Source organism: Ammospiza caudacuta, chromosome 6 (genome assembly GCF_027887145.1).
Source record: "Ammospiza caudacuta isolate bAmmCau1 chromosome 6, bAmmCau1.pri, whole genome shotgun sequence".
Lineage (NCBI taxonomy): Eukaryota > Metazoa > Chordata > Aves > Passeriformes > Passerellidae > Ammospiza > Ammospiza caudacuta.
The window spans coordinates 63,996,406-64,067,056 of NC_080598.1; the positions used below are offsets into that span (position 1 = coordinate 63,996,406).

Consider the following 70,651-nt stretch of genomic DNA (forward strand, 5'->3'; position numbering starts at 1 on the left):
CCCTTTTTCCTCCTTCTGCTCCAGCCCAGCTGTGTCCTCATGGAAATCCTTCCCTGGCAGGGTGGGCAGGGCCTGGCACAGGTGCCCAGAGCAGCTGGGGCTGCCCCAAATCCCTGGAATTCATCCAGGCCAGGTTGGACACTGGGGCTTGGAGCAGCCTGGGACAGTGGGAGATGTCCCTGCCATGGCAGGGGTGGGATGGGACTGGATTTAAAGCCCCTCCCAACCCAAAACATTCTGGAATTCCATGATTTTATGAAAGTGCACAATGATGTTTTTGGATTTAAGGTCCCTTCCAACCCCAATTACTCTGTAATTCCATGATTTTCTGAAAATGCACTTTTTTTTTTTTTTTTTTTTTGGATTTAAGGTCCCTTCCAACCCAAGCCATTCTGGAATTCCATGATTTTATGAAAGTGCACAATGATTTTTTTTGGATTTAAGGTCTCTTCCAACCCAAACCATTCTGGAATTCCGTGATTTTCTGAAAGCGCACAATGATTTTCTGCTGCGCCCTTTGCCCGGGGGGCAGAACTAGGGGAGAACCCCCCAAAACAGCCCCAAAACATCCTAAAACAGCCCAAAACAGCAAAAAACCAGCACAAAACGTCCCAAAACAGCCCCAAAGCAGCTCCCACAGCAGCAGCACCGAGGGATGCGGCTCATTTTGGGAGCATCCCCAAAGGGCGACGGCGGGGCCGCAGAGGGACAGGGGGCAGTGTCCGTGTCCCCTCCCCTGTGTCCGTGTCCCCTCCCCTGTGTCCGTGTCCCCTCCCCGGGCTCGGTGGCTCTGTGCTCGCTGTCGCCGCCCGGGTTTCCCCGCTGTTTCCACAGCAACCCCGGTGACAGATTTCCGTCCGTGACCGATTTCCTCCGCTGCCCTGAGCGAGGGAGCTCCGCGCTGCCACATCGCCCGACAGGCCAAAAAATCATAGAGCTGTCCCTGCACACACCTGGGACACCCCAAAAAATCACCCAGAGCTGTCCCTGCACACACCTGGGACACCCCCAAAAAATCACAGAGCTGTCCCTGCAACCCTGGGACACTCCAAAAAATCACAGAGCTGTCACTGCACACACCTGGGACACCCCAAAAAATCACCCAGAGCTGTCCCTGCACACACCTGGGACACCCCAAAAAATCATAGAGCTGTGTCTGCAACCCTGGGACACCCCAAAAAATCACAGAGCTGTCCCTGCACACACCTGGGACACGCCAAAAAATCACAGAGCTGTTCCTGCAACCCTGGGACACCCCAAAAAATCACAGAGCTGTCCCTGCAACCCTGGGACACCCCAAAAAATCATAGAGCTGTCCCTGCACACACCTGGGACACCCCAAAAAATCACAGAGCTGTCCCTGCACACACCTGGGACACGCCAAAAAATCACCCAGAGCTGTCCCTGCAACCCTGGGACACCCCAAAAAATCACCCAGAGCTGTCCCTGCAACCCTGGGACACGCCAAAAAATCACAGAGCTGTCCCTGCACACACCTGGGACACCCCAAAAAATCACAGAGCTGTCCCTGCAACCCTGGGACACCCCAAAAAATCACCCAGAGCTGTCCCTGCAACCCTGGGACACCCCAAAAAATCACAGAGTTTTCCCTGCAGCCACCTGGGACACCCCAAAACATCACCCACAGCTGTCCCTGCAACCCTGGGACACCCCAAAAAATCACCCAGAGCTGTCCCTGCACACACCTGGGACACCCCAAAAAATCACAGAGCTGTCCCTGCACACACCTGGGACACCCCAAAAAATCACAGAGCTGTCCCTGCACACACCTGGGACACCCCAAAAAATCACCCAGAGCTGTCCCTGCAACCCTGGGACACCCCAAAAAATCACAGAGTTTTCCCTGCAGCCACCTGGGACAGCCCAAAAACCCTCCAGAACCATCCCTACAGCCCCGGCACATCACCCTGACACCCCAAAATCCCACTCAGAGTTGTCCCTGCGGCCCTGGCACATTCCAAAACCCTACCCAGAGCTGGTCCTACAGCCCTGGCACCCACCTGGATCCCCCAAAAACCCACTCAAAGCCTGAGACATCCCCAAAACCCACCCTGCAGCTCTGGCACATCACCCCACATCCCAAAAACCCATCCTGCAGTCCTGGCACCCACCTGGGACACCCCAAAAACTCACCCAGAGCCACACCTGCAGCCCTGGGATATCCCAAAAACCCACCCAGAGGCTGGGACATCCCAAAATCCCACCCTGCAGCCCTGGCACATCACCTGGGACATCCCAAAATCCCACCTGAGCTGTCCCTGCACCCACCTGGGACATCCCAAAACCCCAGAACCATCCCTGGGTGCCTCAAAACAGCCCCAAAACATCCCAAATCAGCCCCAAACCAGCCAACAATAGCCTACAACTGCCTAAAACAGCCCCAAAACAGCCCCAAAACATCCCAAATCAGCCCCAAACAGCCCAAACCAGCCAACAATAGCCTACAACTGCCTAAAACAGCCCCAAAACAGCCCCAAAACATCCCAAATCAGCCCCAAACAGCCCAAACCAGCCAACAATAGCCTACAACTGCCTAAAACAGCCCCAAAACATCCCAAATCAGCCCCAAACAGCCTAAACCAGCCAACAATAGCCTAAAAGTGCCTAAAACAGCCACAAAACATCCCAAACCAGCTGAAATCAACCCCAAAACATCCCAAATCAGCCCCAAACAGCCCAAACCAGCCAACAATAGCCTAAAACCACCTAAAACAGCCCCAAAACATCTCAAACAAGCTGAAAACAGCCCAAAGCAGCCCCCAAACATCCCAGAATAGCCCCAATATTGTGCATTTTGCTCCCTAAAACTGATGTTTTGCCCGTGGTCGCCCTACAAATCCCAAATCTCCGACTTCTCCATGCAGCCTGGGACTGTGGTGGGAGCTGCAAAATTTGGAAGTGCAGCCACTGGAGAAGAGAAACCTCCAGGGCAGGGTTTTTTTTGGGTTGTTTTTTGTCGTGTTTAAATCCATGGAATGGCAGCAGGAGCAGCAGGAAAAGGGCAGGGATGGGAACTCGGGGACCTTTCCCTCCCCTGGGAACCTCCCCCGTGCTGAGATGAAGCAGGAATGGAGGTCAGGGCATCAAAGAGAAGGGGATTTATTGATTTCATTCCCATTTTCTGAGCACAGCCCATGGGCAGGGCAGAGTTCCCTCCCCTGCTCACCCCCTCCAGACCCTTCCCCATCTGGTTTGAGGAAAATTCCGGGGTTTTATGGGCCAGGCATGAAATGTGCAGGGTATATTTAGCATCAGACAATGCAGTCCCCCTCGCAGGAGTGGCTCATTCCCTCGTGCTCCTCCCTCCTGCCCCAAAAATGTCGGGTTTCAGCAGAAATCAGCAATTAGGGCCCTGGACCTGCCGATGACGGTCAGCGGGATATTTATAGAGGACAAAGGGAATCTGCTGGGAACGTGCAATTATCCCTGGAGCCCGTGGGAAAGGCACACAGAGGTGCTCCTGGCAGTGGGGATGGGCAGTGGGACACAGCCCCACATCTCCATGTCAGGGCTGGGATCCAGGGCCCAGCCCCAAAGTGCGACGGGGCTGCAGCCAGGGCAGTGCTGGGAAAAAACACTCTGGAGGCTGCACTGATGCTGCTTCCCCATGGAAAATGGGATCATCATCATCATCTTCTTTTCTTCTTCTTTTCTCCTTCTTTTCTTCTTTTCTCCTTTTCTTCTTCTTCTTCTTCTTCTTTTCTCCTTCTTTTCTTCTTCTTCTTTTCTCCTTTTCTTCTTCTTCTTCTTTTCTCCTTCTTTTCTTCTTCTTCTTTTCTCCTTTTCTTCTTCTTCTTCTTTTCTTCTTCTTCATCTTCTTCTTCTTCTTCTTCTTCTTCTTCTTCTTCTTCTTCTTCTTCTTCTTCTTCTTCTTCTTCTCCTTCTTCTCCTCCTTCTCCTCCTTCTCCTTCTCCTTCTCCTTCTCCTTCTCCTTCTCCTTCTCCTTCTCCTTCTCCTTCTCCTTCTTATTCATAGAATCCCAGAATGTTTTGGGTTGGAAGGGATCTTAAATCCCACCCAGGGCCACCCCTGCCATGGCAGGGACACCTCTCTCTGTCCCAGGCTGCTCCAAGCCCTGTCCAGCCTGGCCTTGGGCACTGCCAGGGATCCAGGGGCAGCCACAGCTGCTCTGGCAATTCCAGCCCAGCCAGGAATTCCCAGTTCCCAATCTCCCACCCATCCCTGCCCTCTGGCACTGGCAGCCATTCCCTGGCTCCTGTCCCTCCATCCCTTGTCCCCAGTCCCTCTGCAGCTCTCCTGGAGCCCCTTCAGGCCCTGCCAGGGGCTCTGAGCTCTCCCTGGAGCCTTCTCCTCTCCAGGGGAGCACCCCCAGCTCTCCCAGTGAATGGGGACATGGAAAGAGTGTGGGTGTTGACACCTTCCACACTTTTCCAGGAGGCACCAGGATCAGCAAACCTGGCCCAAAATCACACGGAAAAGCCGTGGCCAGTGATGTTCTGAGTTTCATTAGCACCAGTGGGAGATGGGAGGGTGGTCCTGGCTGCTGTGGAGGGGAAAGGCAGCACAAAGCTTCCATCAGACACTGGAGAATCCACAAGAACCACCCAAAACCATCAACCCCACAGTTCATGAAGGTTGGGGACCCCCCATAGCATCCCACCAGGATCCCCACTACGGACACTCCACACTCCCACTTATTTCAGGAGCTCCCCCTGCGCCTCTTCCCAACTCCAGAGCACTGGAAGTGGCTGGAACTTCTACAAAAATCACCCAAAACCACCAAAACCCACCAAAAATCATCAAAAACCACCAACCCCACAGCTCCTGAAGGTTGGGAATGCCCCTGAGCATCCCACCAGGATCTTTACAATGGACACTCCACGTATTTCAGGAGCTCCCCCTGCACCTCTTCCCAACTCCAGAGTGTTGGAACTGCTGGAACTTCTACAAAAACCCACCCAAAATGACCAAAACCCACAAAAACCCACCAAAAATCATCAAAAACCACCAACCCCACAGCTCCTGAAGGCTGGGAACCCCCCTGAGCATCCCACCAGGATCCCCACTATGGACACTTCACACTCCCACTCATTTCAGGAGCTCCCCCTGTGCCTCTTCTCAACTCTAGAGCATTGTAAGTGGCTGAAACTTCCACAAAAAGCCACCAAAACCCACCAAAACCCACCAAAAATCATCAAAAACTACCAACCCCAGAGCTCCTGAAGGTTGGGAACCCCTGAGCATCCCACCAGGATCCCTACTAGGGACACTCCACACTCCCACTCATTTCAGGAGCTCCCCCTATACCTCTTCCCAACTCCAGAGTGTTGGAACTGCTGGAACTTCTACAAAAACCACCAAAAATCCACCAAAAATCACCAAAACCCACAAAAACCCACCAAAAATCAGGACTGAAAGGCTCAGCCCATCCACTGCCCTGCCTGAGGCAGGTGTTGCCTTAACCTGAGCTGGGATCACCGGAGCAGAGAACCCCAATAAATGCAAGGTTACCCTTAAATCCAGCCCTGCTCCATCTCCCCCTTAAGCCTGGGAGCATTTTCCACCTCCAAGAGCCAAAGTGATGCAAACAACTGTCACTTTATTGTCACCTCCAGCCGTTCTGCAAAAGGCACACAACAAACTTCATTGGTACAAAAGAATTTCCGGGGATTTTCGCTCGATTTTCCTGGAGTTTTTTTAAGTTTTTTTTTTTCTTTTTTTTTTTTTTTTAAATTTTCCTGCTCCTTTTTGCAACACAGTCACCGGGCTCTCCCATCAGCCCTGATGGGGAGATCCTTTCACAGAAAGGATTATTTTTGTGCAGACAGACAGATCCTTATTGCAGGGGGGGGGGAACAGCCCCAAGGGCACGGCCACCTGTGGGAAAACTGGGAATAAATGGCACCTCTGTGTCCCCCTGTCCCAATGTCACCTCTGTGTCCCCCTGCTCCAATGGCACCTCTGTGTCCCCCTGTTTTAGGGCTCCATCCCAACCCCATTGTTCACCCCAGCTCTGGATGCAGAATAATGGGATGGGGCTGCCCCCTCCCCATTCCTCAGCAGTGTTTACCCATTTCTCCACACATTTCTTTACACATTTTATCCCTTTTTTCCCTCTCCAGCTCTGTGTTTCTGCAGGCTGAGGGTCCCATGGAGAGCACGCAGACGGTGGCAGAGGAAGGGGAGAAAGAGGCTGGGGATGAATTTTGGGGGATTTTCCTGCCTGTGCCAGCATGGAAACTCACACTGCAAACCCAGCTGTGACTCACAGATGCTATCCCAGCACAAAGAGAAGATTGTGGGGTATTTGGTGGGGTGTCCCCCAAACCAGAGCATCCCCCCAGCTGCCCTGTGTGGATTGAGGGAGACAAGGACAAGGATGCTTCAGGGACCCCCATCCTGCCCTGCCAACATAGGAAATCAACATTATTTTCCCACAAAAACCCCTCAGGCAGGGCCAGATCAAGCTCTGGGCTGGGGGCACAGTGCCACAGTCCCACAGCAGCTCTCCCATGTCCCAACATCCCAAGAGATTTTTATTTTTTATTTTTTGCACTGTGCCTATAGCTCCTCTCCATTTCTTTTGGTACCAGCTCCCTCCCTCAACATTTCTTATAAAAATAAGATTGTGCTTATTTATAAAATAATTATAATTTTTTTGGTTCATTTTTTTTTTAAGAAAAGCTTCCAGTTAAAAAAAAAAAAAAGGTGGTGTATCAAAATATGGCAAAACTTTGGCTGTCAATGGCTAAACTCTAATTAAAAATATCCACTACAAAGGCATTGTGCTGTGATAATTAACTCTGCAATCAGCAAATATTCCACCTGGGCTGCCTGCCTTCCCTGGGACACACTCAGAAACCACCCCTGGGTTTTCCCGGCACGTCACCATCATCCTCTGGCAGAATTATTCCAGCTGTAAGACACCTAAGGATGCATGAAAAGCGTTGGGAAAAGGGAAGGGAGATGCAGTGGGAAGAGCCACACAGACAAGGCAAGGATGCACATTCTCCTCGAGAGGAAAGTCTCTTTTCTCACCTTGGTGCTTAGGAAAAAAAAAAAAAGGATTGTTGATAGAGTTCATGAAAGAAGAGAGGCAGATCTTTTGTATAAAAGGCGTTTCAGAGCAGGAGCAAAACACAAATGGGTCTATAAGATCCAGACATATATAAACATACATACCTCGATATATTTATATATGTATTCTCTAGATATTCAATGTTTGGAATGCATTATTGCATTATCCTTATAGGAGATTTATTTTTTTTTCCATCCTGCTTTGCTTTTTTTTTTTTTGGGAGGGTGGGTTTTTTGGTATTTTTTTTTTTTTTTTTTTTTGTTTTGGGGTTTTTGCTCTCAAAAAAAAAAAAAAAAAAGAAAAAGAAAAAAAAGAGAAAAATATAAAAAACAAGTTGCAAAAGGCTCTGAGAGCTTCCAGCCATCATCCACCTGGCTGGGACTGCTGTGGCCCGACCTCCAGCACGTGTTTTTTTGGAAAAACTGGGCTCATGCCGTGCCCCAGGAGCAGCTGGCCATGCCTTCCTCCATGGAACACCACCACGCCCGGCTGGTTATTGCTTGATTCTCCCTTCCCATACTGGCCTTTAGGGTTATTTACATTTCTTTGGCTTGGCTTGAACACAACAGTCCGGCACTTTCCATCCGCCCCAGAGTCACCTGGGGGCAAGGAGGGGGCGAGAGAGGCCACGGCAAAGCACAGGGGGGCTCCTGCCAGCTCCAGCTGGGCCGTGCCCCCGCCAGCCGGAACGAGACAGCTTGTGCTTGGCACAAACCCCTCCGGAACCCACTCTGTGCCGGGGCATCCCCATCCTGCCCCTTCTCCAGCAGGGCCAAGGTCTCCAGCGTGGTCTGCAGGGAGCAGGGCAGGGCTGGCGGCACCAGAGCCTCCCCACGCTCACACCACGAACTCGGGCACCTCGTCGTGGGTCAGGTCCAAGGAGAAATATTTGCTGGTTCTCTTCACGGGGAAGGTGTCCTGGATGTTGATGCACTGCTGGGCCAGGCAGCCGTTGCAGTAGAGCCCCTCGTGGTCCAGGCCGTGCGCGCAGCCGAAGGTGAAGCTCTGCGCCGTGTCCTGGCACAGGTTGGCCAGCTGCAGGAAGTCCTTCTGGTAGAGCCTGATGTCATCCAGGCTCAGGCTGTGCCGGTCTGTGGATGTCTTGGGTTTCCTGCACGTCGTCTGGGAAAAGCCAAGAGGAGGCTCAGGATGTGCCAGGGAGCCCCCGGGGTTCACAGAATTTGCAGAATTCACAGAATAATGAGGCTGGAAGAGACCTCTGAGATCATCAACTCCAACCTATGCCCTAACACCTCAACCAGACTATAGCACCAAGTGCCATGTCCAGGCTTTTTTTAAACACATCCAGAGATGGTGATTGTTGAAGATTGCAAGGCAAGATGTGCTCTACTACCATCTGTATGGCAGATTACCTTTGCCAAGTGGGCAGTTTGCCTTATTTCTCTCTTTGAGTGACCACATTCACACCTCCCTCAGGAGGGGACATCTGCTGATAACAGCTATTGAATGTCCCTGCATGACTGATAAGAACTACAGCATCCCACTGGGAGATGTGAGCCCAGGGGGAGGAGCCAAGCATTCCTGCCTGGATATAATCTGGAGATTCTGGAACACCAGCCAAGCATTCCTGCCTGGATATAATCTGGAGATACTGGAACACCAGCCAAGCATTCCTGCCTGGATATAATCTGGAGATTCTGGAACACCAGCCAAGCATTCCTACCCGGGTATAATCCAGAGGTTTTTGAGACACCAGCACGGCTTCTCCACTGGATTCCCCAGAGGAACAGCAGCTGCCTCTTCCCCTGGATCTCCAGAGGAAGAATACATCCTTCTCTACAGATCCCCCTTGCTCCAGCAGAACGACCCCTGACCCTGCAGGAGGGCTGAGCCACAATTCCAATGGGACTGCTGCCAACAGCCTGACCCACAGGGTATCAGGTTGGGTTCTGACTCTGGCAGTGTTGTTCTAGTGCACTGCACTGTTTATTTTATCCTTTTATTTTTTCCTTTCCCTATTAAAGAACTGTTATTTCCTGCTCCCATATTTTTGCCTGAGAGCCCCTTAATTTAAAATTTATAGCAATTCAGAGGGTTGGGGAGGGTTTACATTCTCCATTTCAGGGGAGGCTCCTGCCTTCCTTAGCAGACTCCTGGCTTTCCAAACCAAGACAGTGATTCCACCACCTCCCTGGGAAGAGCACTCCAGTACTTTATTATTCTTTAAGTGAAATTATTTTTCCTAAAATCCAACCTATCCCTTCCCTAATGTAGCTTGAGGCTGTGTCCTCTTGTTCTGTCAGAGACCGACCCCACCTGTCTGTAGCCTCCCTTCAGGAAGGTGTAGAGAGCAATGAGGGCACCCCTGAGCCTCCTTTTCTCCAGGAATATTGGGAATCCCAAAGCTCCAGCCCCTCGTACCTGGGGTAAGGAGTCGGTGCTCTGCCCCCGCAGCTTCACCACCGTCTCTGAGGAGCTGGAGGTGGAGGAGCTGATCTCCTTCACGATGAGTCCTGCACAAAGGAGGGTGCAAAGGTTATTGTGGGGTGGATCAGCTCTCCTGGCATCCACTCCTGCTGTCCATGGGGGCAAAGGCTCCCTCAGTGCAATGCTTCAGCCCAACAGCTCCACTCGCAAACAGCATTGCCTACAAAGCATCCCAAATTTGCCCCAAAATGGCATCCAAAACTGTCCCCAGGGAACCTGGCATCCCCAAAGACCTCCCAGTACCTCCCAGCTCAGAGCTGCAAGTGACTTTCAGGGTGCAGACACAGCTCCAGAGAAGATCATGGAGTCTAACTGTTCACCAGCAGTGCCAAGGCCACCACTGTTCCCTGTCCCCAAGTGCCACATCCACGTGGCTTTTAAATCCCTCCAGGGATGGTGACTCCACCACTGCCCTGGACAGCTGTGCCAGGGCTGGACAAACCTTTCTGTGAGGAAATTTTCCCCAATATCCAATCCAAACCTCCCCTGGCACAAACTGAGGGAGGTTCCTCTTTTCTTTACCCCATCTCTCCTTCAACCCATTGGGTAAGCAGTTTCTCCCAGCATCCCAAATGGACACCTGGGGCTAACTCTGTCCTGCCAAACACCAGAGAACCACGGTGTCCTAGGGTGATGTTATGATGCTTGTATCCCCATTTGTGTGTTCTGTTCATGCTGGATATTATGTTCTGTGCCTTCAAGACTGGCTCTGAAGAGTGAAAGTTTTCTTTAGGTTTTGTTATCAGCCTGGCAGGACACAGAGACAGGGCAGTACAAAGTGCTGCTTTTGCTTTTCGCTTTGCTCTTGCTTCTGCTTTGCTCCTGCTCATTAGTTAGTTTAACTAAGCAGTCCAAATTTTCCCTGGACTGTTTTTCCTTTCCCTTTTTTGGACCTACTCAAACCTGCTCTGGACTGGGACCTGGGAATAGCAAGAGTTTGCACCTTGTGACTGCAGCAGCTGCCCCAGCACAGGCGGGACTGAGAACAGAGCGACCACCCCCAAGAGAGACTTTCTGAATTTGTCACCTTTTTCAGAGCGGTGTCATCCTGTATTGTTCATTTTGTGTGCTGGGGGGTGCTGTGCCTGTTAAATAAACAGGTTCTGTGTGCTGGGGGTGCTGTGCCTGTTAAATAAACAGGTTCTTTCCACTTCTCTCCGAGGAATCCTTCCCAAACCGGTTGGGAGGAGGAGCCGTGTGGGTTTCCTTACTGGAGGGACCCCTTCTGGAATTTTTCTCCCAAATTTGCCCTAAACCAGGACACACAGAATGATCAGGCTTGGAAGAGACCTTAAAGACCTCTTTAAACCTTCAAGACGTCTTTAGACCTCAAAGCCCATCCCATCTCAGCTCCCAAAGGCGTGACTGGCACTGGGGGATTGGGAAGAGAAGTGGCCAGCACCTTACCTGAGTGCCCGTTGAACTTGCGGGACAGCAGCATGTCCTCGGTGATGTAGACACACATGTCGGGGCTCACGTCCATCTCCCCAGCCTGCTCCAGCTCCCGGGGGTCATCCACCAGCATCTCAATCTCTGCAGGGCACCAGCACACAGGACAAGTCAGCTGTGCCCCTTCGGAGCACCCTCTGTCACATATTTCATGGAAAATCCTTTCATTTGGAGCTTTCCTCCGGAGAAGCTGGGAAGGTTCAGCTTTCTCCCCCATGTTTTGCTGCTTTGGAATGTTATTGGGACAACTGTTTACCCAGCATGTGAAATTGTTTTTACTTGATGACAAATGACAGCCACCTGTGTCGAGGCTGTGAGCAGCCACAAGATTTTGTTTTCATTCCTTTCTATTCCTTGCTAGCCTTCTGATGAAATACTTTCTTCTATTCTTTTTAGTATAGTTTTAATATATTCTTTTGTTTTCATATGATATATATCATAAAATAAATCAAGCTTCTGAAACATGGAGTTTCGCAGGGGATCTTTTAGTATAGTTTCTTCTATTCTTTTAGTATAGTTTTAGTATATCATTGTATTATTCTATTCTTTTAGTATAGTTTTAGTATAGCATTTTCTTTTCATATAATATATATCATAAAATAATAAATCAGCCTTCTGAAACAGGGAGTGAAGATTCTCATCTCTTCCCTCAATAATAACATCTAGCAGAAAGCAAATCGGCCATTTGCAGGAATAAATTGTGCAAGATGCTGTTAAAAAACAACTATCATTTACAATACAGCTGTTACCCCTCCTAAAGAAATCTTAAAAAATTTAAAATATTTAGTGTCTGACAATCTACAATAATCAGGACCTGAGATCCCTGCGAACACCACCACACACCCTTCAACCACCCCAGTGCCTGGACAACCTGTGGTATTCACAGAGAGAAGCTGTGAGACAAGCAGAGAAGAAGGAAAACACAATTCTTATCTGGCTTGCTGTGCCTGTGTTGTGCTAAAGTAGAATGCAATATGGAAATGGTTTACCCAAAGTGAGGATGTTTTGTTCCCTTGGCTTAGCAGGGCCAAGAAGTGTGTGTGTGTGTGTGTGTGTGTGTGTGTGTGTGTGTGCTGGACTGTCACGGGACTGTGCTGGTGTTCACAGGGGTCTCAGGTTGAGGGAAGAGACGAGGATCTGACTCCATGTTTCAGAAGGCTGATTTATTATTTTATTATATATATTACATTAAAACTATACTAAAAGAATAGAAGAAAGGATTTCATTAGAAGGCTGGCTAGGAATAGAATAGGAAGGAATGATAACAAAGGCTTGTGGCTTGGCTCTCTGTCTGAGCCAGCTGGGCTGTGATTGGCCATTAATTAGAAACATCCAACATTGGCCAATCAAAGATCCACCTGTTGCATTCCACAGCAGCAGATAATCAATGTTTACATTTTGTTCCTGAGGCCTCTCAGCTTCTCAGGAGGAAAAATCCTAAGGAAAGGATTTTTCATAAAAGATGTCTGCGACATGGGATAGTCACGAGAGAATCAGAGGTGAGTGCAGTGTGGGCAAGAGTGAGTGCAGGGCAGATTCAGTTTAGATACAACATACATAGTACAGTATAGCAAAGTAATTCATTAGCCATCTGATGATGGAGTCATATATATCATTCTCTCACCATCATCCTGGGAATCCTCCTCCAGCCGCTCCTTCCCGCCGCTCTCCACGCCCGAGGTGTGGGAGCTGCCGTGGCTGGTCATGGAGCTGCACGTCTTCAGCTTGCGGTGGGCACCACCAGAGAAGGCGTCCTCGGGCCCCATCTCCCTGGCCTTGGGGTCGGCCTCGATGCCGGAGGTGTGGGAGCTGCTGTGGGAGGCCGTGGAGTGCCGGGACAGCCGCTTGTGCCGGGCGCTGCCGGCGCTGCTGCCGCTGGCGCGCGAGCGCTTCTCCAGCTGCTCCATGTCCAGGTCCAGCGTGTCGCTGATGTAGGACTCCCGGTACTGCTTCTTCTCTGCAGCAAATAAAAGATGCACAGAAATATTTTCGGAAAAAGCCTTTAGTTGGGATTTTTCTCCTGAGAAGCCTCAGAAGAAAAGAAAAGCAATAATTATCTGCTGCTGTGGAATGCAGCAGGTGCATCTTTGATTGGTCCATGTTGGTTGTTTTTAATTAATGACCAACCACAGTCCAGCTGTCTCGGACTCTCTCTCTCTCACCCTAACCCTAATCCTAACCCTAAAGGAAAAGAAAAGCAATAATTATCTGCTGCTGTGGAATGCAACAGGTGCGTTTTTGATTGGTTTCACGTGGTTGTTTTTAATTAATGACCAATCACAGGCAGCAGGCTCGGACGCTCTGGTCAGTCATAAGGTTTTATTATCATTCCGTTCCTTTCTATTCCTTGCTAGCTTTCTGATAAAATCCTTTCTTCTATTCTTTTAGTATAGTTTCAGTATATAATTTTATTTTAATATAATAATAATTTATATATATATAAAAATAAAAATATATATTTATTATATATATTATAAATAATAAATATTTTATTATATAAATATATAAAAATAAAACTATAAAATTAATATATGTATAAATAAATATGTATTTTATGACAATATATATAATAAAATAGTAAATCAGCCTTTTGAAACATGGAGTCAAGATTCTTGTCTCTTCCCTCATCCTGGGACCCCTGCAAACACCACCACATTTGGTGACCCCGAGTGAAGAAAAATTCCACATTTGGTGTCTCCAAGTGAAGAAAAATTCCACATTTGGTGACCCCAAGTGAGTGGCATTGACTACCCCTTAATGGAGTCATCACCACGGGGGAATGGAATCAGAGTGATTCCCACAACCTCCAGGGCAAACTGGATCCTCTGGAGGGACATGGATGCCCTGGCACACAGAGGAATTGTCACCTGAGCCCTGGCACAGCTGGGGACAGCTCTGTCCCAGTGGCATTAGGGAAGGTGGGGCAGGAGCTCCAAAGCTCCTGTGCTGGGCTGCTCCTCCAACAGAGCAGGAGGAGGGAGACATGGAGGAGGAAGAGATGTGGAGGAAGAAGAGAAAGACAGAAAATAAGGAGGAGCAGGAAAAGAAGAAAATAAAGAGGAGGAAGAAGATGCGGATGAAATGGAAGAAGATGAAGATGAGGAGGAAGAAGATGAAACAATGTGGAAGAAGATGATGAGGAAGAGCAAGACAATGAAACAAGGTGGAAGAGCATGAGGAGGAGGAGGAGGAAAAAGATGAAACAAGGTGGAAGACGATGAGGAGGAAGAAGAAGATAGGAAAGAGGAGAATAAGGAAGAGAAAGGAAGATGAGAAGGGGAAAGATGAGATAGGAGCAAGAAGAGGAGGAGGAGGGTGAGGAAGAGAAAGAAGAGAAAGAAGAGGAAGACGAGGAGGAAGAGAAACAGGAAGAGAAGAGGAAGAAAGCAAGAGCAGATTGGGATGAAGATGAGAACAGAGGAAGAAGATGAGGAGGACATGGAAAAAAGATGAGGACGATGGTGAGGAGGAGGAAAACAAGAAGAGGAGGATAAAGATGAGAACAAGGAAGAAGATTAAGAGGACAAGGAAAAAAAGATGAAAAGGATGAGATAGAGGAATAAGTTGAGGCAGAAGAGGAGGATGAAGAAGAGTACAACAAGAAGAACAAATAAGAAAAGGAGGAAGAGGGGAAAGAGAAAGATGAGGAAGAGAAACAGAAGATGAGAGGAAAGAAGAGGAAGAAGACCTCTTGCTTTCACAGGGATGAGGGAGACTGGGAAAGGGACACATGAAAAGAAGGAGAAAGAGGAATAAGTTGAGGCAGATGAGGAGGATAAAGAAGAGCAGGACAAGAAGAACAAATAAGAAAAAGGAGGAAGAGGGGAAAGAGAAAGATGAGGAAGAAGAAGACAAGATGACAAAGAGGAAGAGAAGATGAGAAGAGTAAGAGAAGATGAGAAGAGGAAAGAAGAGGAAGAACACCTTATGCTTTCACAGGGATGAGGGACATGGCAAAGCCGTGCTGAGGCAGAACCGCGACACCGGCGAGGACAGCAGGGCTCGCGCCCATCCCTTCCGAGAGAACCAGGAGCTCTCACAGGTGCAAACACCCCCTGGGAGCCCGTGCTGGTGTCTCTGGGGCTGCAGCACGTACCCTCGTTCTCCTCGAGCCGGCGCACCTGGCGCAGCACGGGCTGCAGGTTCATGTAGAGCCGGTGGCTGCTGCTGAGCAGCTGCAGGAGGTGCCGCGAGCGCAGCGGGCAGCCCGTGTAGTAGATGAGCTTGCGCGCCGAGGGCAGCCCGTCCGGCAGGATCTCGAACTTCTTGCCCTGCGTGGGACAAGGGAGGGGTCAGCCCCAGGCAGGAGAAGGCTCCAGTTCTCACCCAGCCCTGCTGCAGCTCCTCAGTGACCCCATGGGTTGTTGTTGTCACCTGCTGCGGGTTGGTGCTGAAGCGTCCCATGCCCATATCCACACCCTGCCTGGGGATGGTGGAATCACTGAGGGGTTTGCGGTGGAAGGGACCTTTAAGACCACCTAAATCAACCCTCTTTCCAACTTCCACCATCCCAGGGTGCTCCCAGCCCTGCCCAGCTGGGCCTTGGACACTGCCAGGGATCCAGGGGCAGCCACAGCTTCTCCAAAGACCCTCCCCACCCTCCAAACACCCAGGGCCTCACCACCCTCACAGGGAACATTTCCCAATCCCCAATCTCCCATCCATCCCTGCCCTCTGGCACTGGGAGCCATTCCCTGGCTCCTGTCCCTCCATGCCTTGTCCCCAGTCCCTCTGCAGCTCTCCTGGAGCCCCTTCAGGCCCTGCCAGGGGCTCTGAGCTCTCCCTGGAGCCTTCTCCTCTCCAGGGGAACATTCCCAGCTCTCCCAGCCTGGCTCCATAGGAAATGGAGCTCCAGCCCGTGGAGCATCTTCTGTGGAGCTGCTCCAAGAGCTCCACGTCCTCCCTGTGCTGAGGACCCCAGAGCTGGAAGCAGTGCCCCAGGTGGGGATGGTGGCACTCACCACAAACACCAGTTTCCCCACGTTTGTCCACGGGAAGTCGTAGAGCAGCTGCTTTTCCTCATCCAGGTTCTGCAAAAAGAGGAGAGGGAGCCATGGCTGAGGATTCTGGCAGGGGCATGGAGCTGGGCTGAGCCATCACCTTCACCACCTACCTGGAAAATCTGGATGCCCCGTGTTGTCAGCCCCAGAGTCAGGGAGGCCTCCACTTCCCTTTTGTCCTAAGGGGGGGAAAAAATGCTTTTAAATACACAATTTGCAACATGAATTGGTTAAATCCACCCCACCTCAGCCCAGGGATCCTTCCACAATCACCCCAGTCACCATTCTATGATTAATGTGCCAAATTGAAAATGGAAAGTCATTTTGGACACAGGCAGTGAGAAGATAAGGGGGAATACTTTTGAACTAGAAGAGATTTAGATTACATGTGAGGAAGAAATTATCCCTTAAAGGTGGTGGGGCCCTGGCACAGGGTGCCCAGAGCAGCTGTGGCTGCCCCTGGATCCCTGTGAGTGTCCAAGGCCAGGCTGGAGCACATTGGGACAGTGGAAGGTGTCCCTGCTATGGCAGGGGTGGCACTGGATGAGCTTGAAGCTCCCTCCCAACCCAAACCATTCTGATTAAATGGTTTTTTAACAATTAATTAATTAAATTAATCAAAATACCCCATGCTCTCCCAGCAAACAAACAGCTTTATTCCCAGGAGTGAAAAAAACAGCATTTATTCCTCAGGGAGAGCATTCCCAAAATTCAGGTCCCAGCAGGCACAGGGCCAGGGCTCACCTTGTACAACCTGTAGTAGTGCACGGCCACGTCGTCCAGCCTGACAGCCTCCTTGATGTACTTGAGATGGGCCTCTGAGGCTGTCAGGGCAAACTGGTCCTTGTGCATGTTGGGGACGTGCTTCAGGATGTAATCCTTGCCCCTCTTGGCAACCACCTGTTTGGAGGGGGAGAGAAGCTCGTCCAGCTGCCCCGTGCTGGCCCCTGGGAGTGGTGGTTTCAAGGGAAAAGGGAAAATTGGAGCTTTGTTCTAGAGAGCTCCAAGCAAAAAATAAAATCATTGCAGCAGCCAGTGACTTCTTGCCAGCAGGATTTCCTGCTGGGAATTGTGCTCCTTGTGGCCATTCCATGGTGACACCTGTGCTGGGGCACACGTGGGCTCCCTGTGTGGCTGGGGACCACTACTCAGTGAGGTGTGTGAAAAAAGGAGAAACGGGCAGATTTTGGGACGAATCCAAGAAAAGAGGTTGGGAAGGAGAAGAAAAGGCACCAGGGAGAGCTCAGAGCACCTGAAGGGGCTCCAGGAGAGCTGCAGAGGGACTGGGGACAAGGCATGGAGGGACAGGAGCCAGGGAATGGCTCCCAGTGCCAGAGGGCAGGGATGGGTGGCAGATTGGGAACTGGGAATTCCTGGCTGGGCTGGAATTGCCAGAGCAGCTGTGGCTGCCCCTGGATCCCTGGCAGTGCCCAAGGCCAGGCTGGGCACTGGGGCACCCTGGGACAGTGGGAGGTGTCCCTGCCATGGCAGGGGTGGCACGGGATGAGCATTAAGGCCCATCCAACCCAAACCACTCGGGAATTCTGTGCCAGCAGCTCCCAAAGGGCTGCACCTGATGCTGGTTGGGCAATGCGCACAGAGAATCACCCTGAAAAATCCCTTTGCCAGGATTTTTTCTCCTGGGAAGCTGCGAGGCCTCAGAAAAGAATGAAAGCAATAATTATCTGATTGCTTTGAAATGTGGTCTGGAGATCATTTACCAACAGCTGCATCTTTGATTGGTTCCATGTGAATCGTTTTTAATTAATGACCAATCACTATGAGCCGTGTCAGACTCTGAGGAGTCAGTCACAGAGCTTTCATTATTCATTTCTTTTCTAGCCTTCTGATGTATCCCTTCTCTTTCTTTAGTATAGTTTTAGTATATACTATAATATAATATGTACTATAATATAATATACAATTATGTAATGTAATATAATATACTATAATGTAATGTGATATAATGTAATGTGATATAATGTGATACAATGTGATATAATATACTATACTATGATATATGATCTACTATGATATAGTATAATATGATATAATGTAATTTAATGTAATGTAATATAATATAACATAACATAACATAATATAATATAATATAATATAATATAATATAATATAATATAATATAATATAATATAATAATACATCAGCCTTCTGAGAACTTTGAGCGTCATCTCTCACCTCATCCTGGGAACCCTCCCAAGCACCACACTGTCCCAGGTTATTTACACCAAGGACTAACCCAGGCTGCAGCCAGAGCAGGGAGCAGAGCAGGATTCCTTACCCAGGCAGGGAAATAGGCCTCAGGCTCAAAGTATTTCCCGTAGTGCTTGTTCCTCTTGAAGTCCCCCAGGTCGGCTTGCAGGGCGAAGGCAGTGAGCAGGAAATAAGCCTCTTCCCTCAGCACGCACTGGGAGTGCAGCACCTGCTTCCTCAGGTGCCAGTAGTAGTAGTACCGAGCTGTCCTGTCACTGGGGAGGGACAGGGGACACAGAGGGGACATTTTCCAGAGTGGAAATCTGTCACAGACATCTCTTACGAAAAATCCTTTCAAGATTTTTCCTCCTAAGAAGCTGAGAAGCCTCAAGAACAAAATGTAAACAGTAGTTATCTGCTGCTGTGGAATGCAACAAGTAGATCTTTGATTGGCCCATGTTAGTTGTTTCTAATTAATAGCCAATCAAAACTCTCTGTCTGAGCCACAAGCCTTTGTTATAATTCTTTCTTCTTCTATTCTTAGCTAACCTTCTGATAAAATCTTTTCTTCTATTCTTTTAGTACAGTTTTAATATAACACATATCATAAAATAATAAATCAGCCTTCTGAAACACAGAGTCAGATCCTCGTCTCTTCCCTCATCCTAAAACCCCTGTGAACATGGTCACAGAAATCCATTTTGATTTAGGTGAAATGTACATTTTTGAGCTAAGTCTGTAGTTTGAATACACAGCTGTTTACTCTGACTACCTGTTCTCATAAAAAACCTATGCTCAGAGAAACTGCTTCAGCCAAAGTGCAGAGAGATAAATGGGGGCAGACAAAAAACCAAAAAGTCCGCTATGAAAGCAGGTCAACCTGACCCAGGGATTCTTTCAGATAAAGAAGAATTAATGGCAAACTTCTAGCAAAATCAGTAAAAATTTATATGCATGACTCTATTGTGAAATTGCACGCTTATGTCTTTGAGAAGGGGCTAAAAAAGGATCTGGAGTTCCCAGAGGCGCCCATGTCTTTTAAGAAGAGGAATCTCCACATGTGTCCAGCACTGTAATAAACCACATACCAGCTTTACAACTTTCACAGAGTTGTGGAGTTTGTTTGCTTCCACAAAACACAGGGGACACAGGGAGGTGTCAGCAGCCAGGGGACACGATCTGGGAAGCCCTCAGGGAGGGGGCACCAAAGGGTTTTCTTCCCTCTTCCCTATTTGTTAAAATTGGTTAAAATTGGTTAAAATTGGTTAAAATTCTGCAAACGCGCAGCCGCTTCACCAGCCACGTGAGTGACCCCCTCAAAAACTCTGTGCAGGTGCCACTGTGTCCCCAAAGCCCTCAGGACATCATTTAGCCCCAAAGCAGGAGCTGCAGCTCCCACCCAGCTGTGGGTAAGTTCAAATTAGGCTGTGCTAAATCCCTAAACACATCATCCATCCCATATGGCATTCACATTTTCTGGAAAAATCCCTTCGCCCAGGATTTTGCTCCTGGGAAGTTGAGAAGCCTCAGAGAAAAAGAAAAACAGTTGTTATCTGATTTGCTTCTCCTGTGTTTTGCTGCTTTGGAATGTGTTTGGAGGTTGTTTATCCAACAGGTGATTGTTTGTTTGGATTTTTGGTGTGAGTTGTTTTCACTCTCTGGCCAATCAGTGCCAAGCTGTGTTGGGACTCTGGAGAGAGTCATGACTTTTCATTATTATCTTTTGAGCCTTCTGTCAGTATCCTTTCTGCATTCTTTAGTATAGTTTAGTTTAATATTCTTTAATATAATATAGTATCATAAAATAATAAATGATCCTTCTGAGAACATGGAGTCAGATTCATCATTCCTGCCTTTGTCTGGGGGCAACCCAAATACAATAATCCCAAATAAAACCCCCCAAAAGGCTTTGTCTGGGGGCAATGTCCCCACCTGGCCCTGTCAGAAACCACTCAGCACCCACCCATAAAAGCCCCAGCTTCTGGGATGTGCTCAGCACCCCAGAGCACCCCAGGAGGGGCACAGCCATCCCAGGAGGTGCCCAGCTACCCTAGGAGATGCCCAGCTACCCCAGGAGATGCCCAGCGATGCCAGGATGGGCACAGCCACCCCAGGAAGTGCCCAGCCACCCCAGGAGGGGCACAGACACCCCAGGATGGGCATAGCTGTGCCAGGAGGATCCCAGCCGTGCCAGGAGGGGCACAGCCATTCCAGGAAGGGCACAGCCACTCCAGGAGATGCACAGATACCCCAGGAGGATCTCAGCCATGCCAGGAAGGGAACAGCCACCCCAGGAGAATCCCAGACACCCCAAGAGGTGCCCAGCTACCCCAGGAAGGGCACAGCCATCCCAGGAGAGGCACAGCCACCCCTGGAGGTGTCCTACCATGCCAGGAGATGCCCAGCCATCCCAGGAAGGGCACAGCCACCCCAGGAGGGGCACGGCCATCCCAGGAGGGGCACAAACACCCCAGAGGGGCACAAACACCCCTGGAAGTGCCCAGCTACCCTAGGAGGGGCACAGCCAGCCCTGGAAGATCCCAACCATCCCAGGAGGATCCCAGCCACGCCAGGACGTGCCCAGCCACCCCAGGATGGGCACAGCCACCCCAGGACGTGCCCAGCCACCCCAGGATGGGCACAGCCAGCCCAGAAATTGCCCAGCACCCCCAGAGGTGCCCGGGCACTCGTACCTGATGAGCCGCCCGTTCTCCACGTAGTACTGCACTCGGAAGTGGATGATCATGGGGGGGCCAAACTGGTCGATGCCCTGGAATGGAGGAGGTTTTCAGGAATGCCCTGGGGGTCCCAGCATCACACCCCAGCCCCTCTCCTCAGCTCTCTGGGGTCATGGCTGTCACAGCCACCCCGTGCCCCGCCATGGCACTGATGGTGGTTTTGTTCCTCAGTTTTGAGTTTGGTGCCCATTTTTCCACATAAAATGCAGGAAATGAAGGGGATTTGGATTTAAAAAGGCTGGGTGTGACAAGCCCGGGAGCTCTGCAACATCTCATTGCTGCTCTCCCTCTCCCAGACCATCATCCACCAGCACTCAAGCCTGGAGCACTGAAAAAATGAAAAGGTGCTTTGGGGAGAAAAAAAAAACTAAATTGATTTTCGAATTTGGAAGAAGGGACCTCAAAAATTCTGCTGAAGGATAAGGGAGGAAAAGAAAAATCAGAGAAAAAAACCCCAAAGCTCCAGGGACGGAGCGTGGAGGACACACCCCCAGCTGGGACACATGGTGGCACTCAGAGTGCCAACCCCAGGGCTGTGGTTTTGCACACCCACCCCCAGCCCCACAGTGACCACGTGCCCCCCACCCCCTGGCAGCGTTCCCGGGTGCTGGGAGTGACCTGTGATGGGGACAGAGGTGGCCTCAGCTCTCCATGCAAGACCTCACCGCTGACCTTGCTGGCCTCCTTCTTCCACTCCTTGGGGCAGTACTTGTAGAGCTTCTGGGCCAGGTCCATGTACACATGCTCATTGTCTGCGAGGGACAGAGGTGGCGTCAGCATCCCCACGTGTCCCCTGCCTCCCACTGTGACCCACTGGTGAGGGGGATGAGGAATTGTGGGCTCCTCATCACCAAAAGTGTTGATTTTTCACCCTGACTTACTCTGGATGACGCTGAGCCCGAAGAGGTGACAATCCTTCAGCCTCAGGAGGTCACACACCTGCACCAGTAACTCTTGGCACAAAATCTTCACCTGTTAAAAACCCCTTAAATGAGGCCTGGATGCATCTGTGCCCACCAAAGCCCTCAGCAGGACCCTGAGCAGGATGGCGGTGACAGGGTGGGCTGTGGGCTCAGCTGTGGCCCCAAAGCCTGGACCAGAGCTCTGCCAGGGCTGGGATGCTGCCACGGGGCAGCTCGAGAGCAGTGGGTGGAGGAGGAACCCAGCACTGGGGAGATGTTCTGGAGGCAGAAATCAGAACATTTACAGTCTAATTCTACCCCACAGACACCTTCCACCATCCCAGGCTGCTCCAATCCCATCCAACCTGGCTTTGGACACTTCCAGAGATCCAGGGGCAGCCACAGCTTCTCTGGGAAACCTGTGCCAGGGCCTCCTCACCCTCCTAGGCAAGGATTTATTCCTATTATCTGATCTAAATCTTCCCTCTTTAAGTTTAAAACCATTCCCCTTATCCTTATAGGGGATAAGGGGAATGGTTTTAGATTAGAGGTGGATATCATTATCCACCTCTTTCCATCTTTTTTCATAAGCTCCCTTAAAGTCCTGACAGGAATTTCAACATTTTCATGACTCAAATGCAACATTGGGTGGGGGTGAATTAACAAAAAAAAAACAAAAACCCAAAAACAAAAAGTGGGGGAATTTGGGAATTTCACATTCAATGCTCCATCCCAACCAGAGCCAAAGCCCCTCCTGTTTATTCCCTGGGCTAGAGAAGGCTGGAGAGCCATCCAGAAGGGATTGGTGGAGTGATGGGGCTGGTGGCATGCTGTGGGATGCCAAGCAGCAGGTCACCCTCCCCAAACCCAGCATCACATCCACCAGGGAGACTCAGGAGAGCCTAAAACACCACTGCAACCCCCAGGGGAATAACCCACGTGCATTTCCCCAGCAGGGCAAGGCCAGGCAGGCTCCAAAGGAAACCCAGGGTGTGCAAACACAACCCTGGGGGTGAGGGAGGTGTCAGGATGGGGAGGGGTGTTCCTTACGTTGATGATGATGTTGAGGGAGTCGTCGTTGGGGAGGAAGATGCACACGCTGCGACGGTCCTGCATGACTCTGTTGTTGTGGAAGGGCAGCTTGTTCATGGTGCTCTGGCCTGGGGGCTCGGGGGGGCTGCTGGGGGCACCTCACCGGCGGGCCGGGGCGGCCTCGGGCTCTGTGGGTGCCATCCCTGGGGGAAAAGGCGGGGTGAGCCCTGGGCAGGGCACCCTCAGCTCCCCAACTGCATCCCCCAGCCCTCCCACCCACCAGCATGTCCCACACGGTGTGGGGTCATGGTGGGGTGTCCCCCTGCCCCAGATTGCAGGGCAAGATGTGTTCTATCACCATCTGTGTGGTAGTTATCTTCTGTTCATTGGGTAGTTTGCCTTATCTCTCTCTGAGTAATCACAACCACTCCTCCCTCGGGAGGGGGCATCTGCTGATAACAGGCTATTTTTTATTGAATTTTATTCAATTTTTTAATTGTATGTCACTGCATGGCTGATAAGAACTACAGCATCCCATTGGGAGATGTGAGCCCAGGGGGCGGAGCCAAGCATTCCTGCCTGGATATAATCTGGAGATTCTGGAACACCAGCCAAGCATTCCTGCCTGGATATAATCTGGAGATTCTGGAACACCAGCCAAGCATTCCTGCCTGCATATAATCTGGAGATTCTGGAACACCAGCCAAGCATTCCTGCCTGCATATAATCTGGAGATTCTGGAACACCAGCACAGCTTCTCCACTGGATTTCCCAGAGGATTTCCCTCTTCCCCTGGATCTTCAGAGGAAGACTGCACCCTTCTCCAGGATCCCTGCTCCAGCAGAACCAGCCCTGACCCTGCAGGAGGGCTGAGCCACAATTCCAATGGGACTGCTGCCAACAGCCTGACCCACAGGGTGTCAGGTTGGGTTCTGACTGTCAGTGTTGGTTTGGTTCACTGCATTGTTTATCTCATCCCCTATTAAAGAACTGTTATTTCCCGCTCCCATATTTCTTGCTTAAGAGCCCCTTAATTTAAAATTTATAACAATTGGGAGGGGTGGGGAGGGTTCACATTCTCCATTTCAGGGGAGGCTCCTGCCTTCCTTAGCAGACCCCTGGCTTTCCAAACTGAGACACCCCCCAAAACCCTGAGCACATCCCACACCACCACAGCCATCCCCATGGTTTTAGGCCCGGCCCCAAAAATCTGAGCCAGCAGTTTGATGCTCCTGGCTCAGGCTCAGGAAAACATCAGGAAAGGCTTTTCTGGCATAATTAAAATAAATAGAAGTTTATCCTTTGGGAATAACCCAGTTGGGGCAGCGAGGAGCAGTTCTGTAAGCAGGAGGTTTCCCTGCCAGCCATGGAAAGGCAAGGAAATTCTGTGCGGTGTCCTTAGAGGATACCCACATCCCTTCCAACATCCTTCCCCCCAGTTCTGACTCTTCACTGGGGTGGATTAAAACAATCCAAGCACCAGCAGGGATTTACAGACTGGAATTGACATTCAGAGCCAACAAATCCATCCTAACACTGACCCCAGGAAATTGTCATTTCCCAGGGTGAATATTCCCAAAGCACTTTTTACCCCACCATTCCTGAGGACACGAATTCCCACGTGACACCATGAGGAAGGACTTTAAACTCTGACCTAGTTCAGCCCTTTCCTAGCCCAGATTTACACTGGCAGACAGCAGAGTGTCTCCCTTGTCACCAAATATTTGCTTTGGTCTAAATGGATGCGCCTTTGGCTTCCAAAAGTCTGGAATTCCTGCAGCAGCACAGGGGGAAAAGTGCCCCGAAGCGACTTTTGGTTGGTGGTTCCTGGGGTTTTGCAGAAGTTGGGAAATTTGGAGGTGATGCTTTCCCATGGCCAGGGCACGCTGGGACTGCAGCAGAGAGGCTGTGTCCCTGCATCGTGGATTCTGGATTGCAAATGTGCATTGCATCCACGCATTGCATTTGTGCCTTGGGATGGTACATTGTGGCCATGTATTGCACCCATGCATTGCATCCCTGTATCCTGGCCATGCGTTGCACCCATGCATCGTGGTGGTACACCACAGATTCTCTGTGTTGCATATGTGTCGATCTTGGCCCTCCACTGCATCCATGCATTGTGGCATCCATGCATTGAGCTGGAACATCGTGGCACCTATGCACTGAATCTGTGCAGTACAGATGTGCAACCTGGCCATGTGTTGCACCTACACGTTGCATCTCTGCGTTGTGGCATCTGTGCATTGAGCTGTAACATCATGGCACAAATGCACTGCATCTGTGCATTGCAGCACTGCAGTGTGGCATCCATAAATTGAGCTGTAACATCATGGCATCCATTCACTGCACCTGTGCAGCACAGATGTGCAACCATAAATTGTGTTGGCACCTCATGGCATCCATTTGTTGCATCTGTGCAGCACAGGCATGCAGCTGGCCATGCATTGCACGTACACATTGCACCCATGCGTTGTGGCACCCATGCATTGAGTTGGAACATCGCTGCACCAATGCATTGCATCTGTGCATTGCAGCACTGCATTGTGGCATCCATTATTTGTGCTGGAACATAATGACATCCATGCATTGCACCTGTGCAGCACAGATGTGCAACCTGGCCATGCACTGCACCTACACATTGCCCCCATGCATTGTGGCATCTGTGCATTGGGCTGGAACATCATGGCACAAGTGCATTGCATCTGTACATTGCATCAATGCATTGTGGCATCCATGCATTGAGTTGGAACCTCATGGCATCCATGCAGCGCACCTGTGCATTGCAGCAGTGCATCATGGCATCTGTACATGGCATCACTGCATTGTGGCATCCATAAATTGTACTGGAACGTCATGGCATCCATGCATTGCATCTGTGCAGCAAACTGGCCATGCATTGCACCTGTGCATTGCAGCACTGCATTGTGGCATCCATGCATTGAGCTGGAACATCATGGCACAAATGCATTGCACCTGTGCATTGCAGCACTGCATTGTGGCATCCATAAATTGTGCTGAAACCTCATGGTATCCATGCATTGCACCTACACATTGCACCCATGCATTGTAGCACCCATGCATTGAGCTGGAGCACTATGGCACCCATGCAGTGCATCCCTGCAGCACAGCTCTGCGCTGTGGCTGTGCCTGGCCCCTCTCCATGGCATCCATGCTCTGAGGCCATGCCTGCCGTGGCCAGGTTGGTTTCAGGGCTCGTTGAAGATCCCGGTGCTTACGGATCAGGGCTGAAGGAATTTGGCACGTCCCGGCCTGGCTGGGCACAGGCAGCTCCCGGGCACTGGTGGGATGTGGCTTGTGAGGGCTGGGCTGGGGAGGGACCGTGTTCCCAGCAAAGCAGCCGTGTCCCGGGGTTCCTGCAGCACCCTCCGTGTCCTGCTCCCACCCACAGGCTCCTCAAGTCCCAGGGGAGCACCAGAGCTTCCTCCCGATTCAGCTCAAAATTCCAGCCATGGGCAGCACCCACTGCTGAGCTACTGGAGAATCCATCCCTGGGATTCTCTCCCCTACATGGGCAGGAACACCTTCCACCATTCCAGGTTGCTCCAAATCCAGTCCAACATGGAAAACTTCCAAGCATGGGGCAGCCTCAGCTCCTCTGGGCAGCCTGTGCCAGGGCCTCTCCTCCCTCATAGCCAAAAATTCCTTCCCAATATCCCATCTAACCCTGCCCTCTGCCACTTTGAAACCATTCCCTCTTGTCCTGTCACTCTCTGGCATTCTGGGGCTGCTCATCCCCACACCAGTCCCTGCATTTCCTCCTCCTCCTGCAGCCTGGATTGATCCCAGAGCACCAGGGATTAAACCACACGAGCTGGCGTCAGCAGAGCACGGACATGGCAGAGGAAAAAACCACCCGAGCCCAAACCCTGTATTTTGGTGTTTGTATAGAAAACATCCCAGCTCCTGCTGCTGAGTGGGAACATTCCATCAGCCCACCACACAGGGACGGTCCCTATGGAGATTCCCTCAGTTCCAGGTGCTTCCTGGGGGCTCTGGCAGCCCTGGGAGCTGCAGGGATTCAGCAGGGGATACACAAAGCCCTTTCCAGGGTGCTGTGCCTGCAACAGCCCCAGCCAGACGCCGGGAAATTCTTTCCAACATCTGCTGCTCATTGCCACAATGTGAGCTTTGATTCCCCGGGACCCCGCGCCGCTGCCCTCACAGCGTCCCTGCTGCTCCAGAGGAAGTGCTGATAGCAGGCACAAACGTGGAAGCATGGAATGGTTTGGGTTGGAAAGGACCTTTAAAGATCTAGCCCAACATTCCCAGCTCCAAGCTGGAAATATTCTGGATAGAGGGAGAGCCCCCCTGGATTGCCCTGGAACAGAGGGGGTGACACAGATCACCCCACACTCCAAGCAGGAACCTCCACCCCAGGCAGTCTTCCAAAGGGTTTTCCATCCAAAGTCAGCTGGAAAAAACACTGGGAATGAGGACTTGGGCATGGATCAGCAGAGTGAGGAGCTCCAGGTCTTCCAGCCATGTTTTCCCTGCTATGGGGAAAAGAGCATTAAAACTCCACAGGAAGGCACTGCAAACTCCTTGTGACTCCAGAGCTGAGAAAATTCCTTGATCCACCGTGTTTTCCAGGCCCAGGCTGCTGGAATATTGTCTCCCTCCCTGGTGCTGATGCCATGGGATAAATCCTGTCACAAAGCTCAGCTGCAAAGAAAACATCCCACAAAAAACCTGGGAAAAGCAGCTGGGGCTGGCGCTGCTGACTCGGCGAGGGATTTGCTCATCCCGGGGTCCTGCAAACACATCCGAGGGCAGGCAGAGCCTGGGATTGGTTCACATGGAGGTGCTGGAGCAGGATCTCGTCAGAAATAGAAATTTGGATGTAATTCCAGGGTGGGGATTGAACATGGTTTGAACTTGCTGGCTGAGATGGGGTTTGCTTCCAGATTCCGTACGTGTGAAGCGAGGCTGGGTGGATGGGCAGTGTTTTTCCCTCTCCGTGGATTTAAATGGATTTAAAAGAAGTGGATGAGTCTCCATCCTCGTGGATTTGGGTCAGGTTTGTCCCTCTGTGGTACCCACCAGACATCCCAGTGCCCCCCATTCAATCCAGCCTCCAGGCAGATCCTGTCCACTTCTCCATCAACCAAATCCATCCCTCTTTGCCAAAATATCCACTTTTCCAAAAAATGCAGCTCTATCAGACATCCATCCCTCCTTATCAAAATACCCACTTTTCCAAAAAATGCAGCCCTATCAGACATTGCTGTGCCTGGAGGAATTTAACAGCCATGTGGCTGTGGCACTTGGGAACATGGGTTAGTGCTGGGGGAACGGCTGATTACAATCCTAGAGGTCTTTTCCAACTTAAAAAACTCCATGATTCCCTGATTCTAACCCACCTCCAGGCTTTTGTTCCAGCCCTCCTGAGGCTCCCCAGGGGCAAGGGAAGGGATCCAGCCCAGGACCCACACGTAGGCAGGGGCCATCCACAGCCAGAGGCTGCCCAGAGCGCGGGGCGAGACGGGAAGATGAATTCACGGGGCAGGAATTTCTTGTTTTGAAGAGTCTGGAGTGGGTCTCACCCCACATCACAGGCACAGGTATGCACAGAGCTGTTATTACAAGTTTTAGGGCCGTCCCTTAATGCAGCTCCTCCGAACCCAAAACCCAGATTAATTCCTGCTTGCGGTTGCCCCGTAATTAAAATCGTCTCCAATTCTTCATGAACTCAACAGTTTCCTCCTAATGAAGAGAGGCAGATGAAAGAGACCTTCACTGGGAAAAAGGACTCAGTTATAAATATTCCATTACTTCATCCACCACAAAAGCTATTTGGATGCTGGAAGCTCAGCCTGGGCAGCCAGGGCCAGCCCCCACCAGCCTCAGCAGATACCCCTGAGTGCTGGGGGTATCCAAAAAGCCTCTCCAAGGAAAATTCCTCCAGGAGCTCGCCTCTCTCCACCTCTTCTTCCTCATCCTCATCCCCTTTGGCTATTGCAGTGGGACAACAGCAATGGGCAGGAATGGCTGGGCCACGTGGATCATCCTAAAAATGGGGTGATGTCCCCTCCTGCTGGGGATGAGCCCCATGGGATATCACATTCCATGGGGAAATACAGGAAGCTGCTTGCCCTGCTTATCTCGCCATGCACGGAGCAGAATCCAGCCTGGAAGCGCTGATTTTCCATCCAGCCCACAGCAGAGTCACCCCAGGCCTCTTCATTCCCTGACTTTGGAGCACTGAAATATAAATAAAGCGTCCCTGCCTCCGCCAGGGATGGACACAGAGATGGATTTCTCCTGGCAAGGGCTCCAGGGAGGGGAGGGACAACGCCTGCTCTTCCTCTTCCCTCCTCTGCTCCAGAACCAGCCCCTTCCATCAGATTTCCTTCCAGGAAACTCTGCCTGAGCCTCTGGGATTAGAACAATGTCCAGACTGGGTTGGAGAGGGTTGTGCTCAGGGCAGCCCAGCTCTCCCATCCAGCTCCAGAGCCTGTCCCATGGCGTCCCCAGGCATTTTAGGAACCATCTCCCAGCACCAACAAGCCCAAAGCTCCCAGAGCTCCGATCCCACTCCCAGGATGACAGGCATCACTCCCAAGGCTGCACATGGATGTGGAGCACTGCCTTTGCTCCCCTCTCCATGGGCAGGCTGCAGCCCACACCACCAGCAGCTGCCATAAATCCCTTGGGATTTCGCTGCGGGATCCCTGGACCACAAAGCAGCCCCAAGGGCCAGAGTCACCATCCCGAACCCCTGCACCACAGAAAGCACAGCCCCGAGTCTCCAAACCACAGAGATCCCTATTTAGAAATTAAAGTCATATTTTAAATTTAATTAACAATATAATATTAAATAATTAATAATGCCACGTAAATATTAATATTGTTAATATGCAATGATGAATGTTTACGTTATTTTCTATAACAACACACCCCCCAGATGCTGTGACCCTGGGTAAACCCTCCTTTCCCAGTAGGAGGCACTTTTGGGGAGCCCCATTCCCAAATATCCCAATAATAGAGGAGCTCACAGGCTCCTCTACATTGGCTGCCCAAACCCATTTCCACTGTGGGGAATGTGCAGTGCTTGCTGCACACAGAGAGGGAAAAAATGTGATGCAAAGTGCTCTGCAGACACACAAGAACCCAAAAACCAGCTCCATTTCATGCCCAAAAATTCAAATCCATGCCTGGACTATCAGGAGCTCCTGCTGCCCTCTGTGGCGTCCTCGCCTCCAGCTCCAAATCCAGCGAAACAAAGCCAAACCAAGTTCCTGATTTTTTTAATCCTGGGGCGGGCAGAGGGAGATTTGTCTTCCCTCAGCAGCGCCACTCTCCAGTTTTCCAGCTGGGAAAGCTCCTCAGCCACACCACAGCCTCCATCAACTTCCCTGCCCCGGCCACCATCGGGGAAAGCTTTTTGGGAAAAACATCCCAAGCCCACTTTTCAGTCAAGGTGGGGAAAAAAAGCAGGATAAAACTCAATTAAGGAGCAGGCAGATATTTTAACCAGCGCCATGGTTTGTATACTCCATCTGGAGTCCAAAGGCTGCCGGGTTTTTTTTTTAGCAGGAGGGAACTGACATCATCTTAATTTCAAATTCCCATTTATTTTTACATCTGGTCTGAATTAATCTTTCTCAGCGTCCTGACTTTCATGTAATAGAATAATTGCTTACAGACTCGGGGTTTAAAGAGCCTGAATAAACCCAGTTTAAAAAAAAAAAAAAAGAAAAGAAACCCCTTTAAAAACCGATAGTAAAAATCCAGTACCTAGAACCAAACTCCAATATGCCTTCGGGATTGGGAATTTTAAACGGAACATCTCTTTCAGGCAAGAGAGCTCGAATTAATCCCAGCTCTATCCAAGATTCCAAGAGGGAGAGCGAGCCCTGTGGAAAAACACCAACACAAACCAGCCCAGAATTAGGCAGAGCAGCACAGCTCCATCAGTGCCACGCGGGGAGCAGCTCTGGAAAAGCAGAGTTGGGCTCGGAGGGGAAAACATCCTGCTGGCCAGAAAGGCACTGGCCACGAGCAGGAAAAGGAGGATCAGGAATGGGAGATGGCAGAAAGGTGGCAGGGGGCCAGGGGCACGGCAGGGTCAGGATGTGCCTCACTCCCACGGGCGAGTCAAAGCACACAGGAACACCAAGGATGGCGCTGGGAAAGCTCAGCCCAATTTCCCCGCTGCCACCAGGGCACCGGGTCAGATAAAGCCTGGCTTAGGAGCTGCATGGATTGATCCAGAACGCGTCAGGGATGGCATTCCTGGTGGGAAACGCAGAGAGGGCCATCAGGGACACCAGCAGGGAGCAGCTGTCACCCTAAGCACCTCCATGGGGTGGGGGGCAGCCGAGGGTTAGGGGAGCCCAGGGCCAATGGGGTCCCACAGGTGGCTGTGACCCAGGGACAGGAGGATCCATGGATGAGAGGATCACAGGCAAGGGAACCAAGAGATGGTGGGGACCACGGCTGAGGGGACCTGTGGGTCACCACGAGCCACAGAAAAGAGCTGGCACAGGCACAGAGCACCCACAGGTGAGGGGATCCATTGGGGATGCGTGACCCAGGGGTGAGGGGACAGTTGGGTGAGTGTGGCCTGGGGACAAGGGGGCCTGTGGGTGAGACCCAGGGGTGAGAGGGGACCCATGGGCACCTGTGACCCAGGGACAAAGGGACCCATGGGCACCTGTGACCCAGGGACAAAGGGACCCATGGGTGAGGGGACCTGGGGGTGAGTGTCACCCATGAGCAAGGGGTCCCATGGGTGAAGTGACCCATGGGTGAGTGTAACCCAGGGACAAGGGGACCCACGGGTGACTGTGAACCAGGAATGAGGGGACCTGTGGTGATAGTGACCCACAGGTGAGAGGACCTGCGGGTGAAAGCAAGGGGTCCCGTGGGTGAGGGGACCTGTGGGTGAGTGCCACCCAGGGAAAAGGGTCCCAAGGGTGAGAGAGACCTGTGGGTGAGTGAGACCACAGGTAAGCGAGACCCGTGGGCGAGTGTGACCCAGGGGCCAGGGCTCTCACAGATGTGGGGATGAGTGTGACCCAGGGGCCGCAGGTCCCGCAGATGTGGGTACTCAGGGGCACGGGGTCCCGTAGATGTGGGTACCCACGGACCGGGGCTCCTGCAGATGTGGGGACGAGTGTGACCCAGGGGTCCCGCAGCTGTGGGTACCCAGGGGCGCGGGGTCCCGCAGATGTGAGGATCCAGGGACGAGTGTGACCCAGGGGACAGGGGTCCCGCAGATGTGGGGACCCAGAGGCGCGGGGTCCCGCGGGCGAGCGCGCCCCTGGCGCGGGTCGGGGCGGCCGTGTCGGTGTCGCGGCGGTGTGGCGGCCGTCGGGGGCCGTGGGGGGGTTCCGGCGGAGCCGCAGCTCCCGCGGGCGGGCGGGCGGGCGGGCGGAGGAAATGACTCGCATTCCTGCAGCCGGGGCCGCTCGCACCGCTCCGGCTCCAACTCGCCCCCGAGCGCAACAAGCGGCAGCGCCGGGCCCACCCGCGGCACGGCCCCGCGGGGGCGAGCCGAGCCGGGCCGGGCTGAGCCACAGCGAGCCGAGCCGAGCCGAGCCGAAGGGAGCGGAACCGGGCTGAGCCGAGCCGGGCTGAGCCGAGCGGGAGCGCGGTGCGGGGCACGCACCTACCTGCGGCTGCGGGAGCGCGCTGCGTGCCGGCCGTGCCGAGCCGAGCCGAGCCGAGCCGAGCCGTGCCGTGCCGAACCCCGCCGTGCCGAGCCGAGCCGTGCCGAGCCCAGCCCAGCCCAGCCCATCCCGCCGCCCCCGCCCCTTCCCGGGCCGCCCCGCACCGCCCCGAGCGGCACCGGCACCGCCTCCCGCCCCGGCGCCGGGCCCGGGACAGCGGGGACAGGCTCGGGAACGGCGCGGCCCCGGGCTGGAGAGACGAGTGGTGACCCCGGAGGAGGCGTGGGGAGCCCGGCACGGTGCCCACGGAAGGCTCCGGGAAGAGCCCGAGCACGGCATCCCCTGGGAGGGCACTCGGGCACCGTCCCTGCGGGATGGAGCCAGCGGAGGTGCCCGGGAGCGGAGCGGAGCTGAGCATCCTCCAGCGGGGAGAGCGGCCGGAGGAGCCTCCGAGGGCTGGGGAACGCTGCTCCGGAGGGCTGGGAGAGCTGGGGTGTCCAGCTTGGGTTGGCCTTAGAGCCCCTTCCAGTGGAGCTCCAAGAGAACTGGAGGGAGTTTGGATAGGGGGAATGGATTCCCACTGCCAGAGGGCAGGGATGGATGGGATATTGGGAAGGAATCCTTCCCTGGGAGGGTGGGAGGCCCTGGCACAGGGTGCCCGGAGAAGCTGTGGCTGCCCCTGGATGTGTCCAAGGCCAGGCTGGACAGGGCTTGGAGCAGCCTGGGACAGTGGAAGGTGTTCCTGCCCATGGCAGGGTTTGGAATGAGATTTTTTTAAAGAGCTCTTTTAATCCAAACAACCCTGGGTTTCTATGATCTCCTAGGAAAGGCACTCACATGTCCTTTGGAGGGGTCTCAACACCCTTGTGTAGGGGACCCCCCACACCCTTCCCAGTATCCCCAGCGCTGGGAGATCACAGAATCCCAGTTTTTAGGATTCAGGTTGAGGCAGGAGCAGAATTAAACCCTATTCTCATTAAATCCCCCACTAGCAGCTGGATGAAGGTGAGTGTGGCTCACTCACATGAGGCCTGACCACCCTTAGGAGCTGATGCACACACAGATCCCTCTCCATAGGTGACCCAGGCCCGGAATAGCAATAGCAGCAGCACCATAAATTAGCAGCAAAGCATCTCCAAGCCGCTCCTCCTTCAGAAGTGCCATCTGGCGAGATTGCTTTTGGAGGAGTTATTTATTCCTCACTTTAACTGTCTAAAGGCGTTTCTTGGGCTGACCTGCGAGGCCACCTCAGCCCCCGCAGTCTCTCCGAGGCTCTGGCAGAGAGGAGCCGCTTGTTCCCAGCCCTAAATAAAGAGCAGCTCTGCTGTGAGCACCCTGACACTCCTTGCTGAAATCTGTTTGCAGCTCAGCAGCTCGTGCTGGGTAATTCCATTATGGGAGTGCGCGGTGTCGGCGCTGGGAATCCAACACTCTCCTTGTGGAGAAAAACAACCTGGCTTTCTGCAGGGATGGGGCTGGATATCCCTTGGGTTTGGGATCACTCTCATCCTCCTGTCCGTGCCAGGTGGAACTGGGAGAGGGTTTCTACCCCACAGCTCCTGCTCGAGTCCTTACAAAGACACTGGTGCCACTGCCAAGGGCATGGAGAGCGTCCTGTCCAAGCAGGGCCTGTCATTCCAACACGGCCTGTCTTTCCAGCCAGAAATATCTTTTTTTTCCCCAAAAACTCCCTCTGGAAACACCCCTCCTGCAGATGACACAAGCAAAGCCTCCCTTTGGTTCATTTATCCAAACCCACAAATCATTTTAGGGATATGGGGTGGCACAAGCAGGACACGGCCCCATTGTTGCGGTGCTGAGGAGGACGAGTGGGTCCTGCTGAGCACATCCCAGCCCCGTGGAGCACAGGGATACAGGAACCCAGCTCCTGCCTTGCTGCAGAGGCTAAATAAAGCAGCAGGAAGAGCTCTGGGATGCCAGCGAGGCGATGTATAAACACCGACGTGGATGGCGCGGCTGCTCCCGAGCCGGGGGGAAAATCTCGGCTCATTCCAAAGGGAGATGCTCCCAGGGCTGGAGGAGACACTCCAGGAAAAGCCATCCCAGGCTGCAACGTGGGGAGAGCTCGGAAAGATGGATCTCAGCCAGGGTCTGCTCTGCCTCTGCTCTCTGGGAGAGGAAAAGTCCAAAGACTCCGGTGACATTTCCCTCACAATCCTGGAATTAATCTCCCTCAAAGTCCCAAGGAGCGGAAATGCAGATGGAAAATGGGAAAAAAAAAATTGAATTCTTTTGGGGTTGGTTTGGTTATTTTTTGCATTGCTAAGCCTATCTCAAAATAATAATAATTAAAATAAAAAAAGGTGGTGTGGTTATGGCTGAAAATACCATTCCCATAAAATACTCTTGCACTGGATGTATTTATATGGAAAGGACAGGAAATAGCAGCAGCTCACTGTGATCCTGCATTATCACCAGGCGAGTGTCTCCCATCCCAGAATTTCAATGCTGCCATTGTCACTGGCAGGAAGGGACACGGAGACGTGGGAGCTCTCTTATCTCATAGTGTCCCTCGGATTTTGGTAATGGCATGAAAATTATTACTCCAAAAGCAACAAAATAACAACTAAACACACCCCTTTCTGCATCCCACCCCCTTCCCAAAGGCTGCTGGATTAGTTGTGCTAACCCAGGCTTGCTGCTTTTAGTGCCCAGCATCCATTTCTAGGAATTTTTGGGATGTCCTGCTAAGAAAATTGACCCTGGAGCAGCAGCACAGGGACCTCAGTGCTGACCACAAGCCTTGTGGGGTGCATTTGGGGACAGGGGTGTCACCTCTGCTCGGTGACACCTGGCACAGCACCAGACTCCACGATCCTGATGGGCCCCTTCCAGCTCAGCATATTCCAGGGCTCCAGCTCTGGCTGCAGCTGGGATTTAGAAATTCCTCCCTGGACAAGAGAGGAAAACAAATCCCAGCTACTGTGAGAGGGCTGTGCCGGGGCTGGGAAGGTTTCTCAGCCCATAAGGGGAAGAAATTAAATAAAGAATCCCTGGTGTGGAGCCACAACAGCCGGAGTGTTGCTGTAAACTCCGGAGAGGAGCTGGAGCTCGCTCCCATTCCTGCATTTCACGGGGATTTCCAAGGAAGCTTTTCCTCCCTCCCTGGCCAGGCTGGGGTGGCCAAGTCCTTGTCCCCCCCAGCACAGAAGTAACCAGGCTGGAGGGACCCTCTCCAGCTTTTTCTGGGCTGTTTAGAAGAATTTAATCTGATTTTTTAACCATAAATACCCAACTCGTGGAGATCTCATCCAGCCTCTGCTTCAATTTGGTTTGAATGTAATATAATTAATAACCCTGAGCTGATTAATAATAATAATAATAATAATAATAATAATAATAATAATAATAATTTAAAAGCCTGAGCACCCATTGGGACCCCTTCTCAGGGGTTTTGCCCCAGTACTGCCCCTGGGGGTACCCACCTGAGGGCAGCTCCAACTCCATCCATCCCAGCTGAATTTTGAGAAAACTAATCCCTGGATGGTGCTGGGAAAGGGGGAACATTCCCTGGGAGAGGCCTGGGGACACCCCAGCTCAGGAGCCAGGTGGAGAGCAGGATGGTTCCTTAATTCTGGATTTTTGGCAATGGCAAACCACTCCTGGCTCCCCAGGAATTCAGGGATGCTCCCAGAGGGGCTCTTCCCATCTGATTTTAGCCAAGGGAGGATGCTACTACATTTAACTGGCCCCCAAAAATCCCGCTCTGCATTTACCGTGCCCAGCCTTTGCTGGTAAGTCAGCAAGGACGAAAATAAGATGAGATTTAAACCCAATGAGGCTGGAAAATGAGAAAATCCAGCCTGAACCCCCAAGTGTTGGAACCATCAGGAAAATCCAAGCGTGCACCCGGCAGCGGAGCATCCCCCAGCTCCTCCAGCCCAGCATCCTCCTCCTCCTCCTCCTCCTCCTCAGCAGCAGGGATGCCATTGGAGCCGCGACATTCCTCGGGATGGCCGGAGGGAAAGGCGGGATCGCCCCAAACCCAAATCCCCTGCTCCTCACCCAATCCTCACCAATTTGCTGAATTCATCAGCAAATTATTTATAAATTCAGTGATTTTCAGGCAGGGATTTTCTATGGAGTAAGTCTGGCTTTCCCACAGACCCATTCCCAAATCTACTTTCATTTCCCTCTTTTAAAACCCCATTTTCCCCCTCCCACCCTTTCTGTTTTGGGGGGCCCCAAAGAGCTTTTTCATGGCCTGGAGGTTATTCCTAGAGTGTGCTCCCAAGCTGGCAGAGCTGCTGCAATCCCATGGAATTGTGGTGTAAGGCAGGAAAGGGCGGTGGGGAGGGCCAGACGGGGAGGAAAGATCACAGGAGCGAGCAGGGGAATATTTTTAGCCCGTCTGTTCTCCAGCACTCCATGATCCCAATCCCATCTGACAGAGGGGCAGACGCCTCAGGGCTGCTGGAATGGGAGAGAAACCCCAGCAAGGGCCCCCTCAGGGGGGTCACCAACAGCCCTGACCTACAAAACATCAGAGAATCCCCCCCTCAGTTGGGTGGGTGGGAGGAAAACTGGGAATTTCTCTGTTGGACAAAAAAAAATTAAAAAATAAAAGAAGTGGAGTTTGGGTGATGAAAGACATCAAAGAGCCGGGGCTCTAAAGGAGGAGGTGTGGGGGGCACATTCCCCCTGGCACCCTGTGCCCAACTCCTCGCTCACCTGCGCCCATGGATTTCCCATGGCAGCATGGCTGGGTTACAAGTTTGCAGGAGCCACTGTGAAATCTGGGAATGGGGTCATGAAGCTGAAGGTTTTGCTCCAAACCTGATCCAGGTGGATCTGGGATAAAGCTGGGAAAAGGGGTCGGGGGACAGGGCTGGCTTTGCTCTGTGCAAAGTGCAGCAGCATCAGGAATGGATTGGGCACGAGGGGTCATGGAGCAGCACCACATTCCCACTGGGAGAACTGGAGATCCTCCCATGCACTTCCTGAAGGGAACCCAGCAGAACCCTCACAGCCTGAGCCAGTTCAATTGTCACCCTGATTTTTTAAGATTTTCTAAGCCTTCTGATGTTTACACTCTTGTAATGAACTTTCTTACACACTTTCTGTAAATAACTTCTTGTTTTGCATTCTTTTATAGAGAAGGAGAAATTTGATGGACTGTTGGTTTGTCCAGTGTCATTGGAGAGGTGACACTGGACAAACTCCAATCCACTGTCACTTTTGAAAATCTATAAATGTCAGAGTCAGAAAACAAACTTCCTTTGTCCACCTTGAGAACAGCAGTGTGTGCGTGTTGTGTTATTTCGTGTCCTTTGGTGAGAGCTAAATTAGGATTTCCCCATGATTTAATAATTTATTAAATTAAAATATTTTTTAAACTAATTAATTAAATAAATTTAAAAATTCCCCATAATTTAAACCTCAGCTCCATCACAGAAGGACACAAAGGCTTCTGTCGTATCCCATCCCCTTCACCCACATCACCATGCCCTGGGGTGGCACTGCCCTGCTGGGATGTGCTTTCCTTGGCATGGTTTGTAAAAACCCTGGTGCTAGCACAACTTTCTGGGGTGCTCTTTGAATAACCCTAACCCAGCAGCTCTGCTGGTGCTGTTTCCATCCCCAGGGAAAGCAGGCAGGCACCTTTTGCCCCTGGAAACAGGACACCAGCCTGGTGCTGTGTAAACAGGATATTGCAGCAGGGAAAATCCAGCCCAGTCCCCCCCTCGGTGCCCAGGGAGCCCAGGGAGCTTGGCCATGGCCCCATGTGTCCATCAGGCACCCATCAATGATTTACTGCTGCTCTGAAGAGCTGTTTGTGCTCCCGGCCTCGCCGCCGGCCCCGGCCAAGGTCAGCGCTCCATTTGGCAGGGAAGGGATGGATGCCAAAGGGGAGAGCGGATGGGAGTGCAAGGCAGGGAAAGGCATAGCCCTCTTGGACCCCAGAGCCCCCCTGGACCCCAGCAGCAGCTCCAGGGGCTCATCCTGAGCATCCCTGCTCCCACCAGAGGAGCCTGGAGCAGCTGGGGACAAATCGTTCCATATTTCCACGATTTGGGTTGGATCTTAAAGCCCATCTCATTCCATTCACCACTTCCACATCTTCCTCATCCCCCTCCTGGCACCGCAGGGGTGCCAGGGCTGGTGCCAACAGCACCTGCCTGGGGTTTGAGTCACAGCAGGGCTGAAATTCCCATTTGGAGACAGCGGTAATCACTTCCCACTGGGATCACCAACACCGGCCTAAAACCACTCCTGGGAGCACCAACATGGCCTAAAACCACTCGTGGAAGCACCAACACGGCCCAAAACCACTCGTGGAAGCACCAACACGGCCCAAAACCAGTCCTGGGAGCACCAATATGGTCTAAAACCAGTCCTGGGAACACCAACATGGCCTAAAACCAGTCCTGGCAGCACCAATATGGTCTAAAACCAGTCCTGGGAACACCAACATGGCCTAACACCACTCCTGGGAGCACCAACGTGGCCTAAAACCAGTCCTGGGAGCACCAACGTGGCCTGAAACCAGTCCTGGGAGCACCAACACCAGGATATGGGGCTGGATCAAACCAGGCACCTCACACCAAGGGTTCCCAAGCTGCCAGTGCTGCCTGGCAGAGTTTGTGCAATTCCTCTGCTTTTTGAAGCCGCCGCCGGGCCCTCCCCCTACGCCTGCCCAAAAGAGAATTGATTTTCATGAAATGGACTGAGGCAGCCTCCAGGAGGATCCATAGCTGGGCTAATATTTGCCTAATGGGCTCCCACAAATAGCTCGTTAATCCCTTTGTGTTTATTAATGGCACACGGGAGCCAGACAGCTGCAGCCAAGATCCCTGTGCCCCTGAGATCCCAGAGAAATCAGATTTTGGGGTCTCCAAGCTCCCAGAGACCCCAGATTTCAGGGTTTCCAAGCTTCCTGTGTCCCTGAGCTCCAAGGGAAACCAGATTTTGGGGTGTCCAAGCTCCCTGTGTCCCTGAGCTCCAAGAGATTCCAGATTTTAGGGTTTCCAAGCACACCAGGTCTCTGAGCTCCCTGGATTCCTGAGTTCCCAGGGTTTCCAAGCTCCCCAGGTCCCTGAGCTTCCAAGGACCCCAGATTTTGGGGTTTCCAAGCTCTCTGTGTCCCTAAGCTCACAGAGACCCCAGTTTTTGGGTTCTCCAAGTCCCCTGGGTCCCTGAGCTCCCAGGTTTTCCAAGCTCCCTGGGCACGTTGCTGTGGTCCCATATCCCTGTATCCCTTCACTTTGGTCACCCCCTTTTTTGTCCCTGAGCCTCTCCTTCCCTCTCCCTCCCAAAAATGGGCTAAACTCCCCACTGAGTGCTCTGGCACCCATGGGACAGCCTGGAGTTGGCACCATGTCCCAAAAAGCCTTGAAACCCCCCAGATTTAGTCATAGATTGGGAATATCTCCCTGCTGTGGCAGCAAACAGCTCATTTATGTGTTTATTTGCTTATTTAGCTGTAAATTAATATCAGGAACGTTCTTGTAAACTTGTGAGTGAGCAAATGCATTTGAGGGCTTGAAAAATCATGGTGCATTATTGCAGTGTATTTTTCCTGATGGGATTTTGGGGTGCTCCTTTGGTAGGGAAAATCTGTGGATAGATATAGATATAGATATAATTTATATATATAATAATATATTTCATATAAAAAACTATAGATATAATTGATATAAAAATATATATTATAATTTATATGTATATATATTTATATATTTCTATATAATATATATAATATAGAGATAGATACCAAATATATACCTATATATAAAAAGATGTATTTATACATGATATATAAATATATATTATTAATTTTATATAAATATATGTATATTTATTATATAAAATTTTATATTATATAAAATTTATATATTATATAAAGATTTATAATTATAAATATATATTCGATATTTATATGTATCTAAATTATATACTATTTATATTCTATTGTTATTTATATTATTGTTAATAATTTATAATTATTAATAATAAATTATAAATTAAATATATAATTTTAGAAATGTAAAAATTATTAATAATTTATAATATAATATAAATATAATTCATATTATTATAAATAATATGAATAATATTATAATATTATTATATATATTCTATTATTTGGTCATTTATATATAAAGCCTGAGCAACTTGGGCTAGTGGAAAGTTTCCCTGCCAATGGCAGGGGTTTGGAATGAGATGGCCTTTAATGTCCCTTCCAATCCAATCCAAACCATTCTGGAATTCCATGATTCCTGTTGCCACCCCTCCCTTCTCTGCAGCAGGAAAAGGCAGAATTTTGGTTTGGTTTGGTTTGAAGGGCAGCTTTCAGCGGAACCTTTCCCTGATATGACATTTCCCCAGGAAGCAGCAGCTGTGGATCTCTGGGGGTTTCCCCTGCCAGCCCCACACGCTGCTCCCAGGAAAAGGGGGTGTCTGAATGGTGACAATGCCATCCCCAGCTCTCACCCAGCTGGGTCATCCTGCTCCAGAAGGATTTGTCCCTCAGGAAATCAGCAAAGCTCCCCCTGGAAGAACATTGTCTCCCAGATCATCAACAAATTGAATTTCTGGAAAATGTGGCCTTGAAATGACATCATTCCCTGGGAACGATGACACCAGAACAGGCTGAGGGGACACCAAGGCCAGGTGAGGCTCAGGGATGTGCCCCATCCCCGCTGATTTCCATCCCAAAGGATGGGAGCTCTTGGGGTGAACACAGTGCCCAAGCCAGCCCCCATGGGTGGTGTGGCACCCTGAGCTGGGGTCCTGCACTTCCAGGAGGGAATTTGCTCCATGTTTAGAGCCCTCTCTGCCTTCCCAGGCTCTGGGATTGTCCCAGGTTTCATTAGAGCAGACTGGGAGGGGAGAGCTGGCTCACCCTTCCCCAGGGCCGTGTCTGGGAGCTGGGGCAAGGCAGGAATCACAGCTTTGGGGACAGATCTGGGCCACCCCAAAATGTCCCTTCCTGCCTTGAAAGCTCCCAAACCTCTGTCCCATCCCTGGAAGTGTCCAAGGCCAGGTTGGATTGGGCTTGGAGCAACCTGGGACAGTGGAATGAGTGGAATGAATCCCTGTTTCTGTCAGGGGAGTTGGAACTGGATGGTCTTGAAGGTCTCTTCCAACCCAAATAATTCTGGGATTTTAGGGTTCTAGTCTATTTTGGGGTCCCATCCCAGCAATGGGTACATTGGGTTTATTGGACCTGTTAAATTTTTTAACAAAAAATTTAACTCCCCTCCATGGCAGGACCTGTGTCTGTGATTATCAAGGCCAGGCCCCATCACCAAAACCTCAATCCATTCTCCCACGAGCTCGCATTTTCATGGCACCCTCAAAATCCCTGGGTTCCTACCCCAAACATCCCAGAGCAGCTGGACCTGGCCCTCTCCCCTTCCCAACCAAGCTGTTTATGAGCTCTGGGAGCACAATAAAGCAAAAGCAGCTGTGGCTATGACCTCCTTTTATGTGATTCCTTTTTTTTTCCTTCCTCTGAATTTTCATGATCCAGATATAAAGCCCTGGGAAAGAGAGGTTTAAAGGAGAACCCTGACACCCATTATTGCAGGGGCATGAAATGCAGAGCCTTGACTCTCATCCATCCCATGAAATTATTTCAATCCAATCCAAAATGATTTCAATGATCCAAATGATTTCAATCCAAATCTAATGGTTTTTTTTTGTTGTTTATTTTTAAAGAAAATACTAAAAATAAAGCTCCTGGAAGCCAGTGATGGACAGTGAGGGAGAAATCCCAGGTGTTCCTTGTTCAGCCTTGCCCACCTCATGTTTGCACAATTCTGCCCTGTGCCAACATTTCTTTGTCCAAGGCCTTCCCTGAAGGAAGGAAAGGGGTGAAGGATGCTGTGGGCATCCCAGGAGAACTGGGAAATTGTCACCCCTGTGCCACCCTGCTTGTGGCACCACTCCCAGCTGCTCCAGCAGCACTTGCTGTATTGAAAATTAATGCTTTTATTTTGCAGAGGGTCCTGCTGTTATCCCATCCAATAAACCCAATCCTGGCTCAGCCCAGATCCCATCCTGCTCCAAAGCCCAGGAACAGATGCCTCCATCTCCAGCCGGGATTTTCTGCAGTGTAGGGCTCCCCTTTCCTCCCATTTACATCCCAAATCCTCCCATTGGATGTGGCAGCACATCCCACACCCCAGATTTCCACAGACCCTCAGCACACACTTGGAGCAGGTTGTTTTATGGCACCAGTGATTAGGAAGATGCTGCCTTGAAGAAAGGAAGGGTTGGGGCTGTCAGAGCAGGAATTCAGGGCTCTCTCCAGCCCCGTGGTGCTCTGGAGAGCCTGGAGCTCCCCAGGGCTTACCCCAACACCAGCTGCTTGGCTCATCATCCCCAAACCAAATAAAACTAAAAAAAAAAAAAACAAAAACAAACAAACAAACAAACAAAAAAAAAAAAAAAAAAAAAAAACAGAATCACAAAGTCTCCAATTTTTGTGCTCTGTATGTGAGGAAAGAGCTGCAGCATCCCTCCCTGGAGCAGCCAGGACTCCTGTGCTCTGCCAGGGCAGCTGCCCCTGGTGAAGCCTGGTGCCACCTCCTCACCCTCCTCATCCACAGTGGGGATTTTCCCCTCTTTCCAGCAATATTCCCAGTGCCTGAGGCTTTCCCAGTTTCTCAGGAACATGGAATGCTGCTGCACACATGGATCTGCCCAGCCAGTGCTCCTAGGAGGAAATCAGCAGAACAAAGCAGAGAAATAACCCTCCCAGTTTCTTTTTCCAAATAGAAATCCCTGCTTTTAGGCATAATCAGGAGAGTTTCCAAGGCACAAATAGCCTTTCTTCCATCCCTCCCTCCCCAAGCTCAGCAAACAGCCCTACCTGCAGAGCCAGACTGGATTTATCACATTCCCATGGCTGTGTTTATGACAGGGCTGGATCTCAAGCTGTTACATGAAGAACACCAGGCCTGCCCTCCCTTGAGCTAGGTTTCACACCCAGCCTAAACCTAAACCTAAACCTAATCCACATCTCATCCCTCAGACACCCCAATTACCCGGTGCAGGGATTGCTGCTACCAGCTCCCGCTCACCATGGGGAATGAACAGCACAATTCCTTCCTCCCTAGCCATCCCAGGAGAGGACAACACATCTGTGGGAGCAGCAAAATCCCATCCCAGAGCTGCCCCATCCCAGTGGCGTGGGAAGCTCCCCACACAAGTGCCCAGGCCAGCCGGGTGGGGTGAGCCTGGAGAAAACATTTAATTACACAGGGCTGGGTGTTTTTCCAGTTGCAGAAGCCCAGCTGATTATTCCCTCCCTGTGCCAGGTGCCATTAGTGCTGTTTGACTACTAATTGGCAATTAATAATATCTTTGCATGATGCAAATGGTTTCTAAACACCTGCAGATCGATTATTTTGATGCCTTCAGGTTTGCAAAGTGCAGCAGTGTTTGGGGGCTTGGATGATGGGGGGTTTTTGCTATGAGCTGGAAAAGTGGGTGTTTAGGGGTGCAAAAGGATCATTCCCACAGCACCTGTGGATTCTTTGCTTCTTTTTTGCCAGGGTTGGGATTAAATGCATGAAATGGTATTTCTTGTAGGGACTGAGATGTTTATTAGTTCTTATCTCTGTCACAGTCTCACAAACCTTGAGTTCTGCAGCACTTCACTCTAACAAACTAAAAATGGAGCCCCATCTCTCTCTATAAGGCTTTTTAAGGATAAACTGTCCAATTAAGAAATGACACCTCAATTATTTTCACTTTTAACCCAATAACCAACCACGCGTGCCTGCAATGGGGACGTTTTTATCCAATTACACAAAACCGCCCAAACCCATGGAGAAGAAGGTGAAGAAGAAGGAGCAGCCTCCACCCTCAAACCTCCATCTTCTTTTTTATATATTGCTATATTCTAAACCCTTAAACTCTGAGTTTTCCACCCTGTGATATCACACAATTCTGTTCAAACTCCACACCCACAATCCCAGTTCTGCCATTCCATTCTGGAAGTTTTTCCACAGCCCTCAGGTCAGTGCAGTGTTCTCCTGGGGGTCAGAGCCTGGCAGCACAGAAAGCCCAAAATTCTCAGCAATTCCCAGGGTCCTGAGAAGCCCCCAGCAGGAGTGGGCAGCCCAGGGAATGCCTGGCCGGGGAATTTCCCTGGCTGACCCACGGGATGGGTGCCAGGGCTGCGGGGCAGGGCTGGGGCTGCTGCTGCTGCCCAGCTGATCAAAAGGCCACTGGGACGTGTCTGTCTGTCCATGGACAGGACATGCCGGGCTGGTCCTGCTCCAGGTGCCACGGGGAAGGAGGGAATGACATTCAAAACAGCCTCAAATCCCAACAGGAGCGGGATGGGAGGGAGACAGCATGGCACGGAGGCAGCTTTGCTTATGCTAATGGGGGAGAAGAGTCTGCAAACAGCTCCAGGTGAGAAGATTGGGCTGGGATTTTCCATGGGCAATCAGCCAGCCCCGATCCCTTTTATCTGCTCTCGGGAATGTCTGATTCCTGGGGGGATGGCTGCTCCTCACCCCGAGGCTCTCCAGCATCCTTGAGTTGCAGCATCCATGGGCCCCATTCCCCAGGTCGGGGGTTTTGGGGGAATTTGGCTGCCCCTGAGCACCTCATTCCTGCAAACATCTGCAGGAGAACTGGGGAGAAGCTGGATAAGCAGCACAGGCTCCACCCACGGTGTTCCAGAGGATTTGGGGTTATTTTGGGGAAGAAACACAGCATCATTTTGTTTTCTATTTCCAAGGGCTTTCATGGGGAGGGGGAATTGTGCAGAGAGGTCCTTCCCCCTCCACAGCCCCATCCCAGCAGGATCAGCTCCCTGATGGTGGTGGCAAACCCCTCCTGAGTCATTTACCTGCTTTAAATCCATCAGGATACAAAGCTGAGGTGATTCTTTCATAGCACAAGCTACTTATACTCTGAGCTGTGTTCCCACACTGTCACTCCCTTTAATTTTGGGGGATCAGATAGCTCCTATCAGCCCTGCTAACTCTGCTGGCTGCCCAGCAAGTCTTGCTCTGGGCTTACAGAGGCATCTCTAGGAAAGATAAGCAAGATAAAGGAATTGCACACCCCAAAAGACAAGAAGAGGCTCCACAAGTGCAGTGGGAACACCTGCCTGGAATTCTGTCTCCCTGACTCCAGGACTGGTTTTGCAATCAGATCTCCCAGAGAATGAACTCACACAAAGAACATGGAAAACCAGCAAAGGCCCCATTTTTCCCCCATCTGGGCAATTCCCAGAGGTGGGTTTGCAGACCTGGAGAGCAGGAAAATATAAGTCACTTGTGCAATGGGCTGTGTGATGCTGTCAAGTGCTCAGGGAGATCTTTCAGGGAAGGGAAAGCGAGTTGGGAGCAGAGCAAAAGTAATTTTTTCCCTTTTTCTACCCAAAAGCTCTTCCTGACACTGAGCAGACCCTGCTCAGAGAACACCTCAATAAACACTTTCCTTCCCAGGCTGCACATGAACTTCTCACAAAAAAATAATCAGTGTTCCTTTGATGAATCATTTGCATTCAAGGTAATTAAACTTTAATCAGCAAAGCCAAAGAAAATGAGGAGTTTTTTTTTTCTCCAGCAGAGATGAGATAGAGCTGGACCTGATTCCTATCAAACCCAACACTGCCCAGCTCCTCCAGGTCTCTCCATCTCTTGTGGGAAACAGGGTGAGGAAGAACAAAGGGTGCTAGGAAACAGCAGGATAATCCATGGGTTTTCCAAGTGAAATGGCAGCGCTGAGTTCATGGGGATAAAAATTCCCTGCTCCTCCCTGTCTGCTTTCTGGTGCCTCACTTGAAAACCCTCAGTGCTGGAAAAACCCTCCCCACCCAGGCAGGGCAGCCGAGGGCAGGGGAGCTGCTCATTACCTGGGCTGGCTGGGCTGCTGGGAATGAGGCTGCTCCCTTTCCCTTTCTGTCCTCTCCCTCTCTCCATCCCCATCCTTGTCCCCATTCCCATCAGATTCCCATTCCTACCTTGTCCCTGTCCCCATTCCTGTTCCCATCCCTGTGCTTGTTCCTATTCCCATCTTTATCTTTGTTCCTGTCTCCATTTTTGTCATCATTCCCATCCCTTCTCCATGTTCATCCTCATCCTTATGTTTGTCTCTGTCTCTATTCCCATCCTATTATGTCCCCATTCCTATCCCCACCTTTATCCTTGTTCCCATCCTTATCCTTGTTCCCATCACCATTCCCATCCCCATCCCCGTCACCATTTCCATCCCCAGTTTTGTCACCATGTTTGTCTCTGTCCCTATTCCCATCCCTATCCTTATTCCCATTTCCATCCCTAGTCCTTTTCCCATCTCTATCCCAATCCCTACACCTGTTCCTATGCTTGTTCCTGTCCCCATTCCTATCCCCATCCTTATCCTTGTTCCCATCCCCATTCCTGTCACCATTTTCATCCCCATTTCTGTCACCATGTTTCTGTCTATCCCTATTCCCATTTCCATCCCTAGTCCTTTTCCCATCTCTGTCCCAATCCCAATCCCTACACCTGTTCCTATGCTTGTTCCTGTCCCCATTCCTATCCCCATCCTTATCCTTGTTCCCATGCTAATCCTTGATCCTATCCCCATGCTTGTTCCTGTTCCCATCCTTATTCTTGTTCCCATCCTTATCCTTGTCCTCTTCCCCATTCTTGTCACCATTTTCATCCCCATTTCTGTCACCATTCCCATCCCCTTCTCCATGTTCATCCCCATCCTTATGTTTGTGTCTATCCCTATTCCCATCCCTATCCTCACTCCAATTTCCATCCGTGTTCCTTTTCCCATCTCCATTTCCTGTATCCATTTCCATCCCTTTCCCAGTGGGGGACAGACCCTCTCCTCCCTCTCCCCCAGCAGCTGGAGTGGTTGCAGGTTTTTTTAGCCAGCCCTGTTTTTTATCAGGATTTCAGTTAAATCCCAGGTTTCCTGCTAAATTCCAGCTTTTTTTGTGAGGACAAAGCTGTGCAGAGCTCAGCCAGGCTGTGGGACCCAGCTCAGGCACTTCCCTGAGGGATAAAACTCTGGGAAGCAGAGATGGATAATCCTGATCTGGTGGGTGACATCCCTGCCCATGGGGTCCCTTCCCACCCAGACCACCCTGGGGTTCCAGGAGTCTGTGAAGAACATGGATATGGAGCAAAACCAGCCCTGGGGACAGTTTGCAAACCAGCAAGAATTCCTCTGCTCCCTGCAATCCCCAGCAAACTTCCCCTCTGCTAATAACTCACTGGGATGTCACAATAACAGCCTGCACCCTTCCTGTGGGTGCAGCTCCTCTGCCAGGGACAATGGCTGGAAAAATAACCTCAATCCTTTCATTTTAGGGCTAAAATTGTGTCTTAGTAGGGAAAAGGCTGGGATGGAACCTGGATCTTCTGCTGGGAGCAGCGTGGGTCCTCCCTGCCACCCACTGCATGGACAGGGGACTGTGGGAAATAAGCTGATAGGCCAAGAAATGCATTGTAATTAAGAAATAGTTGGCTTCTGATTGTGATGGTGTGAATTATATATATTATATATTCACCCTTCACATGAAACTAAAAATAAAAATTTTAAAAACACTTCTCAGTTGTCCCGTCTCTGGGTCAGAAAAGAGCTTAATCCAACAGGGGACCAAGAGCTGGGCCTCTCTGCAGGAAGAGTGATGTTTTTGGGGGTGGGTGATGGGGATATTTATGGTATGGAGGTCCCCAAAGTTTGCTTTGCAGGAAAGATGGAGGAGAGGGCTTGTTGTGAAGGGAAGGGAAGAGAGGAGGAGGAAATGCAAACTAATTAACTAATAAATATGCTGGGTTGGCTCGGGGCAGCAGGAGAGCAATCCAGAGGGCTGACTCACTCTGACTCAGGCAGAGGAGTGGGATGGAATCTGGCTCAGGAGCATCTCCTGCCTCAGCCATGCTGCCAGGACTCAGGGGCTGATCCCAAACCTGACAGGGCCGAGCATCCTGTGGGGACCTTCTTCATGTGGGCTTTGCTTTCTTTGGAGAAATCACACTCTCGAGGGAAACAAAGCTAAATTCACCAGCTGGAACGAGCAGCTGAAATGGAGTCAGGCTTTAGGATGCAATTCCCTGTCACTCCATTTCTACCTTAAAATCAGGACAGGTGGGAAATTCCCCTTGACGCAGCCAAAGCAACCGTGGCTGTGGGAGGAGATGATGGTGTCACCAGTGCTGGGATGCCAAACATGAATCCCAAAGGCATAAAAAATGTCCAGAGCCAGCAGGATGACCAAAGGAATCATGGAATCAAATAATCCCAGAATGGTTTGGGTTGGAAGGGACATTAAAGATCATCTCATTCCATCCCTGCCATGGCAGGGACACCTTCCACTATCCCAGGTTGCTCCAAGTCCTGTCCTTGGACACTTCAAGGGATCCAGGGGCAGCCACAGCTGCTCTGTTCCAGGACCTCCCCACCATCACAGGGAAGAATTCTTTTCCAATATCCCATCTGACCCTGATCTGAGCAAAGTTACACCCCCTTGTTTTGTCCCTCTAGCTCCTCATCCAAAGCCCCTCTTCAGCTCTCCTGGAGCTCCTTTAGGCTCTGGAAGGGGCGCTGAGCTCTCCCTGGAGCCTTCTCCTCTCCAGCTCTCCCAGCCTGGCTCCAAGGGAGCAGAGCAGCTCCAACCCTTGGAACAACCTCATGACTTTCCCTGGGCTTGTTCCAGCAATTCCAATCTTTCTGATGCTGCAGCTCTGCAGGTGGGGTCTCACCTGTGTGGATCAGAGAAGCAGAATCCCCACTTTCCCTGCTGCCCCCGCTGTGGGCTCAGCCCAGCACCCAGCTCCATTTTGGGGCTCCCAACCCACATGGGGGCCTCACACTGAACTCCTCACCCACCAACACCCCCAAATCCTTCTCCTCAGCGTTCCCCTCCCTCCATTCTCTGCCCAGCCCGTGCAGGGACGGCTCTGAGGAGATGGAAGGAGCCGGGCCCTGCGGGGAGGCCGTGCGGGCCCGGCATGTCGGAGCAGGCCGCCAGGGAGGTGCTGCCTTCCCCTGGCTCCTGCTCGCCCCGGCTTCGCCCCGTTCCTGCCCGATGACTGCCTGGGATTGCTTCACCCCACACGCTCCAGCCCTGCGGCAAAAGTTCCCCTTGGCACCCACTCCCTGCTCCCCTTGGTGCTGCCCCAGGGACGGGCACGGCCGTGGATCCATCGAGGCGTGGGGGATGTGGGTGCGTGGCCTGAGATGTGGGCAAGGGCATCACGTCTCTGCGCGCCCACTTCCAAGAGGCTGTGCCAAAATGTTTGGAGGAGATGAGGCTCCTCCATCAGTGCCCTGATATTCCCCCTGCACCCCACAATAAGTGACAGCGTGCTCTTGGTGAGATGAGTTCAGTGAGACAATCCTACCCTCAGCACAGGCATGAAGGAAAACAGAGAGAAAAAAAATTCTGCAGTCAGCTTAGGTTTTTTCCCACCCCCAGAGGCTTTTGCATAGACTTTCTTTATTTTTTTTTTCTATTTTATTTGTTCTCGCTCCCTTTTTTCTTTTTCAAAATATTTTCAACCGACGCGTTACTGAAGTCGTTTGCCTCCTGACAAAACCCGGGCTGCCTGCCAGCGCATATTTCTGATAATTCATCCATTATTAAATGAAATCAAAGATAGGAGTTTAAAGGAAAAAAAAAAGCCATGGGAGTGCTTGCATCTGAAAGAGAGAGGCTGTTTACAGCTGGGCTGGGAGTTTCTTCCATGGCAAAAAGATCTCCCCAGGGAAAACCAACCCAAAATGCCTGCCCTGCTCCTCACACTGCAAACATCTCTGTGTGGCCGTGCGAAAACCCAGGGATTCTATGAAGTTTTTCTGCCTGGATTAAGGTGATTCCATCCTGACTTGGGTGGGTGCTGCTGGATGTTCGTTCCCCTTCCTCAGGGAGAGCCTGCAACCCCTGGCCAGAGACAGCCTGACTGGATCAGCCGGTCCTCTCCAAACCGGAGCGAGAGGAAAATCTGATGGAGAGGGAGGGGCCCAGCAATTACAGTCTTTTCTTTTTAATAACCCTCGCTGCTTCCCCGAGTCCATATTTACATCCTTGGCACCAAAGTAGTAATTAAAGTCTCTCCACTCAGGTCTAAACAACAGCAGACCCTCCTGTCATTAAAAGAAGAGGCAAAGCTGAAAATAAACCTGATTTTTATGGCTTTGGAGCCTCAAACCTCTCTCTATCAGCTGACTGGGCAGCAGGTTTTAGGGTCACACCTCAGTGCTTTGCTAGGACATGGATAAGCTGCATCTGTCTTCATGGGATGCTGGGGTGGAAAACTATGTGGAAAACTCCTCCATGCCACTGGTCCCTTCTTGTGCCATTTTTTGGCCATTTCCACTGCCCATGATGGAATTAATGGGCTTTGGGGTCTGCAGACACCAGCTAAAGGACTGAGCCATGGTCGTGCCAGGAGCTGCTCAAACCCTCTTGCTCTAAAGAAGCTATCAAAAAAACCTGTGAGAAAATTAATTATTCACTTAGAGTGCTAATTAAGCTGATTTGCTCTGTGAGGGCATTGAAGGAAATGAGCTGGAGAAGCTCTTAATTGTTTAAAAAGAGCAATCCTACAAACACTCCTCCCAGGCTGCTCTGCTTGCCAAGAGAGCCTGGTCCCGTGTTCCACCAGGTCCAGAGGAGTTTCATGGAATGGTTTGGGTTGGGTGAGGCATTAAAGACCACCTTGTTCCACCCCTTTTCCAAGGGCAGGGACACCTTCCACTATCCCAGACTGCTCCAAGCCCTGTCCAACCCGGCCTTGGACACTGCCAGGGATCCAGGGGCAGCCACAGCTTCTCTGGGCACCCTGTGCCAGGGCCTCACCACCCTCAGAACCTGGAATTCCTTCCCAATATCCCATCTAGCTATCTATCCCTGCCCTCTGGCACTGGGAGCCATTCCCTGGCTCCTGTCCCTCCATCCCTTCTCCCCAGCCCCTCTCCAGCTCTCCTGGAGCCCCTTCAGGCCCTGCTCAGGCTCCCTGGAGCCTTCTCTTGTCCAGCTGGACACCCCCAGCTCTCTCAGCCTGGCTCCAGAGCCTTGGAGCACCTTCATGTCCTCCTCTGGACTCGCTCCAGGAGTTTGACAGTATCTGTGCCAACATCAACCTTGCAGATGATCAGCCACGAGCCCTTGTCCCTAAAATGTGTGACCCAATACAATCCAGAGGGGGTCCCTGCCAAAAACACCCAAGGAACGCCTGCCATTCACACATATAAAAACCCAAAAGCCACAGGCAGCTTGGAATTCAGCAATCCCAGCTCATTCCTCAGGTTATGGAAGCTGGGAAGCAACAGGCAGCAGGACCCGAAGGCAGAGCGCTGCACCCACTGCCCAAAGCACCCTTGGGTGGGTGGCTGTGGAAGAGGGAGCTCTGTGTGCCCTGTGCCAAGGGAACAGGCTCCCTCCCAGCTGCTGGGTGCAGGGTGGGAGCAGAGGTGCCCCCAGGACCTCACCCAGCCTCCCACAGCAAGGAGTGGTGCCCTGCCCACACCCAGCCTTGCCCTCCCACTCCCACCAGCATTTCGCTTCGATCCCACCTCACCGGGATCTTCCCCTCTTGTCCTGTAGGGGTTGGTGGAGGAAAACTCCCCATGTCACGTGGCAGAGAACAAAAGGAGCTGTTTTTAACCCAATGGATTCGTCTGTGACAGGAGCAGGGCGATGCCACACCAGCCTCCCTTCTCCCATAGGAATCAGTCAGGCACAAACATGGTGGGTTTGCTGGCAAGGAGCACATCCCATCCTCTCCATCCCTTCCACCTCTGGCAGCTGCCAGGATGGGACAAATGTGGGGCTTGGTGCAGGCAAAAGATGGAAATCACACGAACAAAACCAAGGGAAAAGCCAAGATCCAAGCAAACAGCATTGCACAGGAGCTCGGGGTTTTCCCGAGGCCATATCATCCTCCACAAGAATTCCCAGATATCTTCACCATTCCTGGCACAGCTCTTGTGCCAAAAATGCCATGACAAAGGAAAAACACGGCCACAAGGAGCATGGCTGCCAATGCTTGGCCAACCATGAGCTCCACAGGAGAAAGCAAAGCTTTCTGACACCGAGATCCTCTGCTGAGTTTACAGCAGGTGGGAAGGATTTCTCAAGCCATGGGAAACACCTGGATAGGCACCTCGCAGTCAACACCACAGCCCCACATCTCTGATGTCCCCACCAGTAGCAGGTCACCACCTGCCCCGCCACTCCCTTCCATCCCCAACACCACTGAAACAGGCCCTCATTTTCCTACCTGGTGCCGGGAACATCTACGAGTCAGGTTCCTCCAGCAGCTCCATGGCGAGCTCAGCGTTGTCTCAGCACAGCTGGAAGATAAAGCCACCAAGAACAAAGCTCAGTGTCCCTGCAGAGGTGGCGTTCCTCAGGGCAGGTTCCTCCTGTGTGGCCGCTGGGAGCCCATCCCGAGGGAGCCGTGGGGCTCTCCACGTCCTGCTGGGCTGGTGGGGCGCCGGGATCCCTGGGAATCGTGTTCTGCTTGGAAGGACCAACCCTTTTTGACTGGTGTCCAAGCCCAAAGCGCGTGTTCTTACCTGCTCGCTGGAAGACAGGGGAAGGCTGGACCACCTTTCCGAGAAACACATGGATCTCAGCAGGGTGTGGACGTCCTGCTCCTCACCCAGACACTGTTTGGGAGAAAAGGGGGCTGCGAAGTTGTGGGAATTTGGAGGAAAGAGGTCGGAGGTGCGAACGCTCCTGCGGCTGGAGCCAGCAGGGCTCTGCTGGTTGGTTCACAGCAGAGCTGTGATCAACAGGGATGGGGATGTCAAGCTGGGACTTGTCTCCTCGGCAAGGAGAGGGAACAGCAGAGATTACTAAGTGATGCAGGAATGTGGTTTGTTTAATATGAGCCATCAACACAGAAGAGTAAAATAATGACAGATGTGTAATCACATTTCCTGAGTCTAAAACCATGAGATCGAGAATTTAAACACCACTTTTCCCAAGATCAAGAAGAGGAGCCGTTTGGCTAAGAACTGATTTGGTTACTAATTTCCTTGGCATTAAATCAGCTGTTTCCCCAATCTCTTGACAGGCTTTGCTCCAAGGACGGGGCTGGTCCCTGCCTTGCTTTGATGTGAGGGTAAGCAGAGAGGGAAGATGCTTTGGAAACAGGGATTCACCAACTGACCGAGCTGGCCTGGATCAGAGTCTCCTCAGCGTTGCTTAATTGGTTTATTTTAATGAAAGATGGCGAGATAAATTTCACATGGATCTTTATCGGGGGAGCGGCCAGTGGTGGGAGACACAAATCCAGAGCTGGGTTCATCCAACCTTCCAAGGGCAGGATGGAGGAAAGGAGACCCCTTTCCCCACCATGGAAAAACAGAATTTCTGCAAGGTTGGATTGCAGAAGACATCTGGTGGCTGAGGGACACCAGACCTGTGACCCACCAAGAATGGGGGATGAAATCTCTGCTCAGCCCCTGTACATGGCACTGTCCCAAAGGTCACAAGGGTGCAGGATCTGGGAGGGAGAGGTTCCATGGCAGGGTAGGGATGGAAGGGAATGGTGTCATTTGCTTGTCAGATGTTTCCATTCGTCTCTTGAGATCAAAAGTGGGAAAAACACTGAGTAGGGAAGGTGCTGCTGGCACGGGAGCTGGCCTTAGAGGGACTGCAGTCTGGTTCTCCTCTGGATTTGGGAAGTGTGTTCTCTATCCCAAAGGAAAGGCTGAGAGACCGGGGGTGTTCACCTGGAGAGGAGAAGGCTCCAGAGAGCCCCTTCCAGGGCTAAAGGGCTCCAAGAGACCTGGAGATGGGCTGGGGACAAGGGATGGAGGGACACAACAAGGAGGAACAGCTTCCTACCCACAGATGGGATACTGGGAAGAAATTCTTCTCTGTGAAGATGGTTTAGGGAGCTGGGAAAGCCAAAACAGAGGTCCCCAAGGATGCAGGACCACTCTCCCAGCTCATAGAAAACACAAAACCATTCAAGGCCTAACAGGGAGAATAAATAACAAAACATGTGAATTTATTTTGTATTTTTTTTCATGTCCCTGTGTTGGAACTCACCAGTGCTGGTGGGATTCATCCCTGCTCACACCTGGAGGAGCTGTGCTGACCCTACAGCTGATGGTGCAGAGGTGCCACCAGCTCACACCTCCCTGCTGTGAGCCTGGGAATGTTCCTACATTTCCAGGTAATTGAACAAAGTGGTTCCTCCCCTGAAGGTTCTCAATGAGCAGCGTCCCTGTATCCATGACCACGTCCCTGCTTTCTTCCCTGGCTTTATTAGAGCCCATGAAGCTGCTGTCTCCTGCCACAGGAAAGGCAGCTCCTTCCCCTAAATGGACTTTAATTAGCTCAACTCCCTGCTAGGAGCTATTTTGGTGACACACATGCTCCAGTTAAGTCATGGTTTCACCCCAAATTGTGCAGGACTTGGACACGACTTGTGCCTGGCTGGTGGGACCATGTCCAGCCTGGGGAACTGGGCAGCAAATGCCCAGTACTGGGGTTGTATTGCTGGTCATTGCATAAGATCATGGAATCCCAGGATGGTTTGGGTTGGAAGGGACCTCAAAACCATCCCTTTCTTCCTCCTGCCAAAGGCAGGGACACCTTCCACTACCCCAGGCTGCTCCAAGCCCTTTCCAGCCTGGCCTGGAACACTTAACATGGCCTTGAACTCTTATGATGCAAACAGATAACTTGAAATGTAGGGAAAACATCCCATGCAGTGGATTTGGGAGCGTGTGGAAGCATTCATGGAGCAGCCATAGGAGGCAGAGCAACCTGCCAGCCCTGCCTGCGTGGAGCAGCTCACCCCGTGCCCAGGGCACTGACGGGTTCCTGGGAGCACGGTGGCCTCCATGCAGGGCTGCCATTCCATTGTCACTCGGAGTCACCTGGGAAGGGGGACGCAGATGGGCTGAGTCACCCCCTCCCAGCTGTGCACAGGAGTCTAGACGGCGGCTGGTGCGGAGACATCTCCTCTGGAGATACCTGCGCCACGTCCCCACATCAAAGGGCCCCGAGCTGCTCCGCTGAGGATGTAATTAAGCCACCCCACGGCAAGAGTTTCTCCCAGGGCCGGCTGATCTCCCTGCACAGCTCTGTCGGTCGGGCTGGTGGCCTCTCTCACCCTCCCAGGGGGATTTGGTGGCCCTAGCAGGGTCTCCTGTCCCACAGTTTGTGGGAATTGTGGCTGTTTCATGCTGACCCTGCTCTAAAGGGTCAACCAGATATTTTCCCAAAATATTTTCCAAGCCAACCTTGCTCTGCTCCAGCTCCTTGGCAAAGAGAGGGGCTCTGTGGAAGGACAGAGGTGTCAGCAACTCCTTAAAGCCTTTTTCCTAACAAATAGTCCCAAAAGCCAAGGAACAGCCTGAGCAGACTCTGGGAAGAGCAGGAGAAAGCTGGAAATCCTTGCAAACACCAGCACAGCCTGCCAGTGACTCGCTCCATAGATGAGTATTAAAATGCAGCAGGATGGAATTTTCAGGTCAGGAAAAGCCCAGGAAAGCAGACACAGAACCAGAGGAACCAGCTCTGTGTCACTCCTCACTGTGAAGAACATCAGAATCTCATCTTTACCTATGCAAAAAGCCCAAGAAACCCAATGCCTTGCAGGTGGGAGATGCTGGATGGTGTTTTTAGTGTGGATTTGTGCAGCTGGACTATTGAACAGAGCCAGCAGCTGGAGACAAAGAAAAAAAAGAAAAAGAAAAAAAAAAAAGACAATTGGCACAAATAAGAATTTAAGATCTGGTAAAAGGATCCCACCATGGATTCTACCTGCAGCACCAGCAAGACCAGGTGTAATGTTGCCTCAATAAAGGCAGGGAGGGGCTACTGAACTTGCTGTTAAAACCTAAGCTCCATAGAATATCCATAAAGCTCACATTAAAGGATTAAAGACTGGCAGGAAGATCCCACGAGGCAGCTGTCCTCCAAAAAAAAAAAAACCCACTCCATGAAGCACAGCATTGCTGCTGTAGTATAAATTACAAACTTAAAGAAAATAATTTATTAAAAGGTGAATTTTTTTAAAAGCCACCCAGCTGGCTCTGCAGATGGATTGCCTCCTAAAAGGGGATTATTTGGTAGGGTGATGTTCTCCCACATACACGACTTCAACCATCTGAGCCTTCAGTGACATGTCACAGAATCCCAGGATGGTTTGGGTTAGAAGGGAGCTTGAAAATCACCCGGTTCCACCCCCTGCCGTGGCAGGGACACCTTCCACTATCCCAGGGTGCTCCAATCCCATCCAGCCCGGCCTTGGACACTTCCAGGGATCCAGGGGCAGCCACAGCTGCTCTGTGCCAGGACCTCACCTCCCTCACAGGGAAGAATCAAAGCTGTTCAACCCTGATGGATTCATGGTCATCTTCTCTCATCTTGGAATTGATTTTCCATTTTCCAAGAGAAGAGTTTTTCCCCTCTGTTTTTCCTTTCTCCATCCTCTATTTTATCCAAACTCAAGTGTGAGCGCAGTTTGGGCTCCTGCAGCTGCACAACGGCCTCATTTCCCAACAGAGGCCACCAGGGAAGGCTTACCTGGGAAGCGTGGTGGGATTAAAAAATAACACCCCTTTGAAATGTGGAAACCTTGCTTTAAACTGGGTAAGGATTTAAGGGTAGGAATATTCTAGGAGTGAGCCAATGCAAAGTGACTTTTATGATTCATTCTGTCTCCAGCCTGATCTGGAAGTCGCTGCAGACGCGGATGGTGGGTGACATTGAGATGAGAGGGGCAACACAGATGCAAAGAGTAAAAGGTGCAGTGACATGATTTTATGGGCCAGATAATATTCTACAGAATATAATAATACTGGAATATGAATATATCCCCTGCCCAGGCAAGAGTTCACCCGTGTGTTCATCCCATGGGATGCTGGACGGAAAACAAGAGCTGGGCATTAACATTCCTTATCCAGGAGCAAAAGGGGCCGAGGGACAGCAATTATTCACTAATTATTCAATTATTTCACTCCACAGGGTGAGCAGGGGAACCTCTGTGCCCCCAGAGCCATTGCCCTTCCTCCCACAGCTTTTGCAGGTCTGCTCCTCAGAGAGGAGCAAAACACCAGCTTGACTTTGAGGCAGGAGGAGTTACCCAACCTGACTGCCCTGAGCAGTTCCAGGGCACTGCAAATGCAGGAACTTGTCAGAGCTGCAGTTGATTTGCAGATTATTTATTTGCTTATTAGATTTTATTTGGCTGATGGCTGCTGTGATCCTCCAGAGCACGAGCTCAGAGATGTTCCCTGGAGACCCACCAGCGTCTGGCTTGGTGGCCAGCTCTGAGGCACCCCTAATTAACCAGTTTTGCATTTCTAATTGAGCCCTGGAAGCCAGCCAGCAAGAGCAAGAGGCGTTCACCTGGCTGCCACCCTTTGATGACAGCAGTGGAGGTGAGGAGGAGGTGGTGGCGTGCCTGAAGCTGTGCCATGTGTCCTGTCACAGCCCCGACCTGCTGAGACCTCCAGTGGGGCCAGAGCTTGGCTCAGCCTGGCGATGTGTGGTGGAAAAATGTCCTTCATTCCTGTCCCACCGCCTCTCCTGGCATGGGGTGGGGTGGAAGGGGCTCTCAGGGTGAGCAGAGCTTTGTCACCGCAGTGTTTGCCGAGGGGATTGCTTTGTGTCTGTTCTGGAGGGACATTCCAAACTCTGCCTGCTTCGGAGCTGCTGTACAAATGGAGCATCCATCAACTGGTCTGGGAAGGCTTGCCCTGCCTGGGAAAGCTTGCCCGCCACTCTGGTGCATCAGGCACCTCTTCCCATCCCACCGTCTTTCCATGCCACCAATGGTATCTTCTACAGGGCCCCAGTGTTCCTCCCCAAATCCTGCTCTTCCAATCCCATCTTCTCCCCATGGCCTCAACAATATCTTCTCCAGCATCAAAATGTTCTTTTCCACACCTTGCTCTTCCCATCCCACCTTTTCCATGCACCACCAGCAGGCTCTTCTCCAAGGATCTGACATTCTTCCCCAAACCCTGCTCTTCCCATCCCACCTTGTCCCCATGCCACAACAGGCTCTTCTCCAAGGACCTGATGTTCCTTCCCAAGCCCTGCTCTTCCCATCCCACCTTTTCCCAGCACCACCAGCAGTCTCTTCTCCAGTGACCTGACATTCCTCCCCAAACCCTGCTCTTCCCATCCCACCTTCTCCCCATGCCACCAACAGTATCTTCTCCAGCGCCCTGATGTTCCTCCCCAAACCCTGCTCTTCCCATCCCACCTTCTCCCCATGCCACAACTGTATGTTCTCCAGGGCCCTGATGTTCCTGCCCAAACCCCATTCTTCCCATCCCACCTTTTTCCTGCACCACCAATGGGCTCTTCTCCAGGGCCCCAGTGTTCCTCCCCAAATCCTGCTCTTCCCATCCCACCTTCTCCCTATGCCACCAACAATATCTTCTCCAGGGCCCTGATGTTCCTCCCCAAACCCTGCTCTTCCCATCCCTCCTTCTCCCCATGCCGTAACTGTATCTTCTCCAGGGCCCTGATGTTCCTCCCCAAATCCTGCTCTTCCCATCCCACCTTCTCCCCATGCCACCCATGAGCTCTTCTCCAGGGCCCTGATGTTCCTTCCTAAACCGTGTTCTTCCCATCTAACCTCTTCCCTGCACCACCAATGGGCTCTTCTCCAGTGACCTGACATTTCTCCCCAAATTCCTCCCCAAATCCTGCTCTTCCCACCCCACTGAGCCCGTGCTTTGCCCTGTCCTGCCCCTCCGAGGCACGCACCCCTCTGGCACAGGGATTGCCTCTTCTTGACACGGCTCAAGCATTGCAAAAATGCGTCCCGGCTGGCTGGGGCTGGGCGAGCAGCGCGCCGTGGGCAGCATCCCAAATCTGCCTCTTCTGCAGCTCCATCCCACCACCCCTCGCCCTTCCTCGCCTCCCTCTTCCTCTCTGCTCTCCCCCGCCTGGGAAACAAGAGGGCTTTGTGTGCTGGCCCTGCTCGGAGCAGCACGAACGGCCTGAACTTTCCCTGAGTGAGTTTTTCCCCTCCAGCGGGATTCTGCGCTGTGCCGATGCCAGGGATTAACTAAGAGCATGACTCAACGAACCAGTTCAGACCAAGCAAGAACAACCCTTCATTTTTCTTCCAAGATTCTGGCTCAGCCCAGCACAGGCTGTTCTGGAGCATCAGAAAAGGGTAATTAACTTGAAATATGACTTTTTAAACAGTTTATTACTTTTCCTGTCCTTTGTGTTGCAGCTGGTATGGGAGGCTGATGGAAATGCAATCAAGGAGATCATTCCAAGGCAGTTTTTCCCTACATTTTCTGTCTGATTTCAAGGTTTCCCTGTGAGATCCTAGCGTGTATTTCACAGAAGTGACACATGCCAGGGGATGGAGATTAACATTTTCAGGAGGGATGAGATCCCCAGTTTTGTTTCATAGAATCATGGAATCATTAAGACAAGACCTGTAAGATCATTGTGTCTAATGTTAACCTCTAACTAAATCCACCACTAAAACCCATCCCATGACTGAGCAGGCCACACTGGAGCTGCCCTTTGGGATTGAAGCTGCCATTTTCATGGAAATCATCAGCAGTTCTGTGTTTTTCCTTGCTGTCCTAGAGCTGCTTCCAAGCCTGAGAGCCCCAACGCTGCCAGGAGCTCTCCAGGAACAACCTGCACTCTTTGGGATTGCCCAGGTGGGATCCCACATGTGCACTGCTCATCCTGGATGAGAAACATCAAGGAGACATTGGTGAGGCCCTGGCACAGGGTGCCCAGAGAAGCTGTGGATCCCTGGAAGTGTCCAAGGCCAGGTTGGATGGGGTTTGGAGCAATCTGGGATGGAGGAAAGTGTCCAGGATCATGGCAGGAGTGGGATGAGATGGGATTTAAGGTCCCTTCCAACCCAAACCATTCCATGATTCTGTGATTGTGTCTCTCCCTTTGCTTTCTTGTGGATGACATGAAAAAAGAGAAGGAGGCAAGGCAGGAGAATGAGGTGTGGAGCAGCAGCAGTGCCAAGTGTGGGGCAGGAAAGCCTCCTGAGGTTTGGGAACACCAGAGGTTGATCTGGAGCACTGGAGATTTGTCCTGCCTGCAGCTCAGGCATTTGGAGAGAGGGAAACCAGGAGGTGCTTGATGGCAACCTGACACCTACACCCAGGAGAAATCCTGCCACCAACTGGGACTGTCCCAGCAGGGAAAGGAGCCAGACCAGTTCAGGATTGCTCCAGACTGGGCAGTGAGCTGGGAGAGCAGCCCAGTGAGAACAGCTCCAAAGCACCATGGAGGTGGGAAATCAGCCCCTCATGCACCTGCAAAGGGCTCCAGAGTGAGGAGGTGCCCAGAGAGGGGCTCAGGAAAGTGTCCTGAGGGTGAGGAGCACACAGCTCTGTGTGTCTTGCAGGAATTTCATGTTGGAATGTTCCCAGCCCCTCTGGAGCGCAAATAGAGCCATGTCACCGACATCACTGTCTGTGCTCCTCATCACCCAGCAAACAGATGGGCTGGGAATTGCCTCCCCTGCAAAATTCCATGGGAATGGGCAATTTCAGTGCAGTGCTACCTGAACTAATTCCAGCCTGATGTCTCTGGCTCCCTCTGTAACACCCGCTTTCAGCCTGGCAAGGAAAATCAAGGTGTCACCTCCACTTGCATCAAAAACCACCTCCCTGTGCTTCCCAGGAAGCTGATCAGTGACTGAACACACTCAGTGTCCGTGCTTGGCAGGAGGGATGAGCAGAGGGAAGTGTCTTTGTGCCCTGTGCATCCCAGACAGAGCAGGGGGACAGGGATGAGCCCTGGGTTTGCAACGCGAGGGATTTTCCGTGGGGAGAACCAAGCAGAGCCAGAGCGGGTGGGAGGGAAGGTTTCCCAGCGCTGAAATGTTTCATTTGGATGTTTTTCTACAGGAAACTTTCTGCTTCCAAACAACCAGGGCTTTCTGTTCAGCAGTGACCTCAGTGGGAAGAAAAATTGCTGCACAAAAGGGACGGGGAGCTGACGCCAGGAGCAAAACCTCGGTGCTGGTCCCACGAGCAGATCTGGGTGGGTCCAGACAAAGCGTTTTTCAGAGGTTTTGTAAAAGTAGTGGAATAAAAATCCCTCCAAAATCTGGCTTTTTTGTTTCTTTATTTTTTCTTTTTTTTTTTTTTTTTTTTTTTGTGGGAGGGGAACTCTAGAGCACAGTTGGTTTGGACCCCCCACACCAGAACCTTCTCAGCATCCTGTCATGGCCACTACAGCAAAAGTATCCAGATCTTTCCCATTTCTTAATCTCTCCAGGCTCCTTTTGCTCCCCCATGTTAATTGAAAAAACAACACCCCAGTTAATAAACCCTGCAAGAATCCTGAGGGCTTCATTAAAATCCTTCCCTGTGAGGGTGGTGAGGCCCTGGCACAGGGTGCCCAGAGCAGCTGTGGCTGCCCCTGGATCCCTGGCAGTGCCCAAGGCCAGGCTGGATGGGATTAGGAGCATTCTGGGATAGTGGAAGGTGTCCTGCCCATGGCAGGGAATGGATTTAAGGTCCCTTCCAACTCAAACCATTCTGGGATTTTCTGATGTTGATCAACCCTCATTAGTATGATTTTATTTCTCTTTCTGCATTATTGACTCCTTTACTTCAGTGGGAATTGAGGAAATTTATATTCATATATTCATCTATTCATGTATTCAGGGGAGCAGTTTTGGTGACTACTGATGGCCTTTCCCAATGACACCTTCTCCAGATGGAAGAGATTTCCCAAAAGATGCTTCACTATTCTGACCTCTGAGCAGTCAATTTGGGGTGAGTTTTGCTCTCCAGAGAAAGCCACCATGGATCACATCCATGCTAGGAGACACCCAAGACAGATTTCCCATTACAAAACTAAGCCATGGTTTGGCAAACTGTGCACGCAAAATGCCTCAAAAAGACTTTTGGACTGAAAAGTCCTTTTTCTGCATGTTCTGCAATTATTTCCCTCCAACACTGAGCTCAATTAATTCCAGAGTACACTTGAGAGAAGAAAGGAGAGAAGATGAAACCTGCACTCTAATTTTCCAGAGCATTAGGCCTGTGGCAAAACACATCTCAGCTAAGCCATCCATGAGATTTGCTTCCCAATCCCAGGCCAGGGAGTTTTCCAGAGGACACATGGGCAAGGAATCCCAGCCTGGGAATTCCACTGGGATTCAGAAGTGCTTTTCCAAGAAAATGCCAGCCAGGTGCTTTTCCATCCTCTGGGTGCTTCAGGACCCCATCCTGGAGCATGTTGCTCCAATTCCCCAATTGCTGTCATGACCCCATTTAATTGCTTGAATTTGTGATGTTTTCCATTATTTTGTATGGATAGAAATCCCAGCATCTCCTGCCAGGGATCCATGATGGAACTTGAAGGAGTTAAGGATGGAACTTGAAGGAGTTAAGCCCTCTAAGGTCATCAGACCCAGCCTTTAACCACCACTGCCAAGCCTACCCCAAGTGCCACATCCACAGGGATCTGTAACCATTCCCTTCTCCACATTTATTTTTTTTTTGCACAGCTGAGCAACCAACACCAGCTTTTTGCCCAGGAAAAAAAAAAAAAAAACTCTGGGAGAGGAAAAAGCAAGGAAAAAACAAGGAAAAAGCATCACTTGCAAAAAAAGGGTTTACTTGAGCCCATCTCTATGAGGAGCTCACAAAGGAACTGCTGCAGCTGGAGGGTTTTTCTCCATGCCTTGGATTGCTGTGGGATGTTTGGAGCTGCTCCCTGCCAGGATTGCTGGGAGCGCGCTCCATGTTTGCAAACTCGGTTCAAAAACACCTTGGAATCTGCCAGGAAACAAAATTCCAAAGAGAAACCACACAACTGGGATGAATCCTGGCCTTTTATTCCAGCACTGAATAAAAAAGATAACCTGCCTTATCGTGAGGAGGGAAGATTGTCCCTAAAGGAAAAACCAAAACATGCCCTGGTGAGGAGGGTCAGCCATATTCCCACGGAACACCTCGGTTTTGATGGAATCACCATTCTCTGCCAGAAAAAAATCACTTTGCAGCAAAATCCCAGCCCCTGGGAGATAGCATGTGACAGATCCCATCCATCAGGGCCATGCCAAGGAGGAGGTGGTACCAGGGCGTCGCTGCTCCAGAGATTATCCCAAGTTTACCTTGGCTCCAGAAGACCCTTGCAAGTTTTCCATGTGTCTCTGAGCTGACATTTAAAGCTGGGAGGTTCTGGCTGCCTACAGAGCTCTGATCTAATTCCATTCCAGTGTTTTCCTTGTCATGATCTTGTTCCTGGCCCGATCCAGAGTCATATTTTCTCCGGGAACAGTTGTGTTTTGGAGCTCCTCCTTGTCAGAGCCTTGTCCCAGGAGGGCTTTGAAGCAGAAGGACTTTTTCCAGTTTTCAGGACTCGCAGTGACCTCATCGTGTTTTCTCAGCGCGGATCAGAAGTTGAATGTCAAGAAAAATAAAAGTATTAATCCAAAGGTTAGGCTTGCAGGGAACGTGGAAAAGCAGCAAGCTGGGAAAAGCAAGCCAGAAGAACATGAGAGTATCAGTTCAATACCACAAGAATAAAAAAAAAAAAAAAAAAAACAACAAAAAACCTCAATCCACAGACAACCTCCCCCTCGAAAAAATGTGAAGAATTCCCACTGCTTCACAGGAAGTTTGTTACGCTTGTTGTTTTCCCTTCTCAAGACTAATATTTTGATTTTCAAAACTTCTGTCATGAGCACAAGGCCACCTGCTCCATGCCCAAGAACAGCCAGCTGGGTTTTGGATGGGATCCCTTTGGATGAGCTTGGTTTTGGGAGCTGCCAAACAAACTCTGCTGAGGTTCCCACCCACGGGCACAAGGCAGGAGAGGTTGGGTTGTATCTGCTTCCAGGTGCTGATTTGGGCTGGAAATTTGGAATTTGGGGAGCAGCACCAATTTTCATCCCAGCTATCAGCAAAGTGGGGTTTGATGCTGCTGCTGCTTCTGCTCAGGGTGGAGATGACACAAACACCCCTGGGAAGCTCTCAAGAGTCAGCTGGGGCTGTGCAATGCTAAGCTCAGCCCAAAAAGGGGTTTTTAAATGTTTCTTTCTAATTACAATGCTCTTCAGCAAGAGCAGAGCAGGAGCAAGGGCTGCTTTTCTCTCCCCAGTCATCTCAGTGCCATCTATCTCCCAACAGTTCGTTTTAATTATGCAATTACAGTGTGTACAAAGCTTTCTGTGAGCTCCAGTGGATAATTAAAACAGATGGGGAGCTTAATGGGACCAACTCCTTTTTCTTCTTTTAATTAATGTGTTAACAGTTGATGGGCCAGCCCGTGGAGATCTGCTCCTCAGCAGCTCTGGGGGGTCCACAAGCCCCCCATGTGTGTGCAGCCCTGTCATGGGTGCTGTCCCAAAGGTGCTGTCCCAAAAGTGGTGGTGGCCACCAGAAGGTCCCTCATGTGTCACCTCCGTGGTGTCCTGCCCCTGGTGAGGCATGGACACCCTCCAGGTGGTGCTGGATGGATGAAAGTCTCCCAGGAATGCACAGATCTCCTGCAGCTCCAGGACATTCCAAGCATCTCAGGAGATTATCCCAAGTCTCTGCTGAAAGAGAAAGTGGAGGAAGAGGAAGAGGAAGAGCAAGAGGAAGGCATGGAGATGTGTCTTCCAGGGCTAAATCCACACTAATTCCAACCTGTGGGGATGCAAAGAGTTTTTGGGGCCAAGCTCAGTGGTGGAAGACCAGGGAGGGAATGGGGCAGGATAGAATCATGGAATCACAGAATGCTTTGGGTTGGAAGGGATCTTAAAATTCATCCCATTCCTCCCCTGCCATGGGGACACCTCCCACTGTCCTAGGGTGCTCCAATCCCTGTCCATCCTGGCCTTGGGCACTGCCAGGGATCCAGGGGCAGTCACAGCTTCTCTGGGCACCTGTGCCAGGGCCTGCCCACCCTCACAGGGAAGGAGCCCTCTGTTTGCCCAAGGTATCCTTGGAACTCCAGGATAAAGCAACAGGAGGCTGTAGAATCTTGGTGGCCTTGGGAATTGAGCTGTGTCCAGTTAGAGCTGATGCAGATCAAATGATGCAGGTGAGCTGATGCAGATCAAAAGAAGGGGAACCCCCAAATTGCCCCTATTTAACTTGCTGAGCTCACAGAACACCAGGAATGCCAATGGTTTGTGAGGATAACGGAGAACTTAATGGGATAAAAATCCACTGAGTTCCTAAACTCTCAAAAGCCCCATCAGGAAGCGTCTGAGCTGGGCAAGTGAAATGAAATATCCATCTCTGAGTGACTCTCACGGGACAGGGTGGGCTGGAAGATCTAAAGGTCTTTTCCAATCTAAACAATTCCAGGATTAATTTAATCTATAACCAACTTCAGCAGGGCAGTGAATGTTCTGGAAGCAAAAGTGCAAAACCTGAGAGAAGGAAGGAAGGGTTTGGAGAGCAGCTCCCTGCTGTGGGTGGCTGTGGGCACATTTCAGGAGTAGCCAGATAAACTGATAATATTTTATAAACTGGCCCTGATTGCAGCAACAAGCAGATCTGGAGGAGAATCCCCTCCAGCCCACCACTGGATTGGGGATAAACCCCAGCACTTCATTGGGCTCCACTGGGATGAGCTTCCTGAAAGAATAGCACTTTTGTGGTAATGATCCCTGAGCAAAAAAGTGTCACTTTATGCCATTTAATAGGAAAACCTCCCTGCAGAGGTTTGTTTCCATGGAATTCACAGAAATCATAGAATTCACAGAATTCACAGAATCACTGGGTTGGGAGAGACCTTCAAGACTATTGAGTCCAACTCAGCCCCAACAGCTCAACCACCCCTAGCACCCAGTGCCACATCCAGGCTTTGTTAAACACACCCAGGGATGGGGACTCCACCACCCCCCTGGGCAGCCATTCCAGAACTTTATCAGCATTTCTGTAAAAAACTTTTCCTGATATCCAACCTGTATTCCCTTGGTGCACCTTGAGACTTTGCCCAAGTCCTGATGCTCTTCCAGGCTTTGAGTGCTGGGCTCCCACCAGGAGCTCCCACACCAAATTCTTCCTGCCAAAATCGTAGCTGAGGGATGAGCAGGGCTGGTCTGAGCGAGCTGGCCAGCTGAAATAACTTAACCCATGGTCAAGGGGAAAACAAGGAGTCATTCCTGAGAGCCCTGGGGTGTTGTGTGGATCTGATTTCAGGATTTTCAATGGCAGAGTGCAGCTTCCTGGAGGTGTTCAGGGATGTGCACAGAGGGCAGACAGGGCTGGAGGGGACAGGGACACACACACAGATGCTGCAGGCTGGATTTCCCCACATCTGCAGCCCAGCTGTTGGGCCACAGCTCAGCATTGCACAGCTTTTCCAGCTGAAAAATGTTAATAGCAGGGAGAGGGACACCTCGGGGAGGGAAAGCACAGCTCAGCAGCTGCATTCCAGCACTGGGAGAAGCTTTGCATGGCACTGGAGGCATTTGGATGCTGGGGGAATGGATTTGGAGGAAAGCATCCAACCACAGGGATGTTGTGAGCCACGCCAAGCACGCTGTCCCCAGTGAGGGTCACTCAGCTGGGCCAGTATCAATCATGATAAGCCCTGTCCCCCATCCCAGCTGTCCCAGTCCCCTCCAGCCACAACCCTCAGCCCTCCCACTGCACAAGGAGCTCGTTGCTACAACAGGAATTGCAAAAATCCCCCGTGGAAACTGCTTGTCTCAGCCAACCCCAAACTTTGCTGTATACACAGCATAAAATTTAGTTGCTTTAAACTTGCATTTTTTGGCTCAGCCCTCCTGGCCACATCCTGAGCCCAAATGGATTGAATTACTGAGCACAAAATAAATTCCATCTGAGCAGGCTGCAGCCCTTGTCTCCCTGAACAAAGGCTGAGGTGTTTGCTTTGCCTTTTTAAATTTCTTTTTTTCCTTTTTGGAAGAAAACTAACTGATTTTTTCCACATGGAAGGAGAGAGGCTGGGGCACTGGGGAGAGGAAGGAAGGAAGTGTCGGAAGGAAGGAAGTGTCGGAAGGAAGGAAGTGTCGGAAGGAAGGAAGTGTCGGAAGGAAGGAAGGAAGGAAGGAAGGAAGGAAGGAAGGAAGGAAGGAAGGAAGGAAGGAAGGAAGGAAGGAAGGAAGGAAGGAAGGAAGGAAGGAAGGAAGGAAGGAAGGAAGGAAGGAAGTGTCGGAAGGAAGTGTCGGAAGGAAGGAAGGAAGTGTCGGAAGGAAGGAAGGAAGGAAGGAAGGAAGGAAGGAAGGAAGGAAGGAAGGAAGGAAGGAAGGAAGGAAGGAAGGAAGGAAGGAAGGAAGGAAGGAAGTGTCGGAAAGAAGGAAGGAAGTGTCGGAAGGAAGGAAGTGTCGGAAGGAAGTGTCAGAAGGAAGTGTCGGAAGGAAGGAAGTGTCGGAAGGAAGTGTCGGAAGGAAGGAAGGAAGGAAGGAAGGAAGGAAGGAAGGAAGGAAGGAAGGAAGGAAGTGTCGGAAGGAAGTGTCGGAAGGAAGTGTCGGAAGGAAGGAAGTGTCGCAAGGAAGGAAGTGTCGGAAGGAAGTGTCGGAAGGAAGTGTCGGAAGGAAGGAAGGAAGTGTCGGAAGGAAGGAAGGAAGTGTCGGAAGGAAGTGTCGGAAGGAAGGAAGGAAGTGTCGGAAGGAAGGAAGGAAGTGTCGGAAGGAAGGAAGGAAGGAAGTGTCGGAAGGAAGGAAGGAAGTGTCGGAAGGAAGTGTCGGAAGGAAGTGTCGGAAGGAAGTGTCGGAAGGAAGTGTCGGAAGGAAGGAAGGAAGTGTCGGAAGGAAGGAAGGAAGGAAGGAAGGAAGGAAGGAAGGAAGGAAGGAAGGAAGGAAGGAAGGAAGGAAGGAAGGAAGTGTCGGAAGGAAGGAAGGAAGTGTCGGAAGGAAGGAAGTGTCGGAAGGAAGGAAGTGTCGGAAGGAAGGAAGGAAGGAAGGAAGGAAGGAAGGAAGGAAGGAAGGAAGGAAGGAAGGAAGGAAGGAAGGAAGGAAGGAAGGAAGGAAGTGTCGGAAGGAAGGAAGTGTCGGAAGGAAGGAAGTGTCGGAAGGAAGTGTCGGAAGGAAGTGTCGGAAGGAAGTGTCGGAAGGAAGTGTCGGAAGGAAGTGTCGGAAGGAAGGAAGGAAGTGTCGGAAGGAAGTGTCGGAAGGAAGGAAGGAAGTGTCGGAAGGAAGTGTCGGAAGGAAGGAAGGAAGGAAGTGTCGGAAGGAAGTGTCGGAAGGAAGTGTCGGAAGGAAGTGTCGGAAGGAAGGAAGGAAGGAAGGAAGGAAGGAAGGAAGGAAGGAAGGAAGGAAGGAAGGCAGGCCAAAGCAGCCAGGGCGGCCCCTGAGCGCTGTCTCAGAGGGAATCTCCGTGCCGGGCGTGGGAAGCGGCTCCGCCGGCTCTGCCTGTCCCGGCAGCCACTCCCCACAGCCTGCCCTGCTCCCCCAGAGCCAAACCCGGCTCTGCTCCATGGAAAACACCTCCCAGGGGCTCAGCCACAGGGCCACCAGAGCCCCTGGCCATGCTGGAATGAGCCCACCAAGAGGTGAGACCTCAGAGCAATCCTTCATGAGAGAATAAACCCACCAAGGGGTGTGACAACAGAGCAATCCTTCATGAGGAACTCCCCCAAAACATGCTTTAGATACCCCCAGTGCTCATCTGACAGCCCAGTTCCAGCCCTGGAACTTCAGTTTCCCAGAAGTGCTCTAGGAAAGGAATCATGAGGGAAATCGTGAGGAAAATGAGAATCATGGGGAACTTCATGAGGAACTCCCCAGAAATGTTCTAGCAAAGGAATCATGAGGGAAATCATGAGGAAAATGAGAATCATGAGAAAGCTTCATGAGGAACTCCCCCAAAATATGCTTTAGGTACCCCCAGTGCTCCTCTCACAGCCCTGTTCCAGCCCTGGAACTTCAGTTTCCCAGAAGTGCTCTGGGAAAGGAATCTCTGGCAAGTTTTCCTTGCTAATTTGCTCTGAGGAACTAAAATGCTTCATGATTTGAAGCATTTGTGCAATTAATTCTCTGCTGGGGGCTTGTGGAGCCTTCACCTGCTCAAGGAGAGCTAGAGAGAAAAACTGGAGAATGTGTCTGCCCAACTTTCCTTGGGAATATTATTTATTGACTTTACTATTTACTATAGTATAGTATTATTATTAATTAATTATTACAATTAACTCTTATTATTTATAATCATTATGTTATATTTATATATTTATATTTATATAGATATTTTATATATATGTTTTTATATTTATATATTGCGATATATAATTATACCATTATTTATAATTTTTTTATTATTTATTATACTATTTACTATAGTCAAGCCCTTTTTGGCTTGACTATAGTAAATAGTGTAGGAAATAATAATAAAATATTTTTGAAGTGAAAATCAATAATAAAATTTTTATTTATTTATTTATTTATAATAAAAATAATAAAAATAATTTTGGAGGGGAAATAAATAATAAAACTATTTTTATTAATTTATTTATAATTTTATTTATTTATAATAAAAAATAATGAAAATATTTTTGGAGGGGTAAAAAAGCCCTAAAAGGGTTACCAGTGACACAGTGAGGTTTGTGCTTTGCTAAGGCTGTGGTGGCCATGGTTTGGTGTCACCCTCCAGCTGTCCCCACTGTCACTGTGCCTTCTCACAGCTTCCAAAGCCAGCTGGGAATAGTGGGACAATGGCTGGGGATGTAGGGATGGTTTTCTGGGATCCATCACATCCTCTTTGGCACAGTGAAAGGGCAGGAATCTCCTCAAGGACAGCCTTGCCAAACAGTGATGGATGCCCTGGAGCAGGACCGTCCCTGTGGGTGGGCAGAGCCATCCAAACCCTCCTGCGTATCGAGGTGGGGCTGAGCCACGTGGATTCTTCCTGACACTCTCAGGCTTGGCATTTAATGAGGAATTAATTACCACCTAATGATTTGCACACACGCCGTGGAGGTGGAGCAGTAACCACCCAGCTCCTTTATCAAAGCCCACATCTGCTCAGGAGAGTTTGGCACAGCCGAGGCTCTGATCCCAGCTCCTGGGACTGCCACACCCCAGCACTGGGGCACCTTCCCTGGTGTGCCATGGAATGATGGAGCAGCTCCCAGGGAGCTTCTCCCAAATCACAGCATGGCAGTGCCATCACCACTTCCACAAAATCCCAGAGTCATGGAACGCTTTGGGTGGGAAGGGACCTTAAAAATCATCCCATTCCACCCCTGCCATGGCAGGGACATCTCCCACTGTCCCAGGCTGCTCCAAGCCCTGTCCAGCCTGGCCTTGGGCACTGCCAGGGATCCAGGGGCAGCCACAGC

At 51.0% G+C, this 70,651-nt stretch overlaps 1 protein-coding gene across 4 annotated transcripts; it reads right to left on the reverse strand.

The window, feature by feature from the left end:
- Positions 1-7,396: 7,396 nt before the first annotated feature.
- FRMD6 (FERM domain containing 6) lies at positions 7,397-52,803 on the reverse strand. 4 transcript variants are annotated; one of them, XM_058806647.1, is made up of 15 exons: positions 32,482-32,587; positions 30,602-30,720; positions 22,859-23,043; positions 21,788-21,878; positions 21,579-21,658; positions 20,862-20,938; positions 18,257-18,443; positions 16,702-16,857; positions 16,071-16,136; positions 15,919-15,987; positions 15,054-15,228; positions 12,582-12,914; positions 10,916-11,041; positions 9,443-9,534; positions 7,397-8,182 (listed from the first exon to the last, which is right to left on the reverse strand). In XM_058806647.1, exons 3-15 carry the CDS (start codon positions 22,955-22,957, stop codon positions 7,898-7,900), a joined length of 1,836 nt encoding a protein of 611 aa, XP_058662630.1. In that variant the 5' UTR covers positions 22,958-23,043; positions 30,602-30,720; positions 32,482-32,587; the 3' UTR covers positions 7,397-7,897. The 4 variants fall into 4 exon arrangements, with proteins under 4 accessions (XP_058662630.1, XP_058662627.1, XP_058662628.1 ...); XM_058806644.1 differs by having other exon boundaries at positions 21,525-21,658; XM_058806645.1 differs by having other exon boundaries at positions 21,525-21,658; positions 32,478-32,554.
- Between the last annotated feature and the right edge of the window lie 17,848 nt (positions 52,804-70,651).

What these genes read in the sequence shown, in the direction of transcription:
- FRMD6 (XM_058806646.1), bottom strand. Translation starts at nt 22,957, where the DNA reads ATGAACAAGCTGCCCTTCCACAACAACAGAGTCATGCAGGACCGTCGC. An exon ending in AGGCCTATTTCCCTGCCTGG is followed by an intron (nt 16,858 to 18,256) that starts GTAAGGAATCCT and finishes CCCTCCAAACAG; the next exon opens with GTGGTTGCCAAGAGGGGCAA. An exon ending in CAAGTTCAACGGGCACTCAG is followed by an intron (nt 9,535 to 10,915) that starts GTAAGGTGCTGG and finishes TCCTTTGTGCAG; the next exon opens with GACTCATCGTGAAGGAGATC.